Source organism: Pongo pygmaeus, chromosome 7 (assembly GCF_028885625.2).
Source record: "Pongo pygmaeus isolate AG05252 chromosome 7, NHGRI_mPonPyg2-v2.0_pri, whole genome shotgun sequence".
NCBI lineage: Eukaryota > Metazoa > Chordata > Mammalia > Primates > Hominidae > Pongo > Pongo pygmaeus.
The window spans coordinates 97,698,590-97,770,678 of NC_072380.2; the positions used below are offsets into that span (position 1 = coordinate 97,698,590).

At 37.6% G+C, this 72,089-nt stretch overlaps 1 protein-coding gene across 1 annotated transcript; it reads right to left on the bottom strand.

The window, feature by feature from the left end:
- Window positions 1–6,392: 6,392 nt before the first annotated feature.
- On the bottom strand, window positions 6,393–57,323 carry CA1 (carbonic anhydrase 1). Its single transcript, XM_054498912.2, has 8 exons — window positions 57,256–57,323; window positions 19,538–19,598; window positions 16,105–16,302; window positions 14,802–14,920; window positions 11,375–11,470; window positions 10,346–10,408; window positions 7,555–7,710; window positions 6,393–6,617 (listed from the first exon to the last, which is right to left on the bottom strand). Exons 2-8 carry the CDS (start codon window positions 19,572–19,574, stop codon window positions 6,501–6,503), a joined length of 786 nt encoding a protein of 261 aa, XP_054354887.1. The 5' UTR covers window positions 19,575–19,598; window positions 57,256–57,323; the 3' UTR covers window positions 6,393–6,500.
- Window positions 57,324–72,089: the final 14,766 nt, after the last annotated feature.

The window sequence follows — 72,089 nt, forward strand, 5'->3', positions numbered from 1 at the left end:
AGGTAGCTTGTGACATAGGAAGTTTAGTCCAAGAACACTGCTCTTGATAATACAAAAAATGAGGAGGATAATGATAAGAAAAATATTATGTTTGAAAAATTAGAAGGAAGAGGTCACATCAGTCTCAGTGGTGACATTGATTAGGGCCATGGTTTATGGATTTCCACCATGACAAGCAGTCCCTGAGCTACAGGAAGCTCCTCCTGCCTCATCATCTCTGTGCACAGTGGGGCCGGTGGGAACCAGCTTTGAGAGAGTATCATGACCCGTGTTTTGAATAGTTTGAGATGTTCTTGTGACATCTAAATGGAAATATCAAATAGGCATTGGATGTGGGCATTTGAAACAGTCTTGCATAAAAATGTAAATTTAAGATCATAAACCTAATAAAAGGTTACATAGCCTTTGAAGCCAAAGTTATGGATAAGCAAACCTTATTATAGCAAGTTTAAAATTTTGCCACTTAACTCTTTTTTTTTTACATTGAACCTATGGTTTTTTGTTACATGATTTTTTATAATAAGACTTCTTCTGGAACACACCCTTTGTATTAATAGTGAACAGATGGTACCAATTTATGCTCTTCTCAGCAACTTATGACAGTTCTTATTTCTTTGCATCATTGACAGCACTGTGTACTATTTAAAAATCTTTAGTGATTTAAAGAATGTAAAGATTGATAGAGCGTTATTTTAATCTGTACTTCTTTAAGTTGGGTCATTTAAAAATGTATTTATTTATTATTTGTATTTCTTCTTTACTAAATTGCCTCTTTATGTCTTCTTGACATTTTCTCTTGGAAATTCAATTTTTATGTTAAAACTTGTGAAAGCTTTTTACCTAGTGAGGACATTGTTCCTGTAGATGCCATTTATATTGAAACATTATTCCCAGTTGTCATTTTCCTTTTTATTGAATTTTTTTATTGTTGCTGCTTTTACCAACATATTTAATTTTTCACAGTTCAATCAATTATTCTGCCGTTTCCTGGGTTTGCCTTTGGTGTTTTTGAATAAAATTCTCCTACCAGATATTATTTAAATATTTATGTATTTTCTAGCATATTAATGATTTCCTTGAAAAATTTAACCCATCTTGGATATATTTTGATATATGAGTAAGATCAGGTTCTAACTATTTTTTTTAAGTAGCTAAATGTTATTCTAGCACAGTATGATTCTGTTATGCATGTTTGCTTCTGCTGGTGATTTAGATAATCTAATAACATAGTAGAAGGTAACATACCCAAATAGCATAACATGCTTCTACCTGTAAGGGGTATTAAAATATTTATTAATGACTTGGGATAGATATACTCTAGTTTTTGAGAGAAAAAAATAAAGCCATTTAAAGTTTGTTCCTCTGTAACATAACTGCTATTTCTGTCTTCTCATAGTTAGGGGATTAGCATACAAGATGCCATTGTGAGAAAACTCTAGTTATTGGGGGAACCTGCCCCCAATATTTCAATGTAGGTTCTTTCTATTTTCCATAAGTGTCAGCTGGCTGAGAAACAAAGAGAAAGAGTACAAAGAGAGGAATTTTAGAGCTGGGCTGCTGGGGGTGACATCACATATCGGTAGGACTGCAATGCCCACCTGAGCCTCAAACCAGCAAGTTTTTTTATTAAGGGTTTCAAAAGGGGAGGGGATGTAAGAACAGGTAGTAGGTACAAAGATCACATGCTTCAAAGGGCAAAAAGCAGAACTACTAATAAAGGTCTAACAAAGATCACAGGCTTCTGAGGGAACGGGAAAAAGGGCAAAAGCAGAACTACTGATAAGGGTCCAACAAAGATCACAAGGCAAAGGGCCAAAGCAGAACTACTGTTAAGGGTCTATGTTCAGTGGTGCACATATTGTCTTGATAAACATCTTAAACAACAGAAAATAGGGTTTGAGAGCAGAGAACCGGTCTGACCACAAATTTACCAGGGTGGAGTTTTTCCCCACCCTAGTAAGCCTGAGGGTACTGCAGTATCTCAGTCCTTATCTCAACTGCACAAGACAGACATTCCCAGAGTGGCCATTTATAGACCTCCCCCCAGGAATGCATTCCTTTCCCAGGGTATTAATATTAATATTCTTTGCTAGGAAAATAGTTTTACGATACCTTCCCTACTTGCACGTCCGTTTATAGGCTGTCTGCAAGAAGAAAAATATGGCTCTTTTTGCCCGATCCTGCAGGCAGTCAGACCTTATGGTTGTCTTCCCTTTTTCCCTAAAAATCGCTGTTATTCTGTTCTTTTTCAAGGTGCACTGATTTCATATTGTTCAAACACACATGTTTTACAATCAGTTTGTACAGTTAACACAATTATCACAGTGGTCATGAGGTGATGTACATCCTCAGTTTATGAAGATAACAGGATTAAGAGATTAAAGTAAAACAAGCGTAAGAAATTATAAAAGTATTATTTGGGAACTGATAAATGTCTGTATTAAAATGAAATCTTCACAATTTATGTTCCTCTGCCATGGCTCCAGCTGGTCCCTCCATTCAGGGTCCCTGACTTCCCACAACATCTAGGAAGTGCACTTGTGATTTGAGCATTCTAAGGTCTTCAAACACAATCCCTTTGTTCACCAGTTCACTGTTTTGGTACATGGTGATAGTGTGCACATATTTTTAAGACTCTAAGGTTACTCTTTATAACTTACTTCTTTATTGAAAGCAAGATTTTGTACAGGAATCCTATGGCTACTTCTCCACATTTCTTTCAAGCATGTTATATTTCTATTAAAATACTTTTTATTCTGTTTATTTTTTTCCTTAGCTTTAAGTCTAGGAACACAAAATCAGCTACCTTTTGTTAATTGGTTAAATACCAACATCCATAGTTCCATTTTGCTGAAGTAGATATACTCATTTATACAGTAGCTATGTCTGTCTGTCTGCCTATCTCTTTGTGTATCTACTGAGATTAAGAATTGGTAAATCTATTAAGAGTAATAAGAAAATCTGTGCAGTGTCTCATGAAGATCAGTGGGTAAATAAACATTTGGGGTTTACAGATAATCAAGAAGATAATGCTTATAAAATAAGTTTTTCCTTATGCTCTCATGGTCTTGGATGCAGAGAATATTGATGGCTTTTAAAATGATTTTGGCCCTTTATTTATCCAATGATATCTTCCTCAATCAAACTTTCTCTTCTATGCCCTTTTATTCTCATTTGTAATCTTTTATTACCTACTAATAAACAATTCACTAAGGTTTGGGTTCTCTTTTTGAAAAAAATCTTTTTATATCTCTTCTACAATGAAACCTTATATTAACCCAAAGTAATATTTTTAGAGGAGAAAGAAAAAAAAGATAATTCATGAATGATATCAGAAATATACTGTCATTCCATTTGTAGGTATGTGTTATAAAGGATGACACAGAAAAGCAAAAATAAATATTACACTAGGATGCAAGATCAAGAGAGACTTGGAGTCCATTTTTAACTTTTTAAATAGTTTAGAGCAGGTGTCTTTTCCTGAGGTCCAGGAACGACTTTGTGATGGGGAAGGAAGCAAAAGGCTGAGTTTCTAAACATTCTAAGACTCAGTGCAAAATTTTGGCTATATTTGATTATGTAACATTTTTGGTAAGGGAGAGAAGTTTCATAGCTTTAATCACATATTGGTAGGAATCTGCCACCACAAAACAGAGAAGGACCAAGGATAGGGAGTTCCTAGAGTTATAATAAATAGATATCTGCTCTTTTGAGTCATGTAAGGAAATTAAATTTAATGAAGATATTTCTTTTTCTTTCTTTCCTTTGCCCTAATTCCTATTATGATGAATTTAATGTATTTTGAGTCATTTTGCTAAACCTTACTTAAATGAACAAAGTAGAAAATATTTTGGTCTACCTGGACTCACAATTCAGCAGAAGGGTGCCATAGTGATAAGGGTACATCAGGGTGTTTCTGAAGGGCAAGTAAAAAGACAGAAAACAGCATGGAGTAGGAGCACTCTTTATCCTTGAGCCCACGCTGGGCCTCACCAGCTGGCTTATCATTCTAGATGCCAATAGATGTGGTATAAAGAAGGTCAGCTGCCAAACATCATGGAAAAACCAGAGAATCCTTGCAGGATGTTTAAATTCTTTACGTAAGTTTACAAAGGATGAGGACATACAAGAGGAGGGTGAGTCAGTGACACATATGAGTTACACTCTCAGATGATCCAGTGCCTAGTTTTCATACCTTCGCTCAACAGCTGTTTTTATCGGCTACTTCAGAGAAATTAATAATGCATCTCATGAGTTCTGCCAAATATATGAAATTCTGGCAGAGGCAGTATGGGGAAACATGCTCCCCATTTGGCATTTGCGTTAGGGATAATGTTTGATGGTCATCATGTATTTTTTGTCACATCTTTGCCCTGTCCATAATAAGACTTACAGACTTATATCTAAATGCTGGAATCCATTTTAACCTTCTTAAAAAATATATGGACCATCAGGTAAATTGTTTTTCAGATCCTTCCTGTGAAACTTATTTCTAAATTGTTTAATTTCTTTTCAGAAAATGTTTTCAAATGAACATCTTTTGCAAATGTGTTTCTCAACTTAAGCTCATATCTCTCTTTCTTTGGGTCTCACCTTTTGAGAGACTTTTATAACTTTATAATTAAAATCCTATCAATACAACTCATGTGAAGTAATAGGATCCTAGGCCAGGTATAAGTGTTGCAGGCTTTCTCAGTATTTGGCAAATACAGAGTATCATACACAGTTGGATTCCTTTGCAAATAAAGTATTTTATATTTAGAGATTGCATTTGGGGGCAGAGCTAATGTGTTAGTTGACTCCATTATATTTGTATTTATTTTTTTCAATTAATAAATTCTAAATTTCCCAACTTTGTGTAGAAAAACAAATCAATTTTGATTAAAAATAAAATAAAAACAAATTACATTTTAATAAAGAGGATTCACCTAAATTCTAGGCCCCAAGTCAAATATTTCAAAAGAAGTCTCTTAGTATGGTTTTTAGGTGTAAAACAAACACAGCCTTTGCAGAAAGGCTTATTAGAGCAGTGAAGAATCTGCTTAATGTTTTTAAAGTAATTTTACTAAAACGTACAGAAATGAACAACTGGGCTTGGTCTCTACTAGTTCAAATGAGATAACTAAAGTAAATCACAAGATTAAACACCGGGACACAGGATTTGTAGAATTCTGGATGTAGACATGGCTTTGGCAAAATAGGAGGAATAAGTTCTAGTGTTTTACAGCATAATAGGGTGACTATAATAAACAATACTTTATTGTATATTTTAAAATAGCTAGAGGAAAGGATTTTGAATATTTTCAACACAAAGAAATGATAAATGTCTAAGGTGATGGATATGCTAATTACCCTGATTTGATCATTACACATTGTATACATGAATCAAAATATCACACTTCTAGCCTGGGCAACATAGAGAGACCATGTCTCTACAAAAAAAATTTAAAAATTAGGCTGGCATGGTGACATGCATCTATAGTCCCAGCTACTTAAGAGGCTGAGGTGAGAGTATCCCTTGAGCCCAGGGGTTTGAGGCTGCAGTGAGCTATGATCCCACCATCGCATTCCCCCTGACTGGCAGAGTGAGACCTTGTCTCAAAAAACAAACAAACAAAAAACACCACACTGTACTCCATAAACATGTACAATTATTGTGTGTCAATTAAAGATAAAAATAGCATAAGGTGAAGTGCACATCTGACTAAAAGATTGCATGATGTTTCTATAGGATTCTAAGCACAAATGACTTCTTTAGCATTTTTATAAACCATTCACTTGTGACTTTTCTTCCAATTTTAAAGTAAAGATTCTCCATGCAAACTAACTAGTTGTAATAATGGCAGAGAAGCATTGTCCTTGCTAACGTGGGGAGAAGAAGTGAAAGCAATATCTAGAAGCATCATCTTCCTATATAAAAGATAATCATTTTGATCACAGACAACACAAATGGTGGCAATGTTGGGCCAGCATAACGATATTAAATCCAGTTGTCATCTCAGCTGTATTTTTGTCTTCAGGAGTAAGCAAACTAATTTCTCAATATTTCATCTCCAGCTGCTCTTAGGTTGTTATATTTGAGGCAAAATACTCTTGCAAGTAAAGTATTTAAGATTTTTGAATGTAAATGGAGTAGAAACTTAATGGTTTTAGAAACTGCACAATAGAAAGAAAGAGATAAAATTATTTTATTGGTTCAAATAAACTGAAAAATTAGACATACAAATCACTTAGTTGTAATTTTAAAGAATCCCTCAAACTAAACTTGAATTTAAGCATAAGCTTATGCTTACAGATTACTATTTGCTAGCTTACTAATTATTATTTGAATTAAGCAGTAAGAACTAAAATTTAAGTTTCTTAGTTTTACAGACTGATTTGAAGGCATGCTGTCTTGCTAATATTGAAATAAATTTATTTCTTAAAAATTATTATTTTACTGGATTATGTCAGAAGCAAGGCTGTGTTCTTGAGGAAGGACAAGTTTCTTCTCAGACTCATCAAAATGAAGCTCTCACTGTTCTGCCCTTCAGAGGTTGGGTTGGGCGGTTGTTGTGCTGAATGGGGACAGCGTTATCACCTTCAACATTTGATAGAAGACTGCGGAATTGTGCCAGCTGGAAGGATAAAATATTTTTAAAATAAAAAGTTTTTAAAGTTACATAAAGCGTTTTATTTACATGATTACTAACGCACTGATATTTAGAAAACTGAGTTAGAAATTGCAGTAATATCACTAATAGGAAGAGAGAAAGCCCCAAATCCTTTACATTCATTCCTTTGAACCAGGCATTTTGCTTTAATTATTGATGACTGGGTTAAAGTATCAACTTTTTAATTTCAGCTGGGGGTACGTTGGGTGAGTGACTTATTAGCTTGGTACCTTAGTTTCCATATAGTACTTACTTCACTGTGTTGTTGTGAAGATTAAATGGGTTAATACACACAAAGCCCTTAGAATGATGCTTGACATATAGCATGTGCTCAATAAATGTCAGTTAGCAACAGGCTACAATGCTTGTCCTGTAGGTTTGTTATGAGAATTGGCTAATAAAATATATGTAAGGCACCTAATAAACATGATTGAGCAATGAATGATACTATAATCACCATTATAAACAACAGTTAATGAGATATTTTGTTGAATATTTAAAAGTTTAAGCTCCACAAAAGGAATAAACATATTTTGCCAACTATCAAGGTATGCCAGCTGGGAGCCACAATTCCCCAAAGTCTTATTGAAATGTCCAGTCACAGTTTTTCCTTTATTTCTGAAATGCTTAAGAAGACATTTAACAAGGTTGGACTTTTCCTTATTAAAGAGGAAACAGTGGTGGGAGTCATTTTTTTTTTCTGCATAAAGGCAAAAAAAAGTATTATAATGCATTTTTGGATATTTAATAAACCTATGTCCCCAAATTAATATTTTTAAGTTGGGAGGAAAAATGAACTTCTCACAAAGCTGACTGAAATAATAATCTCTCTCACTGATACTATCAATTAAAGTAATATTCCTGCTACGCATTCCCAGTTCCCATTCATTCACAACTCTACCTGCTCTGAGCTGACACTGATGCTCTCCTTAAAGATGATCCAAGTTACACTCTCATAAAGAGGAGGATGAGTCAGAGAGCCAGGGTAGGTCCAGAAATCCAGGGATGAAGGAAGGAGAGTAGAGGGGTCAAAATTTGTGAATGGGGCTCGTTTGCCCTGGAAGAAAAGAATACATCATTACAGCATGATATAAAATACTTATATGAATACATGTGACATATATATGCTATATTATCTTGTTATACATTATTTAGAGATTTTAGCTAAGAGTCATTGATTTTTCTACTATTTAGTATTTAATGACTGGTGTGTTTGTGGATATAAACAACAATATCAACAGAAGAAAAAAAGATGAAAAATGTGTTATATGTAAGTTTTTGACCAAGACGTTTCCTTCTTCATTTGGTTGCAGATAAGCAAAGATTCAAAAACCTTTTTTACAATCTATATCTTTAAAACATATTTAATTTCTAGTATAAAGCTTTTGTTTTTTCTCTAGGAATGATGCCAGATTCTATTTCAATGGCAAAAATCTTTATTGACATGCATATTTGTTGTTTTAGTTTTATTCTATTTATTCCTATCATCTTTTCTGATTATTACTGGTGTATAGGAAATATACTGATATTTGTATGCTAATCTTTTATGCATTCTGTATTTTAGATGATTCTTCTGGAGTTTTCAGGTGGATATTAGTGATGATATCAACTGCACATAATGATAGTTTTGTTTTTGCTATTTCAATATCTATCATAATATGTACTCTTTCATTATTTTGTTGCACTGACTAGGACCCTTATTATAATTTTCAATTGTGATGGTCACAGTGGCACCTTGGTCTTGTCCCTGATTGAAATGAAAATGCTTCAAGTGTTTCACTACGAAGTTAAATGTTGATACAAGTTTCTAGGTAAATTCTTTATCAAATTCAATAAGTTTTCAGACAGTTTTCTTTCATTTTGTTTCATCCTAAAGAAAGGGCATTAACTTTTATCAAATGATTTTAAGCGTTTAACAAGTTGATCATGAGGTTTTCTTCATCTTTAACTAGTTAATATAATGAATTAATTTAAGATTTTCTAATATTGAGTCATTCTTGTATTTTCCCAAAAATACTAGTTCAGAAACTCTACTAGTTCAGAAACTACTCTTTTAATACACTGTTGAATTTGATTTGTTATAATAAATTTTAGGATTTCCTTTAGCTACATTCCTAAGAAAGTTTATCCTATGTTTTTTGTTTTGTTTGTCTGTTTTGTAGTTTTCATACCCGGTTTTGGTATCAGATTCCATTAAATTGATGGGAAGTTTTCTGTCTGTTCCTTCATCTGGGCAGTTTAGTTAACACTGGCATGATTGTTTCTTAAAAGTTGAGTAACCCTTTTCCGTGAAGTGGTCTGGGCCTAGTCTTTTTGTTTAATAGATACATTTTGACTATTGTTTAAATTTACTTTTAGGTTCTCAGTCTATTTAGGTATTCTAACTCCTTTTGAGTCAATTCCCTTACTTCACATTTTCTTGGAAAATTATCCATTTTATCTACATTTTCAAATTTACTGGCATAATGTTATAAAAAATTTTGTCTCTTAAAATTCTCTTCTATATCTTTAGTCACAACCTATTTATTTCTAATAATGTTTTATATGTACGGCTTTTTTTCTCTTTATCCAGCTTCCCCAAAGTCTGACTTTTTTGTTGTTCTTCCAAAGAATCAACTTTTCAATTTATTGATAAAATTTTACCCCTTACTTAGTCATCATTTTTCTTTTTAAAATTTATTTATTTATTTATTTAAGATGGAGTCTCACTCTGTTACCCAGGCTGGAGTGCAGTGGCACAATCTCGGCCCACTGCAACCTCCACCTCCTGGGTTCAAGTGATTCTCCTGCCTCAATCTCCTGAGTAGCTAGGACTACGTGTGTGCACCACCAAGCCCAGCGAATTTTTTGTATTTTTAGTAGAGACAGGATTTCACTATGTTGGCCAGGCTGGTCTTGAACTCCTGACCTCAAGCAATCTACCCGCCTCGGCCTCCCAAAGTGCAGGGATTACAGGCATGAGCCACCACACCCGGCCATCATTTTTCTTTCTTATTTTATTCTTTTCTGCTTTTATCTTATATTTTATTTTCTTTTTTTTTGATAACTCTTGAGTTGAGGGCTTATTTTTTATCTTCTGTCATTTATACTTTATAAGACACTCATTTAAGTTTAATCTTTTCTAGAATCAGCATAAATCAGATTTATTTTACACAAATATATGACAGTTCTCCATGCTGCAAAACATGACAAATCTCTGATTTATGGTTTAACTGCTTACCATTAAAACAATAAAGCTGTTTGTGTATATCAAAAAATCCATATTTTTTTGAGTTGACAAGAGTTACGGTTATCAAAGATTGTGTATCAATCATGTCTCAAAAGAATGCCCTTTACTTCTGAATTTTTGTACTGCTAAAAAGCTAGAGATATCTTTATTTATCAAATGGAAAATCACAATTTTGTTAGATATAGTTTTTCAAGCAAATTTAAATGGCTATGTAATCTGGTTTTCTACATGCCATATTCTGCTGAAATAAATAAACCATAACTATGAAAAACAAAAAACCAAAACATTTCCCTGCATTAGAGACTTTCTCAGAGGTAGGCAGTATTGAAGTAGCACCTTGATTTTCAGCTGGTAGCTTTTGCTATGGCCATCCTACTCCCCAGTTTTAATACTTCATTAAATGATTTCCATAGATCTGTAAATTCTTGTTCTCTGATTTAAACTACTTATGTAGTGTGCTTACCTTGGTTTTAATTGCTTGGAGGGCATCAAGTACTTTCTGCAGCTTTGGGTTGGCCTCACCAACCTGGAGATTTAAGAAAATAAAGTATGAGATAAAGATTATTATCAATCGAACACTGCTTAGCTAAGTTTTGAATTTTTTTTCAATTAACAACTGACAAGAGGTAAGGTATTTTCTCTCTGCTTTAGAAGGGGAAATTTTTCAAGCTGTATGTCTTTGAGGGCCTTTGTACTCTATAAATTGTTTATAATATGTACCTACAGATAAAGTAGCAAACTAAAAGCTCGATTTAAACTGAATTATTGGCAATATGTTCAAGGTTATACAGGGCAAAATCTAGTAATTTATCAAAACTGACACAAAAACAAATCTCTTATTTTGGTCTGTTATATTAGTTTTCATTACTACAGTATTTGGCATATTGTAAGTGCTCAGTAAAGGTTAAGTAGAGGTGCTACAATTTCAAGAGTTATTTGGTTACCCAGGCATACCCAATTTAATAATAACTTTTTCGTGGAACTTTTCAGGGATTCTTCTATAGAGGATTTGAGCAATATCTCCCATTTAAAAAATCAATTGAATGTTCTTTGAAAGAAAAAATTCTCTTACTATTTCTTTCCTAATGAGATATTAAATTGATAAATTTCTGAATCTATGATTTCAGGTTTCCTTATTAATATTTAATAATATTTATTTCCTGATGAGATATTAAATTAATAAATTTCAGAATATATGATGTAGGAAGTTTAGAGGAAAAGGAATTTGGAAGAGATGGAAAATAGAAATTCCTTTTTCCCTATGAACACCGTTCTATCTCACCTCCACCTGAAACTCATTTCTCTCTTTAAGACGGCAGAGATAAAACCAAGCAATAAAATACTAGGGAACTATTTGTTCACCTGTAGTCATCAGTTAAATGGAAACTTTAAAATAAGAAATTCTAAAATATATGTTACCTTATTTCCTTCTATTTTGAGGTCTAATTGGTAAGACAGTGGAAGCAGAGCTGTGTAATTATCTGTAACTCACCTTCATCAAAACACCAATAACTGCCAAACCATCAGCCTTTGAGACAGCTTCAGCAAGGCTGGAGTACTTTGCAGAATTCCAGTGAACTATGTGAAGCTAAAAATGATACTATGGTTAATTAATTATTTATACCAGTGTGATGAAAAAAGGTAAGTTATAAGTTAACTTATTACCATATGATGATGTATCTTGGCTTAGATACATAAAACTTATGTGAACCTTTATCCAGTGGATTAGAAGAGTTATGTTCTCACTCGTAGGAAGGGTTATCTGTGTGCCAAGTAGAGATTACAAAACCTGGAAGCAGTAAGCAAAATGTCCTTTCCTACGATATTGTTATTGAATATTACTCCTTTAAATGTATCTCTCTTTGTTATGAAAAGATCAGGAAATATGACTAACTAGTTTTTGAGAAAATAATTGAAGTAATTTTCTCCCACATGAGGTACTTTATAGTAAATTTATGAGAAAGGGTTCCTGGAGTACCTGGGAGTCTTGGCCAAGAACAGATTCTTTCGGGCACATTAGTGCCCTTTCCAAACACCTCTCAAATAAATATCTCCAGCTTAATGTCTCTGCAAACTCTAGATTTGTACATCCAAATATGTATATATGTATTCTTGATATATTCTTGATATCTCTACATGGATGTCTAATAGATGTTTCAGACTTAATCTGGCCAAAATAGAACTCTAGATTTCCTTCTTGCCATACCTGCTTAATTTTACCTTCTTAGGATAAGGTTTTTAAATTGCTCAATCAATAAGTACAACAATTATCATTCATTTCTTACTTTCCCCACCTATTAACATTCACATCTTACAGATTATACTTCGTCACATGTTCACAACTTTGAGCCTTTGCATTAGCTTCTAATTTTCTCTGGAATTTCCTTCCCCATGATCTTCAAATGGCAGACTTTTGTCTTGAATTAGGGTTGAACTCAAATGCCACTCCTTAAGTAATTCTTTTCTGATCATCCAATATAAAGTAACCACCACAAATCAAAACAGTTCTATCCATATCACTTATTTAATCTCTCTTCTTCCTATTCTCCTCCCTCCCTTCCTCCCTCCCTCCCTTCCTTCCTCCCTCCTTCCTTCCTCCCTCACTTCCTTCCTCCTTCCCTCCCTTCTTTCCTGCCTTCCTCCCTCTGAAATTTTTATTTTCCCTATCAAATGCAAGTTCTGATAGCAAGTACTTTTTAAAAACAGTATCTCCCGCCTGTAATTCCAGCACTTTGGGAGGCCGAGGCGGGCGGATCACGAGGTCAGGAGTTCGAGATCAGCCTGACCAACATGGTGAAACTCCATCTCTACTAAAAATACAAAATTAGCCGGGTGTGGTGGCACATGCCTGTAATCCCAGCTACTCAGGAGGCCAAGGCAGGAGAATCACTTGAACCTGAGAAGAGGAGGTTGCAGTGAGCCGACATCGCGCCTCTGGACTCCAGCCTGGGCAACAGAGCAAGACTCTTTCTCAAAAATAAATAAATAACAACAAAAAATAAATAAAGACAGTATCTGGCATATTGTAGGTGTTCAATGAATATTTGTTGAATTAAAAAAGAATGATTAAGACAGTTTATTAAGAGGGATCACTTATTGCAGTTTCCTCTGACCATGCCAGTGTAGATTCTGTCCCTACTTGTAATTAATTATTCTTACATCTGTATTCCCATGCTTCTTTGTGAATAGTCATACTGCCGTTTACTGCTATATTTATTTAATCACAATAATTTATGCCTATACTTCCCTGCTTGAAAATCGTTTGCTTGTATCTCTATGGAAATGTTAAGTAACATTATTCAGCACATGCAACATGAAAGTTGCTGGTCTAAATGTGCTCTGTATGGGTTGACTCTTTTCATGCTGTCAACAATTATTAAGATAGATACTAATGCTATATTATCTAGATTCTCTATATAGGAATATTGGAGTATAGAGTGATTTGTTCGAAGTTCTACAGCTAGTAAGTGGTCGAGCTTTGATTCAAACCCTGGCAGTCAGCTGGGTACTTGCATTCTTAAGCAACAGGCTGCACTGCCTCTCAAACCTATTGTCTTATAGGTATCCCAAGAAGGTTTATTGAACTGAATTTAATCATATGCTAAACTTTGTGGCTAAGTCTCTCATATCTAGCATGGATTATATTGATTTTTCTCAATTTAGATGAGAGAGTCACTAATTTAATTTTCTTGGATACTACCAACTATCCTTTCAAAAAGATAATACTAATTTAGGCTCTTAGTCCATTTAATTTTAATTTACCTTCAATTTTATGGAGGGGAAAACCCAATTAACAGATTTCTGCGCATTGAAAGGTGTTAGTCATGCTTTACAACACAAGGTAAAGCAAGTTCTATTTGTATACAATCTGCTGATATTCTATCATAATAAAAGATACACATACTTTGTAATGTAGCAGTCTTCCCTGTAAAAATCTATCCTACATAATTACTTTCACTAGTGCACAAGATATATGTACAGATATATTCACTGAAGCATTTTTTAATAAAAGCAAAAGAAACCAATATAACAAAAATCATATGTTGTGATTGTTCATCAATAGAAGGCAGTTAAATAAATTCTGATGCATTCACCCAAATGAAATACTATGATGACAGTAAAAAAGGTGGAATTCAATCTTCTGATTTTTAAAAATTGTCATGATAAATGGGTAAATAGAAAAAAAAGCAGGTTGCAAAATTATATATATTATAGAATTCATTTGATGAAAATAAAATTAAAAAGTCAACCTGCATATATGGGTACACATGTATTATATAATTCATACATCTAAAGTAAAGAGCAAAATTTCTCCCATTTTAATCTCCCAGACCCTCTGTTGACAGTTTAGTGTACATGTCTCCATTTTTCTTTGGACATACTGATAATAATGTCCTGAAATAAGTCACAAGCTTCCATGTGAGAGCAGGTTAAGAGCCAGGGAAGCTCAGACCCTCATCTAGGTATATGCTGTTCAGTGACCATTGCTATGACCATTGCTCTTAGTAGAGTCTCATTGAATTGTCCTGGCTTGGCCACAACGATACTGCTGGTATATCCAAACTTGAACATTTAAATAAAGAGGAAATGGTCGTGTGTTCCATTTGGGGTTACAGCTTTAAAGGAGAGCAGTGTCACCCTTTGAAGCTAGCTTTGATATCAAGGTAACAGTTTTTGAGGCATTCTCAGGGAAAGGTGAATCTTGGGCTCAGTAGTTTAGCTGCCTCTTTCCACATGAAAATTTTCCCTCTCTTGCCAAACATTATGTGTCTGTGCTTGATTTTAATGGAACCTGGGAGTTCCTTACTGGAATACCCATTCCTTTGGAGTCATTATGATGTTGTCTTAGAAGAGAAGGGAGAAGCTGCTTCTGGGAGTACTCTCAGGGTAATTATCTCTCACTTACTAAATTACATTACCTCGGCAGAATATTTGACTCCATCCACTGTATGTTCTGAACCATGCTCATTTGTACTGCCCCAGTGAAAATGGAACTGAAAAAGCCTATAGCTGTCAGAGAGAGGACCACCTTTCAGCACTGGAAGAAAAGGGAACCGATTGTTAGCCTGATGCTCCACAAACTCTAGCTTATCTTTGCATTTAATATAAACTAACACTAAATTGTGTTGAGTAGAAGTGAAAACAAACATTAGTGCCTAAACTTTCATCTTGTTTTCCCCCACATCCATGAGGATGACAGTCATATGTATGGTGCACCCCTGACTGTGGCATTGATGAGATATTCCATGAATTATACACATTTCCCAGCACACGAGCTACAATTTTACCTACTTCTAACTCCTAGAAAGCATATTGCCATGTGAGTGAGTTATATCATTACAGGGCTGTCCTTGAATCTCCTTTAATTTGCAAGTTTATTCCTTCATTCTTTCAACAAAGACAGTATGCATCAAAAATCTTTAGTAGTTTATTTTGAATAATGAACCATTCATCACCTACTATGTAACTGATGAAGGCACAACAGTATATCTTGACAGCTTTGTTGAGAATCCCTGGCCAGGGACCAAGAGAGAGTACCAGTGGGGCAGTGGGGCATTTATAAAACCTTGGAGAGCCTATCCAATGATAATATTAGTTAAATGCACATAATACCAGACCTAATCTAATATTAATAATGGACATAGCTCCAAGGTGCCTAAAATTTAGGCCTCAGAAACTAGTAAAGAAATTTAGCATTTTAAATCAGTAGAACTGTTTTATGGAATTGTCATTTAATAAAATATTCAATAAACCTTCATGAAAAGCTAACTCTGTAGCAACATTTGTTCCAGATTCTGGAGTATAAGGATAATTCAGTTACTGCTTTGTTTTTCTTTTCTACTGTGCTCATTCATACTCATCCCAATTAGAAAATATTTTTCTTTTTAGTTGTTATATTTGTAATGACTGGTTCACTAGACCTTTCTGGATAAATGCTGTTTATTCAGAGACAGTGAACTAAGCATACAGATACTGGAATGACGAGAAGAGACGTGATGGTGACTTTGAAAAGAAAGACTGAAAATAGAGAGCTGGGAGTTCCAAAAATTTTCTTTACCACCTGGGCATTTTCCAGAAGTCCAAGATGCCTCACTAGATTACAGCAATGCTGCACACAAGCACAAAAGACTTAGAATGGGTGTCATATTTTTTGAGCACTATTTTTTAAATTTCCCCAGTAGACTGTAAGAAAAAAAATATCAGAAGGGTCTTTCAGCTCACCTGATCGGTTATCGTTGTCCTCAAAATTTACATGGAAGGAATGTCCCACATTGATAATTTCTTTGGCTGTGGCTGGGTTGTAGGAGACACTAACAGGTTTCAGAGAGGTGTCATGTTTGGCTTCACTGGTTTTAATATCAACAGGGGACTGGTTATTTCCATTGGCAATGGGATACAGCTTGCTCCATTGTTCAGGACCTACCAGGACAAACACGTGTAAAATCAATGCTTTATCAAATGCTTGATTCCAAGTTTTAGGGGTATAGTTACCTGTTTGCTTATTAGATTAGGGTTTATTTAAGTGTATTAAATGATATTCTCTTAAGATTAATAGAAATTCTGTGTTTGAAAATGTCCCTTTTCTTTCTTTCTTACTCTCTCTCTTTTTCTTTCTTTCTTTCTTTCTTTCTTTCTTTCTTTCTTTCTTTCCTTCCTTCCTTCCTTCCTTCCTTCCTTCCTTCCTTCCTTCCTTCCTTCCTTCCTTCCTTCCTTCCTTCCTTCCTTTCTTTCTTTCTTTCTTTCTTTCTTTCTCTCTCTCTCTCTCTCTCTTTCTTTTTTTTTTTTTGACAGAGCCTTGCTCTGTCACCCAGGCTGGAGTGCAGTGATGCGCTCTCGGCTCACTGCAACCTCTGCCTCCCAAGCTCAAGCGATTCTCATGCCTGAGTTTCCCAAGTAGCTGGGATTACAGGTGCATGCCACCATGCCTGGCCATTTTTTTTTGTATTTTTAGTAGAAATGGGGCTTCATTAAGTTGTCCAGGCTTGTCTCGAACTCCTGACTTCAAGTGATCCACCTGCCTCGGTCTCCCAAAGTGCTGGGATTACAAGCATGAGCCACTGCACCAGGCCCCTTTTCTACGTTGTACTATAAAATAGTGTATTTGTCAATACTACTAATATAGATCTATACTTTTAGTCTATAGAATCAGACCATACATATTTTATTATTAGCAATAGATTTCTAATACAAGCTTACCTCATTTTGTTGCACTTCATTTTATTGTGCTTTGCAGATATTGCATTTTTTACAAACTGAAGATTTGTAGCAACCTTGCATCAAGCAAGCTTATTAGGGGCATATTTTCAACAGCATGTGTTTATTTCACATCTCTGTGTCACATTTTGGTAATTCTCACAATATTTTAAACTTTTTCATTGTTCATATATCTATCATGGAGATCTTTGATGTTACTATTATAATAGTGTTGTGGCACCATAAACCATGTCCAAGTAAGATGATGAACTTAATCTGTAAATGTTGTGTGTGTTTTAACTACTTTACTGACTGGCTATTCCCCATCTATCTCCCTCTCTATAAGTCTCCCTATTCCCTGAGACAAGAACATTGAAATTAATCTGTTTAATAACCCTACAAAGACCTGTAAGTAAATACTCCAGTGAGAGGAAGAGTCACATGTTTCTCACTTTAAATAAAAAGCTAGAAATGATTAAGCTCAGTGAGGAAGGCATGTCAAGAGTTGAGACAGGCCAAAAACTAGACCTCTTGTGCCAGTTAGCCAAGCCATGAATGCAAAAGAAAAGTTCTTGGAGAAAATTAAAGGTGCTACACCAGTGCACACACAAATGATAAGAAAGCAAAGCAGCATTATTGCTGATATGGAGAAAGTTTGAGTAGTCTGGATAGAAGATCAAACCAACAACCACATTCCCTTAAGCCAAATCCTAATCAGAGCAAGGCTATAGCTCTCTTTAATTCTGTGAAGGCTGAGAAAGGCAAAGAAGCTGCAGAAGGAAAGTTAGAAGCTAGTGGAGGTTGGTTCATGAGATTTAAAGAAAGATGCCATCTCCATAACATGAAAGTGCGAGGTGATGTGGCAAGTGCTGATACTGAAGCTGCAGACAGTTATACAGAAGATCTAGCTAAGATAACCAATGAAGGTGACTACACTAAACCACAGGTTTTCAGAGTAGAAAAAACAGCCTTCTTTTGGAAGAAGATAGCATCTAAGACTTTCATAGCTAGAGAGGAGAAGTCAATGCATGGTTTCAAAATTTTTAAAAACAGCCTGACTCTTTTGTTAGGGTCAAATGCAGCTGTTGACTTTAAGTTGAAGCCAACACTCATTTAACGTTCTGAAAATCCTAGGACCCTTAAGAATTATGCTCAATCTACTCTGCCTGTGCTCTATAAAAGGAACAACAAAGCCTGAATGACAGCACATCTGTTTACAGCCTGGTTTACTGACTATTTTTAAGTCCACTGTTGAGCTCTACTCCTCAGTAAAAGAAGATTCCTTTCAAAATATCACTGCTCATTGACAATGCACCTGGTCACCCAGGAGCTCTGATGGAGATGTACAAGGAGGTTGATGTTATGTTCATGCCTGCTAACCCAGCATCTATTCTGCAGTCTATGGATCAAGGAGTAATTTCAACTTTCAAATCTTATTTAAGAATATACTTTGTAAGGCTGTAGTTCCCATAGATAATAATTTTTTTTATGATGGATCTGAGTAAAGGAAATGGAAGTTGTCTGGAAAGGATTCACCATTCTGCATGAACATTTGTAATTCATGGGAGAAGGTCAAGTTATCAACATTAACAGGAGTTTGGAAGAAGTTGATTCCAAAGTCATGGATAACTTTGAGCCTTCCCAACCTTCAGCAACCACTATCCTGATCAGTCAGCAGTCATCCACATTGAGGCAAGACCCTCCACCATCAAAAAGATTAATACTTGGCTGGGCGCGGTGGCTCACACCTGTAATCCCAGCACACTGGGAGGCCAAGGAGGGCAGATCATGAGGTCAGGAGATTGAGAGCATCCTGGGTAACACGGTGGAACCCCATCTCTACTAAAAATACAAAAAAATTAGCTAGGCGTAGTGGTGGGCACCTGTAGTCCCAGCTACTCTGGAGGCTGAGGCAGGAGAATCACTTGAACCTGGGAGGCAGAGGTTGCAGTGAGCCTAGATCATGCCATTGCACTCTAGCCTGGGCGACAGAGCAAGACTCTGTGTCAAAGAAAAAAAATTAATACTTCTGAAGGCTCAGATGATCACTAGCATACTTTAGCAATAAAGTATTTTTAATTAAAGTACGTAGAATTTTTAAACATGCTATTGCATACTTAATAGACAACAGCATAGTGTAAAGATAACTTGTAAATGACCTGGAAAACTCCAAATTTTATGTTACTTGCTTTCTTGTGATATTTGCTTAATGATAGAGGTCTGCAATTGAACCTTCAGTATCTCTGAGGTATGCCTGTATATACATATCAAACATATTTTGTAGTCAGCCGTGCCCCAAAAGACAATGCTAAGAATACATGCAAAGATAGTATAATTATTTAAAGCAGACAGTTCAACAATTAACCTATGGCTGTACAATTACTTTAAATGCTTAATATCTCTTCTGTTGGAAATGGGAACAAGCTATCATTTTGATCTATATAAACAGGAGAACTCTTACCATTTTTGTCATCATATCCCCAGTCTGGACTTGCCATTATCTTCTACTGAGTTTTCTTTTCCTGAAAACAAAAATAATACCTGGAATAACTAACTGCAACTGTGCATGCAGGAGATGCCTTAAATCCGTGCTTGGGCGTTTTTATAGAAACTATTTGCTTTTACTAGGCCATTATTTCATCATCTCTGCTTATCAGGAAGTACACATATCTAAAAAAAAGGTGTTGTAAAAAATTCTACAAGGGCTATGTTAGTTTCAATTGCTTAATTTTCTTATATTGTAAAAGAGAATTATCAAATCCTAGATTTTATAAAGCCAAGTTCTGTTTCACTCATGTTAGCAGAAGATATGGCTTAATATTATAATATGTAATTCTTTAGATTTTCTAAATGAAAAATACTTTGTACACTCAAGATTTCCAACTCTACCTTTGTTAGTTACTTAAGCAATATAAGCAAAAGTAATTTATCAGGAGAATAATTTGTGTGTTTACAGGCTGATCTGAACTAGTATCTTAATGTTAATTTAAAATCAGATAATTAAATTACTAATCATTTGTAATATATGTTATTTATAATGGCACATTTTATAGATATACAGGGTAAGAATAAAGTCCATTTTGGAGCAATATTGGAATTCATAAATGGAGAAGATTTTATTAATATTAAAGTTAAATATAACACAATATTTATTTTATAAATCAAATAGGTTTACTAGAATAAAAGTCTTATTTTTTAATAGCTCTATATAATTTATAAACCACTTTCTTATTATTTTATTTCACCATCACACATACATACAAATGCTATATAGTAAGAATTAGCATTTGTAATTGAGAAATGTTGAGGTACTTTGCCACAACTGGCAACAAGCCAAGAAGCCAAGACTTCAGCCTCCTAATCCAGTTCCCTTCTTCACTACACCTCCACCAAATGCCACACTAATTCCCCTCCTATGCTCACAATACTCTTAAGTCCAAGTTAAGCCTGGACCAAGATGAGAACTAATGCCAATTGAATGATGAGAAGGTACACAGGACCTTTCAGGAAGGCAAAGAAAACTGATTAGGATGTGCCAGACTCAGGCCAGTTCTACATGTTCAAAGCTCTAAACATGCTCAAAGAAAAGAAAACCAGAAAAATAAGCTTCCATAGTGATGCTTTTTTCATGCCGTGACAGTATTCCTCCTTTCACACAGTAAGGATTGTCTGAGCTGCTGCAACCCCTGAAAGAAGAGAGGGATCAGGAACAATTTTCACCAAGGCTGACTGGAGACACGTTGTTTGCTCCTTTGCAGTTAGTGATGGTTCATTATCTCATATGCAGAGTGGGCTGTGGTCATGAACATCTGCAGAGTGGGCTGTGGTCATGAACATCCACAGAGTGGGAAGAGGCTCAAGCTCCCATTCTATGGCTTTAGTAAGCATAAGAAGATATTGTTTAAAAGGGAATTCCTTTTTTTTTCAAAGTACTGTTTATTGAAGGCCCAATAGGAATCAACTGCTGTGCTAAAAACTTTACGTGCATTAACTTATTTAATTCTTATTATAACAAAATTGGGCATTAAAATCTGTGTTTTAGGCTGAGGTGGGAGGATCTCTTGAGCCTAGGAGGTCCAGACCAGCTTAGGCAACATAGTGACACTCTGTTTCTGAAAAAAGAAAAAAAAATTGTGTTTTACATTAAAAAAAAATTGAGGCTTAGAGAGGTGAAGACACCTCCTCAGGGTTACAAAACTTGCAAGTGGCTGCTTATATCCCATAAGCCTAGGGTTTAAGCCTAGATCTGTGTAATTCCAAAGCTAATACATTTGCTTAGCCTTCCACTGTCAACAATTGTCCACTGACCTCCAGTTGATTCTATTTTCTGGAGGACTGGATTAGGTGATGTAGCTTGGTTTGGCTCAAGATGACCAAGAGTCAGGCTTCATCCTTGGGCTTACTTCACTCTGGAAGCTCACGGAGTGACAGGAGCAGGCTACCCCCTGCCAGGTAATTTACCTCCTAATATTGTACACTTTGTAAAAAGTAACTTTAGCTTGAACTACTCTATTAATCAACAAATTTGAAAAACAGCAACCCCCTTTCATTACACAATTATGCGATGATTCGTCACATAAATGCTTTAACATCCATATGGAATGGGAATTTATTTAAAGTTTTAGGTGCAGAATGACACTGGACCCTCACTATTATCACCTTTTATTTTATTGTGTACCCAGGGTGTGTTATTGTACTGGCAGAAAATTATATAGAGAAAGGATATAAAGTTTAATGAGCCTTTATAAGTCCAAACACCCTTCCCATTTACCTTTATCCTTCTTTTTCTGCTTACAAATTTTGCTTCTCTCAGCTGAATCTATGCCAAATTCAAGATGTTTAGTTTTGTATTCACTTCACTTTCACCAACAGCCTCCTCCCAGTATACTTTTCCAGAATGATCTTTGGGTTACTTTTGCCTACCAAGAAGGAGTTTAATCTACAAAGACTCTGCTCTTCTAAACTAAAAGTGTATATATATATATACTTTTAAATTTTATATATAACTTTTAAATTTAGATATATAATATAATTATATATTATATATAGTATATAATTATATATTATATATAGTATATAATATAATTTGAATTTATACATATATAATATATATATTAGATTATTACATTTATTTATTAACACCAATTAATTTCACCTAAAGATTTTTTAGTAACCTAAAATTTTTTTCAAAAAAGCATTTCTTCAGTGTTTTTAAGTATATATTTAAGTCAGTTTTAAATTATATTTAAGAGCCTTAGTATTTCTTATTTTAGCTTTTGTTCTCCTAGTTCCTTTGATACTTTTCATCTAATTTTTATTTTAATATTTAAAAATTAAAAACATGAACTCTTCTGGAAGCAAATAAATTATATTGAGTTTCAAATTTAAATTTGTACTTGAAAATAACTCTGGTATAAAAGGAACAAAAAGTGAAAAAGAGTGCCATCCGTGCCTAGTTACGGACGAGATCTGCTAAATGCCACTGAAAGGAAAAATCCACACCTTGGCAGGACCAAATTCCAAAAAGCCATAGCTGCTCTACAATGCTTAGAGTTCCACAACAATAAGTGGCTTTCCTGGGATTCATATTTTCCCTAAAATGAGGAATTATATATTGTGAAAATAAGTGTCATTGTTGACTATTAAATTTGGCCTGACTCTCACATTGCCTCCTAAATTCCCTGCCCCTCCAGAAATGGTATCATTTGGGGTGGCAAGATAAATCTTATTTCCAGTGGAGAAGTGGGTCATGGAAAATGGTGATGTTAGCCTAGACATTTCTGCATTGAGACAACTAGAAATTCTGATTAATCAACTGAAGTGGCAGGATGGGTTATCTGGATTTCACAGCTATCGTTTTCTCTCAGTTGGGCTTTCTCATCACCTGTAACAAAGCTGTGTTGGTAACTTTATTCCTTCCAGTGTTTGTATTTGTCTCCATCCATACCGAGCTTGTTCCCATTTTAGGACCTTTGTGCTTGCTGTGCTGCCGTCCAGATTGCTCTGTACCCAGACCTTTGTATAGCCTCAAATATCTCCTGCTTAGAAATGACTTTCCTGAACTCCAAATTCACATGTCCTCCTTTTCCCAGTCACTCCATTATATCATTCTGTCTTATTTCTTTCATAGCATTTGTCACATCTTGTTTGTATTGTGAAATTAATTTACTTGCTTAATGTCTATAACGATCTCTAAAATGGCGTCTCTATGATATGATAAAGCCTTGATCATTTTTTTCACCACCATGTTCTCTTCACCTATAATATGCCTGGAAAACAGTGGCGCTCAATAGACACTTATAGAGAGAATAATTAAATGGTCATTTTTAATTTAAACTATTGTATATTTTTAAAGATGTAGAAGAGCAGAATGTTATCAGGGACTATGCTTACCCAAGTGCACTGGTCTGAACTCAGGTTGTGTGGTACATTGATATTTGGGCATGTGAATGAGATTTGCTATACTCATGTTTGTTTTTGGATTAAGGAAAAAGCCTTTCCCCTCTCAGTTCTATTAATGGGAGGAATGAAGTGACCCGTCTGTGTCTGTCAGTCATTACTGGGAGAATGAGAACACTGATCTTTGTAAGTGTCAAGTTTATGACACTTTGTAAGTGTCAAAATCTAACTCTTCAAATATAGTTTGAAATTTGACATATAAATTTCAAAAATCCATCACTTTTATGGCTTTTATTGCTGTAACTAAAGAAAAGTTGCAACCTTTTATTTCCTGTCTTGGAATATTTTATTTTTAACACAGTTGTTAAATCTGCTAATAGGTGTTTTTTATTAACAACCAAGTCAACTCTTTATATGTAATCATTTTAATACACAGCATAGAGGCATTCACAATGTCCTACAATTTCATGCTTTTGAAAATATTAAATTTTAAGTATATCTCATTGACTGTCATGCTTATTGAAATTACTGGCTAGAAAGACACACTGTATATTCAGAGAATGTCTAGTGAACTTTTATGTTAATAATTAGGAATCTCTTCTATTGCATGAATGGATAACTTGGGCAGGTTAATAGTACTATCCCCGTATTTATTTTTAAAATTGAGAATATACTATTTGTATCTTATCTTCTATAACTATTTGGGAAATTAATGAGTCTTGTAGAACAGATGATGACACTATTAAGTAACATTTTTCACCTAAAAAGAAAATAACATTCATTAATGATTTATAAAGCATAAAATTCTGCCAGGCGTGGTGGCTCATGCCTGTAATCCCAGCACCTTGGGAAACTGAGACAGGTGGATCACCTGAGGTCAGGAGTTTGAGACCAGCCTGGCCAACATCATGAAATCCCGTCTCTACTAAAATACAAAAAATTAGCCAGGCATGGTGGCAGGCACCTGTAATCCCAGCTACTTGGGAGGCTGAGGCAGGAGAATTGCTTGAACCCGGGAGCCAGAGGTTGCAGTGAGCCGAGACTGCACCGCTGCACTCCAGCCTGGGCAACAAGAGTGAAACTCCATCTCAAAATAAATAAATAAATAAATAATAAAATTCTGCATAAATATAAATGATCGACATAAGCCTCAAAAAAAAAAGAGTTTGATTTTAACTCTCAGGCAAATAGATGATGATATAAAACAAAATAGTTCAAATATTGCATGTGGCCTGAAATTCAAACACTTGCTACATAGATACATGTTTGCTGTAGATTAAACTAAATCCTATATGTAAATATGAAAAGAGATAAGTTCTCAAGTGTAAATATTAAGGGAGGTGAAAGTCAGTTCTATTAGTTACCTTGTAGTAACATCCTTCATGCATCTGTTTGGGGGTTCTAGCTACCTAAAATCATTTTAAGATTAAAAAAACATGTCTTCTTACTCCTGAAATCAGCTCTTAAATCCTTTTATCAAAGACTAGATTTCTAAAATACATTTGTAATGACATGTCTTTTCTTAATCCAGTGGTTCCCAGTGTACGGTTTGTAAATCACCTGCTTCAGAGTCACCTGAAGTGATATTAAAACACAACGTGTGTGTCTCAACCAATCCTTTATTTTTGTGAATGGCCTTGGCCAGTTTAGATGATCAACAAATAAGCTGTTTTAGTAAGTATTGGTAGCTTTGTTAGAGGTATCTGGGAGTTAGATGGCTCCATCCTCACAATCTAATTACCAAGAGGCGTATTTCAGTGAAAGCAAGTCTTCAACAATCAAATTTCCCAAGTGTACATGTGTTATAAGCAAACAGCCAGAAAATAGTCATATGTCTTGCCTGTAATTTCAGGCGGGCTGGCTGCAAGTGAGGATCACCAACCAGCACCTTGCATGAAAAGCTCACTCCAAACAGACGTCAATGACATCAAGACCTCTTTTGGGTCAGGCAGCTGGGTTCAGTGGGGCTTAGACCTCACATAGTCCATCAATGACATTTTAGTGCTGGGCTTCTGCACTCCTATGTCTTGTTCATACAAGACATTTTCTGGGACCAGAAAATTTTTCCTTCGCAGTTACTACTCTTGATACCTCTAATTGTACAAAATTCTTTCTAACATCTTTTATAGTAAATAACAAAACTTTAGGTGTTGATTTCACTACAAATAGCTAAGTAGCCACCTCTGAAGAGGGCAGGTCCTGATTAGGACACTATCAAGCATTCCTATTAGGCATTAGATTATATGAACAAAAGTTATTTATACTGAAGTGATGTATAATTATAACACTACTGAATCAAAATCTCTGCATGCAAGACCTGGGAATCTATGTTTTTAACAGACATTTCCAGGTAATATATTAAAAACATATTTGTAGACTTTCACAAACATTTTTAAAAATCCTAAATGCTGTTTTCTTGACATGCTTTCTCCTTTAGGAAGAATACTGAATTAATATTCACTTCAACAGCCACTTCAAAAACTACTCACTGTTTTTCTAAATTAGATTTCCCCCATAAGATTTCTTGAATTTTTAATGCTTTTACTAGTACCTAACCCCAGTGAATAAATTTTTTTTCATTCATTTTTTGTGATACCCTTTTAACTATTAAGTCAGTATGCTAAATACAGGGTGGTGACTTGCTCTGCAGTAGTTTTTAAATCAAATGCTCAAGTCAGAGCCATGATTAAGTAAAGACAGGTACAATAACTAAATGCCTTCTAGTAATGGAAATACCAATTGTTGCCTGCAGGAGATTGTCATTTTAATTTACTCTTATCTGATCTTTGTCTTGGTAGATCTACCAAAGAAAAGTGGCAAGTGCACTATTTGAACTAATGATTTTCAGAATGACTCATTACTCAAGGGCAGGGTTCACAGAAAAAGTACATTACAGAGGTCCTCTTTACTGATCTTAAAAGAGTAAACAAAGACATAGAATGAGGATGAAGTAGTATCTACAATGTTCCTTTAGTCTCTAGACTGTCTTTTGCTTCAGAGTTATTTTTAAGAATTAGCATTAACGGTAAAATTTTTTTAATCTGTCTAACCCAATTTCTTTGAGTAATGCTGTTTCTTTGTGATAAACCTGGGTTAATAAGTATAAAATACCTAAAAATATTTTCTAAATGAGGATTAATGATTAATTGCACATAGCAGATGCACAGTAAAAGATGGCTTTTATTTTTTACTGAGTGTGCTACTACTAATAGAAAACTGTGTGGGCTATGGTTGAAACTTAAATGCAGCCAGGTGTTAAGGAGGACACATGGCTATGTCTGAGCTTCCAAGGATTTGATGATGTACATTAGCTGATCAGCCTTGAAATCAAGGGACATAATCTGACCCCCTCACCCTGGAGTTTTTCTAATAAATGGGGAAGGAATAAACGGAATGATTACAAGTGCTTTCTGATTTTTAAAAAATCTTTTTATTTTTAGCCTCTACACTAAGGACACAACAGGTGCTTTTAAAGAAAGAAATATAAATAGTTTCTTTTAGAATAGCCCAATAGAATGAGACCATTTTACTCCTGTACTTTTTTTACTCACATGATCTTAATTTATAACTTTTAAGAAATTCAGAGGCTGAGAAAAACAAATATCAGTATTTCCATTTCAAAAGGAAGAAAGAGGCTTTCACAGATGAGAAAATTAAGCCACTTGTCCAAAGTCAGATGAAACTGTTAAAAGTGGAATGTCAAGTCTTTAAACTCTGGGTCAAGAATTCTTCCCACTATGATAAATTATAAAATCAAACTAACAATACCTTTTTTTCATTACTTTTTACTTTATTATCACAAAAGAGTTTAGTCACATGGGAAGCTATTACCTCAAAACAGTCGTTGTAGTTTCCCTAAAACAGACCCTATAACTTTGGCTTGATTTTGTCCATGGGTGCTGGTGATGGGGTATGGACCATCTTTGGAGAGAATGCATGCTGCATGCTGTGGTTTTTGCATCTCCACAGCTAGTCTGCCCAGCCCACGAAGCTATCACATGCATCCCTACTGAGGCTCTTTCAGGGCCTACCATTTCCACATTTCTGTGGAGAGACCAAGCTACTTGTGATTTATGCTTCCTGATTCCAGTGTAGCTGGTGAATGCATATTCTATATTTCCACAAAAATCTACTTTATTTCTTCCAGTCCTAAGTGTAAAGGATCAGCCTACAGGATGGAACAAAATAGGTCCTCCTCCCTTCTATTTCTAGAATAGGAAGGAGAAAAAAGCAAAATTATTTATTAGGGTCTTCACAGAAAAATTTCAGAAAAGAATCCTGTCCTCTTAGCTAAAGGCAAAATAGCAAGGTTTGAATGAAAGTCCTTCCTGATCCTGTTTCCTTTATGCAAAAGGTTACTTGGGCAATTAATTTAGCTGGTCAAGGCCATGTCTTATTCTGAATTTCCTGTTTTACTTTCTAAAAAATTTTTTTTCCAGTTGCTCCAGCAAATGAGAGTTACCTAAACATATACAATAAGCAGATTTCTAAGATGGGTTTAGCTCTAAGTAAGTGAAGAATTTTCAGGCCTCTTAAAGATCTTTGATATCGAGTAACTCTTCTGTCCTCAGTGACTCCCACAGAAGGAGTGCGGGGCAGCTTCTCCTACGGTTTCTTAGGGCTCTTTTAGCTTCTGGAATCAGAAAACTCTGGAGAGGCTGCTTAGGCAACAGTTTTCAAGTGTGACTTGAAAGGCTCTGCATTTCAAAACCCCAGGGTTGTGAGTGAAGAGGTGTTGAATGAAAGGCTCTTAATTGCATCGCCTTGCACCTAGTTTATCTGTCCCTGTGATGGAGTTCCTTAATATGCAACACTTGGACATTGCAGTAGTCCTAATTCCTTTAAGACTGTCCCAGACTCTGCCTTTAACTAGTTGGTAAAGTTCCACATAGCCTTTGTGCAACTGCCTGAGGGTTGCAAAATGAGGGGATGACATGTTGGCAAGTGCCTCAGTTTTCCATCATCACCCAGGAGGCAGCCAGAACCAGTCTGGTGAGAAAGAACTCCAGGAAAAACACCTCCCCAGGTTCATGTCAATAATGCTTTTAAAATGGAGATCCGCAGATTCCAGAGGAGTTCTTATGGGCCTTATAGGCTAAGAACCAAGCTCAGTTAATATGAAGCTTATGAATGTGGACTTCTTAGAACAAATAGGGCTGATTTCATGCAGTGATTCGATCTGGGGAAGAAGAATTCTTGGCAGTGTTCTCAATTCCTCCTATTGGTAATTCCTAGCTTGCTAGCCAGGGTTCACGTTTGATGTTCTTACAATGCGATCTTTTGTCACTCCTATCTCAGGCTCCAAGAGTCCTCATACAGTCCCCTGCAGAGTTGGACAGGATTTTACTGCGTGGTTGCTTGCAGCTGGCAACAGCTGTTGCTACACTTTTTTATCCACATTTATTTTTGTGTGTTAAGATTGTGTTTCTAGTCCTCCCCCAACTTCTGATACTACACACTTGCCAAATTGTTTGCTGGTGAACATGATATTATTAGTAAAGGCCAGTGACTTCTTCCAAGGGAGCATTGACTGTTTATGTAGTGGTTTTATGTAGCCACTTCTGGGTATGGCACTCACTGTGCCATTTATTTTGGTTAATGTTTTTAAAAGACTCATTTTAACTTTAAAATCAGAGGTGGCAAATGAAACTTTGCTTAAGGATTCATGTCCCTAAAATGTAATGTTGGAGTAGCAAGGAAAAAAGGAATCATCTTTTAGCAGCAGCTAGGTATAATGAAGTTTGCAGAAAAGAAAAATAGGGTGTATTTTATTAGATCCAACATTGACAGCACTGCTCTAGCATGATGGACATGCCTTCTGTGTGAGATGAGTATGACATCCACTCAAAAAACAGCCCAGTGGGGAGAGAAATGCCAGCAATAATAGATGTGACCTTTTAGTGCCTTGGCCATTGGCATCACCTGAGGGTAATCCTAGATCACCCATTTTTCCATTTGGATGTAGCTGAGACTGACAGGGCAGGTGTCCTGCCTAAAGCAACTGATTTACTGATCTACGAGCAGCTTTCAGTCTCCTTCCTACTTGCCTCTTGCAAAGTGAACTTGAAAATCCAGTTGTTTTCACTACCTCTGTGGAAAACCTAGAGGCAAGCACAGGATTGATTCTTTGTTACTTGTAAGGCTGCTGTTGAAGTAATGCAAAGGTCGATGATTAAATGACATACCATAAAGATTTTTAGTATTGTTATTAAACCCAGTAGGATTAAAATGCAGCTACTGACGAAAGACTTGAACTGCAGTGTCTAGATGAAGCTGATTCGAGCACAACTTAATCCCCTCATCATAATATGAACAAGGAACAAAACAAATGGTACCATGGCAGTTGGGCACTGTCTCAGGCACCACAACTTCTGGTTGTTGAAATTAGCTATGGGTTGATTTTGTAACCATAGTTGCATATTACCATTAATGTCACCAATCTGTGTCCTTAAACACCAGGTCTGCACCCAAATCATTCAACCTAACCTCAAGGGGTGGATGGAGACAGTGTGTTTTGAACTCAATGATCCATGGCTTCTTAGGGTGTAAAATTTGGGCTAGACAGCACTGAGTGTGGGAGGGGAGAGAATCACATTTGGCCCCGCTACATGTTAAAAGTGGCACTTGCAGAATCCTGGCTCCCTCTCTCTACATCCTCAGCAGGAAAAGTGCTTAAAACCATTTGAGGGGGCATACCTTAGTAACATCCTGAATAGATATGTGTGAGCCTGTCTTTTCTGGAAGCTAGATTTAGGTTAGCTTGAATGTCCAAACAACACCCGTATGCCTGCTTTCCATTCTGTCCGGTGCCATCTGGAGCAACTCAGCTCTCTGGACCTTAGCCCCAGTTTTCCAATCTAGACTGTGACCTTGCCTTTGACCTGTGGTTGGTCTTATTTCACAGCCACTGACTGCTGCCTGTGTCAGGATGCATGCCCCTGCTCTGCCCATCCCCTTCCTGCCAGCTCAGCCCCCAGCTCCATTTTTTTTTTTTTTTTTTGAGACATAATCTCACTCTGTTGCCCAGGCTGGAGTGCAGTGGTGTGATCTCAGCTCACTGCAACCTCTGCCTCCCAGATTCAAGCGATTCTTGTGCCTCAGCCTGCAGGTAGCTGGGACTACAGGCATGTGCCACCATGCTTGGCTAATTTTTGTATTTTTAATAGAGACGGGGTTTTGCCAAGTTAGACAGACTGGTCACAAACTCAGCCTAGCTTCTAATCCAGGACCTCTTACACCATCCTATTCCATGATCTGATGCTGACCACTAGTTGAGTTCAGGCTCAAGTGACTGCTTAGACCAGAGGCTGAGAGTTTAGGCCTGAGAAGAATACTGCTGAAGGACCCACATCCCAGAGGGGAGAGTACAGGCTGCTTTGAGCCAGAAACAAAGGGCACTGTGTGCTCTCCAGTGGTCAAAAATTTGAGGAGAAATATCTGGCTTAAGTGGGAGAAAAGTGAAAGCAAGAAGAACATGAGCCAGTAATCTTGTGCTACACTAATAACTAACATGAGGCTATAAACTTGCAACTCAGCTCACTTGGGTAGCATTTGCATCTTGAGTTTCTCACACATTGTGAAAAATCACTCAGGGATATTTTTATTTATGATCTTAATTTAATTTTGTTGGACGGGTACTATGTTCGTGTGGTTTCAAATTCAAAGGTATAAAAGGGTACAAAGTAAAAAACCATCTTCTCCCATTTTCTGTCCCAGTGAAAACTAAAGTTATCAATTTATTTCATACATTTAAAGAGATATTTGATGCATATACACGGGTATAACTGCATGTATTATTTTGCTCTTTTGAAAAAAATACAAATAATACATACTGTATATGCTTTTTTTGTCCCTTACTTTTTCCCCTTAATACATTAGAATTTGGCCCTATTACTATACAAAGAGTAATTTTTTTTTCTTTTTGTTTTACATGTTTTGTTTTACTTTTTTTCCTTAACTCATTATCTTGGAATTTGGCCATTATACAAAGAGTATTTTTTTATTTGGCTTTGCAATGTTCTTTTTATGGATTGCCATTGTTTATTTAGCCATTCCTCAATCAACGGGCATTTAGGTTATTTCTCATTGTTATAAACAAAGTTGAAATGAATGGTACATTTCCTTGTATATGGAGAGGACTTGCCCTGGATACAGGAAAAGGGGCCTAGTAATATGAATACCTTATAAATAAATACACAGATTTTTGTTCTTCTCAATGACTTCTCACTGCTTAGATTCTAATAACTATCCTGACAGGGAGGGAAAGGTAATACATACTTTTTTTTTTTCTTTTCTTTTTTTGAGACAGAGTCTTACTCTGTCACCCAGGCTGGAGTGCAGTGACTTGGATCTCAGCTCACTGCAACCTCTGCCTCCTGGGTTCAAGAGATCCTCCCAGCTCAGCCTCCCAAGTAGCTGGGATTACAGGCCCGTGCCACCACATCCAGCTAATTTTTTTTTTTTTTTTTTGTATTTTTAGTAGGGATGGGGTTTCACCATGTTGGCCAGGCTGGTCTCAAACTCCTGACCTCAAGTGATCCGCCCACCTTGGCCTCCCAAAGTGCTGGGATTATAGGTGCGAGCTACTGTGCCTGGCCCATTTTTCTTTCTTTTTTTCTTTTTTTTTTTTTTTAACATAAGGAAAAACATATCTAGAGAGAGGCAAACGTAACAGCTTTCTTTAAAGGGAAAGTTGAATGGAAGGAAATTCATCTCTTAGATACACCCCAGAGTACCACTTTTTAACAGAGAAGTCCATTCTTCCTTCCAGAAAAAGTGCTAAGAAAAAATCTTGTTGGGATGATCTGTTTTTAGAGTGCTTTAAAAAATATCTGTTTCCTCATACATATACAAAGTAAAGGAAAACAAATAGCTCATAGAACAAGGATGACTTTTACATGATTGATAGCAGATTCAAGATGGAGTCACCAGTGGAAGTCACTGAGACAATAGAGAAGAGAGATCTTTCAAGGTGGCGAACCAGCTTCTGATTGAAAGGTGTGTGTGGTGGTGGGGAGGCAGGAGCAGTCTCAATGTCCTTATAAATAGCTCTCCAGGACAACTTTTGTGTTTGATATAAAGAGAGAAAACAAGTTTGTGAGCACAGTCTTAAAACCAAGGGAGCATACCTTAGTTACATCCTGGAATAGATATGTATGAACCTGTCTTTTCTGGAAGCTAGATTTAGGTTAGCTTGAATGTCCAACCTGTACCTGTATGCCTGCTTTCCATTCTGTCCTGTGCCGTCTGGAGCAACTCAGCTCTCTAGACCTTAGCCCCAGTTTTCCAATCTAGACTGTGACCTTGCCTTTGACCTGTGGTTGGTCTTATTTCACAGCCACTGACTGCTGCCTGTGTCAGGATGCATGTCCCTGCTCTGCCCACCCCCTTCCTGCCAGCTCAGCCCAGCTTCTACTCCAGGACTCTCTTATCTCACCCTTTTTCATGGCCTGATACTGACCACTAGTTGAGTGCAGGGTCAAGTGACTGCTTGAACCAGAGGTTGAGAGAAATGCAGCCAATCAGAGCACTGAGATCACTGACTGCTGTGCGAGAAAAACTGTAGCTGCAAAGGAAGAAATGGTACACATGAACACTGAGAAACATCACCCCAAAATTGTTTTTCTCTAACTGAGGTATGAAGGTGAATATACAAAGAAAGAAACTTTAAAGCTTAGTGAGAAAGCAACCAAATGTACCTGTGCACTTATTTTTTCATTTAAAAATTAAAAACAAATTTTTAAAAGACAGGGTCTTGCTCTGTCACCCAGGCTAGGTGCAGATCCCTGCAGCATCCAGGTCCTGGGCTCTAGCGATCCTCCCGCCTCAGCCTCCCAAGCAGCTGGGACTACAGGTGCATGCCACTATGTCTAGTTCCTTTTTTTTTTTTTACTTTCAGTAGAGACAGAGTCTTGCTATGTTGCTCAGGCTGGTCTTGAACTCCTGGGCTCCAGGAATCCTCTTGTCTTGGCCTCTCAAAGTAGGGGCATTATAGGCATGAGCCACTGTGCTTGGCCCAGATTTAAATTTTTACTTTAAAAAGTATATATTTTTTATTTTAAAAAAGTGATTAAGTGTATTTTATTTATTTTGTTTTAATGTAACTTGAAGCTAAACTTACTGGGTGAACCAAGCCATTTTGATCAGTGATAAATGGCAGGTCTAGTTTTTTTTTCTTCTTCTTATTGAAAGATCAAGAACCTCAGCCTGCCATGACTTTCTTGGCTTCCTTTACTAGCATTTAATCCTTCTAGTATTTGACATAATTCCCATGACAACGTGCGGACTGAATATAATGTCCTTCATTTCACAAATGAGGAGATTGAAGTTGAAATATTTTGTCACTTGCCAGAAGTCAGGGTGGCAGTGTTGATATTTGATCCTACTTTTTGTGCCTCCAGCCCAAGAGTTTTTTCCATGACAATCAGGAACCTTGAAATTAAAAACACATTGAATGTTGTCATATGTTGGTAAGAATAAAATACCAAAAAGTAAATGCCTTCTACACACAGCTTTTCTCATGTACTCACTCTAACCTTCTATTTGTGCAATTGGAAGCAAATATATCAGCCTCATTGAGCTTCAATTTTCTTGTTTGTGAGGTAGAAATAATAATAACAACCTTAAACAGTTGTGAGGATAAGTAAATAGTATATATAAAGTGTCTCATGAAAAGATAGCACTCAGTGAATGGCAACTTTCCTATAATGATAATAATAATAATTATTGTATAGGAGATCAGGTAGGTGAAAATGTTTTATAAATTGCAAATTAATAAATGCAAGGTACTCTTATTATAAGTGTTTTCTTACATTTAAAAATATTTATTCACTATTTTTAGAATACGTTTTAATGGTTGGATCCATTTAGTGTATTCACTTTAGTGCTATTCTAAGCCATTATTTTAGGAAATTAAAAATTTAGAGTTAGTTTAACTGAAGTGAATACCAATGCTTCTGAAAAGTGCTTTCCTTTTTTTTCATTTCACTTAATCTTAAAACTAAATGTCTTTCTGCAAGAAGAAATAACTTGAGACTTCTGTTGGGATCAAGTATAATTAATAGCCTGAAATCAGGAATAAAGCTGCTTTATGGAAGAGTAAGAAAATAAGGTGCAGATAAATCTCCTAAATTACTCTTTGTGTACTAGAGGAAAACAAAATAAAATTTCCTCAACCCTTAAAAACTTTGTGAGCTCTAAAACCATTCACAAACATAATTTATTATTACAGAATCCCAGTTGCACACCTGAAAACCCTGGGGCCACATGTGTTTCAGAATTCAGAATTTCTCAGATTTTTGGAAAGCAATACAACACAAACACTATATATGAATGCCCTTATCAGGGTCTGGGGGAGTACCCTGTAATTGAACACATTACTATTTTTGGAGCAAATGTATGAATAGTCATAGTACATGGAATAAATAAAGACTATAAATAGCATCGTGTCAGGTCAGGTTAGGCCCACAGATGAGTTCAGGTCACATCAGGTCATGTGTTTTCAGGAACAGTTTTGGTTTTCAGAAATTTTTGGATTTCAGAGCTGGAGATAAGAGACAGTGGAGCTGTATTTTTATCCCCACTGTGGAGCGGGTCAACACAAAGGCAACGTGTCTGGTAGGAAGATCATCAGATCTGGACTCAAGTAGGCCTGAACACCTGATCTACCTTTTAATCCTCGGATTTATTGTGGAAATTATTTCACCTCTATAAGCCTCTGTTTCCTTATCTGAAAATGGGGAAAAGAATCCTATCTTGCAGGATTGTGGTGAGGGTTAATGATAATATAGGCCAGGTGTCTAGTTACCTGGTACTTACAGTATGATTGATAGCTGCTATCATTGTTCATGAGAGGTGGTATCCAATGAAATAGAATAAAATCTCTTTTTTTATTATTTCAAATTTGAAAGTAGCAGGGAAAAGGGGTAGAAATTTTGTATATGAATTCCAGCAGACTTCCTAAAGGGAAAAGGGGCAAGGCCCCAAAGCTTTGTCTCTGGGACTTAACATTTATTGAAACCTATTAGGCTGGACAGGATAGCAACTGTTCTCAGCTCAGAGTCAGGGAAGTTCCAAAGAGTCCAAAGAACCCCTGAAATGAAACCCCCAGGAGGGTAGAAAGAACTTGCACAGTGGGTTGGTCCCAACTGAGAGACAGGCAAATGTAGTCTGGGCCCATGAGGAACTGGACATAGGAACCTGTCTCACCCTGAGCATCTGTGGTCATGTGTTCATGACCTGCGCGAGTGACTATGTGAATTCATTTATTTATTCATTTAGCAATTGTTTTTGAATGTCAGCTAAGCATAGATCTATGAAAATATCCAAGAAACATACAGAAACAACTCTATCTTCATTAGCATTATAGTTTATGAGAGACTTAAACAAGGAGCAACAGCAAATCACCCAAAATTGTGGTGAATTTTCTAAAGGGATAAACTAGGTGGGCAGTGGTAAGGGCAGGAATGGGCTACTTACAAGGAGGAAGGCAAGAGGAGACAGGACAGCCATGACCAAGGTTGAGGTATGGCCAGAACACTCCTCCTCTGTGACACCTCACTGCTGTGCTTTCTTATCACCAGCTTTCAGATGGAGTGCCATCCCCTCAGAAGGCCTTCTTGACCTGGCTGAACTTCATTTCACTCTCCACTTTCGCCAATCACTTTCTACCCATTATCCCAGTTTATTTTTTCGGAGGTTTTATAACCTTCTGAAATTATCTTTTCTAGTTTTGCATGTATTTATTATATGCTTTCCCTCTTTAGAAGGAAAGATTCTTGAGAGCTCTGAGCATTTTGTCCAGTGTCTGAGGGTGCCTAAATATTTGTTGAATGATTAAAAGGAAGACTATGAAAAGACCTTAAAGCAAAAAAGAGCCCGGTGCATTCTAGGAAATAAAATGAGGCATTTGGGTCTTGTTGATGCTAATGGCCTCCAATGAATCCTGCCTTCTGTTATCCATGCCCTTATGTAGTCTCCTCCCTTACTGACTCAGGGCACGGCCACATGACTTATTTGGCCAATGGGACATCAGCGAACAACACAAGCGAAGGCTTGATAAGTGCTTGTTCAGAACACAGATGAGCCATGTGAGAAAGTCCTGCTTGGTCTGGTCTCCTTCAAGAGGAAATACCACTTGGAGAGCAAGGTGCTGGCATTCCAGCTGTCCCAGCTGAAATTCAGCCACCCAGCTGAAATGCGCTCAGTGAGTAAGTCCAGGTAAAACCAATAGAAATATCCACCCATCAACCCCGTAACAGTGAGAAGAAAAAAAAAAGTTGTCACTCTAAGCCACTGAGTTTTTGGGTGGTCTGCTATGTGCAAAAAACCTGAAACAGAGCCGAGGCATAGCGAGCAGGCGAAGGTAGTATTAGATGGTTTAGAAAGCAAAACAATCATTCAGAACCTTACGCACGTCAAATTACTGTATGTTAAACACAATGGAAATTAACAGGTTTGAAGGAAGGGAAGACTTATTACTGAAAAGATCAGTTAGGAGGCTATTCCAGATATCTTTTGCTGCTTTGAGTAATGGGATATGGTGGAAGAGACCCGGCACCAGTTCCCAGGCTTAGGCCTTATCAGACTGGTAGCCTCTACTTCCCTTCTTTAGGAACACTCTCTGGGAGGCCTGAGCATCTGTTTAGAAAGCTAATTATTCTGCTGGAGCAATTACATGGAGAGGCCCATTTACCCGGCTCTGCCCCGAAATTCAAGAGGAGGAGATATACCTTATCTTTCTATGGGAAGAGTGCAGTCCACCATAAGTTCCCGGATATTGTCTCTTAATCCTCACAATACCAGTATAATGTAATTAATATCACTCAAATTTTTACAGATGAGAAAAATGAAGTTTAAATGATCTATATAGCTTTGTCCAAACTTTCACAGAAGTGGAGGCGGCATTTTAACTTAGGTCTTCCTAATTCCAAAAGCAAGCTATTGCCAATATAAGATCTGGATGGGCTCTGGGTTGGCAATATATGAGAGTTTTGGTGGCAGAAAGAGAGGAGGTGAAAAGTTGTGTTAGAGTCAGGGAGAAGATAAAAGGAAAGAAAGCGATATTCCAGGAAAGCAACTTTTTCTTCTTACTACTCTTCTGCCAAATTGTAGATGACCCTCTGTGACAACCATAACTAAGTATGAGTTATGAAGAACAACACATCCTTATTCTATCTGGTTGGTGTACAAGGGTAATGGCCATTGAACGTAATGGCAGAAACCATAACTACCCTTTTGCACCAACCTAATAAGTTTTCCACACTTACTATTGCTTCAAATCCATTTAAAAGGAAAAATACTTATTGAAGCACAGTCATTAGTAGCTAAAAACTAGAAACCACTTACATATCAGCAACAGGAGAATAGACAAGTACACTGTGGCATTGTTATACAGTAGAGTATAAACAGAACTATATGCTCAACATACATAATTCTCAAAAACATAATTAATCAAGAAAAGTTAAATTGGAGAACAATGTATATAGCATAATACCAATTTTATAATGTTTAAAAATATGCATAGCAATGCAACATGTAACTTACAAATTCAGACTAGGTAGCAATCACATGAACAATACACTCGAGAAAAATAACTACCTGTTCAGGTGATCATAGTTGCCTCCAGGAAGGAAAAAATAAAGCAAGAAAATGGGAAATCTAGATTAAAGCTTTAATGGTATCAATAATTTATTATTTTTTTTTTTAAATGAAGCAAATATGGCAGGTAGAAACAAAAGGAACTCTTTTCAAGGTGATTTTGGTGAGATCAAAGGCCAAAGCAAAGTTGTGTGAAGGCTTAGGTGGTAATTTGCAAAAATTTTAGCCCATTAGTTCACCAAGTACAACATAGGACCTTGAACACAGTGAGAACTGAAAGAAATGAAGTGTCACTTTGTACCTTGATGCTGTGCAGTTGGGAAGGCACCCACACACTGTACCCTACTCAGCAAAACCATATTCTCTTAATGGTTTTCAGAAGCCAAGGTAGAGAGGAAGTGCCTTTTAAAAATAGCTTTTGAGGCAAGAAAGGCCATAACTGGAAGGCCAGATGGAAGAACATGAGCAGACTTGTTTCTGAGCACATGAAACATCCAAGAATTAACATGGTGGGTTTTGACTGGAGTGGAGTATGGGGAGAATCTATTCCTGCAGGCCAGATCTATGAGTCAGTGACTTCGTTCGGTGGATGAGTCCTAGGGAAATTCAAGTAACTCTTAAAAATAGAAAGACCTGGAACTGCTAACGAATGAAAAATAAGATTCAACCACTTGTAAATGATGATATCAGGACTCTTCTTGTGTTAATTGGTGGAGAGGGTTTGGAAGAAGAGACACTGAACCTCGAATAAAAAGGAAGCCCTGCATGGAAATGACATGAGACAGGACAGGGCAGCTGGAGAAACAAAAGACTAATTTCATCAACGGTTATTTTCTGTTTATCTTTGTTTGTGCAAGAGCACAGAAGAAGCTGCTTGCAACAGTCTTTCACATATTGTTGATAACTTGGTAGGTGTTATAACAAAGGCTTATTCCACTAATGCGCCTAAAAATGTAGGCATGTATCTTATCTCTGTGCACTGGCCTCTTTGATATACTCTGGGACATCCAGATACCCTGAAACCTGAGTCCCGGAGCTTAAAACCCACTTATTGGTATTGTGTATGATTTACCAATAAGGAGACTAAATTCCCTGGAAGACCATGGAAAACATGTGCTGATGTTCCAGACAAATTATGTTTTCTGGTTGTAGCATTTGGTTAAAAAGAAGACACTGAAAAAGCAAGCTATGAACATATAGAAAGAACGGTTCAAGTCCCATTGAATCTTTGTTAGCTAGTCTTTGGGAACAAATTCCATAGCCCTTCTTCCATAAATCCTTCTAGAAAGATAAAATATGAGATTTTGTAGTCTTTTACCTCCTCTAACCCTAACTTGCTTGAAATATCTAGTAATTTTTCATATCTTAAATAGAAAAATCAAGCCAGCCAGATTTTATTTATAAGAAGATGAAATACCAGTTTTCCCTGAAAGTAGGCCTAAATGTGAAACTAAAGACACTGCTGACCTTTCCTTGTTGATCTAAAAGGTAAAAAATTTTTAAAATGGCCTGGGCACTCAACAGTAAAGCCTTTTTAGAAAACAACACAAGCGTTGGCTGGGTGTAGTGGCTCAGGCCCATAATCCTAGCACTTTGGGAGGTCAAGGCAGGAGTATCACTTGAGCTCAGGAATTCCAGACCAGCCTGGGCAACATGGCAAAACCCCATCTCTACTAAAAAATGCAAAAATTAGCCAGGCGTGGTGGCATGTGCCTGTAGTCCCAGCTACTTGGGGGACTGAGGCAGAAGGATTGCTTGAGCCTGGGAGGTCAAAGCTGCAGTAAGCTGTGTTTGCAGCACTGCACTCCAGCCTGGGCGACACCCCCTGTCTCTAAATAAATAAATAAATATATGAATAAACAATTAAAAATGATACAAGCATAACTCTTGTTTCTTATCTCCGGTAACTGTAAATGGCATTGTACCATCCCTATTTCTTAAGGAAGAAACCTAGGAGTCCTCTTTGAATATTTCCTTTCCCAAAATCTATTTATCAAATCAGCAGCAAGTTTAATAGCTTCTTCCTCCTAAACGTAATTTAAATCATCTACTTTTGCACCACCATCTGCCATCAACCATTTCTCTCTTGCAGAACCACCAGGCCCTGGGGAGACCACACTCCTGGAGAGAATGTGGGTTCTGCAAGAAGTAATTGATCCTTTCAGGAAATGCACCTTTTCCCTCTAAACACAAAGCAAACCCCCCCAAAACTGAGAACTGGACCTTAGAGGCACATGGTGTCCCATCCTGAGAGTGGATGCCAATAATAACTCTGAGGCTCAGGCCACTGGGAGGGGAAATCTGAATCTGTGACTCTTCTGCTCAGACACTCTCAAGGGAGCTGAACTGGTTCATGGTTGCTGATGACCACTGGCTACTGATCTCTTTAAGGAAAGATTGTCCAGTTTAGGAATTTAGGACTCCCCCAAATCATCAAATAATGAGTTTATGAAGACCACCAGATACCCAAGAAGATAAGCACTGTATGTGTCAAATACATTTGAAAAGATAATAAAGAAGAAAATGTTAAAGAGATATCAGATGTGGCCAGGCACCATGGCTCACACCTGTAATCTCAGCACTTTGGGAAGCCGAAGCAGAATGATTGCTTGATGCCAGGAGTTTGAGACCAGCCTGGCCAACACGACGAAACCCTCTCTCTACTAAAAATACACAAGTTAGCTGGGCATGGTGGCAGGCACCTGTAATCCCACCTACATGGGAGGCCGAGACATGAGAATCACTTGAACCCAGGAGGCAGAGGTTGCAGTGAGCCATCACACCACTGCATTCCCTGGGTGCAATGTGAGATGCCCTCTAGGTGACAGAGCAAGACTCAGAGCAAGACTCTGTCAAAAAATAAAATAAAATAAAATAAAATAACAGACGTGAAGTATTGAGCTTGATGTCTAACACTCAGTGGGGCTTACTATGTGGAAACTCCATGTGGATTGCACCTCATCCTTTCTTCACTGGACCAGCGCTATTAGCACCAATTCACCAGCTACTATCATCTGAAGGTACACATCGATCATGCAAGTTACCTTCTCTGCGCAGGCAATCCACATCTTTATGGTATTGAGTTTATGGCAGACCATACAGAGAGGTAATATAGTAGTTTTCTACTGCTGCTGAAACAAATCACCAAAAGTTTAGCCTCTTACAATACAAATTTATTCTCCTGACACTTCTGGCAGTCACAAATCCAAAATATGTTTTTGAGGCTAAAATCAAGGGGTTGGCAGGGTTGCATTCCTTCTGCAGTCTCTAGGGGAGAATTTGTTTTGTTGTCTTTTCCAGTTTCTATATGCCTCCTAGAGTCCTTGGCTTATGATCCCTTCTCCATCCTCAAAGCAAGCAGTATAAAATCTTCTCTCCCTCCTCTTTTCTTCCTCCTTCTTATAAGAATCTTTGTGATTATATCAGGCCCATCTGGATGAATCAGAATAATCTCCCATCTCCAGATTCTTCATTTAATCACGTCAGTGAAGTCCCTTGTGCTGTGTAAGACATTTTCAAAGATTCTGGGGATTAAGATGTGGACATCACTAGGGCCAGTTATTTAGCCTACTACAGGTAGGAAGCAAGGGGAAACTTCTCAAGGACTCGTTTAGTGATGGTGGCGTTTGAAGGTGGTGGTGGTTGGGGTATTGAGGAGGAAACAGGCCAAACAGGAAATAAAAGATGATTTTTGGCCCTGGGTGTAATTGAATTGGCATATTTTGAGGGGGTGGGATTCAAGGAAATTAGCTTCACTGAGAGCTGAAAAAGATTCAGGGATTTTGCTTTCTAAAAAGCAAAATTGGGAGTATAATTGTGGTGTGTAGGGGGAGAGCAAGGGGAGTTAGTGATGGTTGAAATAATAAAATGTACAAATAGTTTCATTACTAAAGCTTATCATTCTCTGGATATTGATGGATATCATTCAATTGGCTGTAGTTGATGTAGCAGAAAAGAGTCATCCATCGATTCTATTGATTCTATTGAAATTTTTAGGCAGATAACTTATCATATATTATTTTGATGAAAATATCAGTGCTGATATTAGCAATAGATACATGAGAAGAAGCAATTAGAAAGAACTAAAGATGTGTAGTTTGGCAGAATGATTATCAATATAGTCATCTATGTGAACTGTTTGCCTGCAATTCCCTTGTGGCACAATAGCACGAAAGCAAGTCAGGGTAATGTGAGTTTTATAAGGGCTGTTAAGTCTACATAGGTTTGCTCAGTCATCATGGTTGCTGTTTTGTGTCATGTCCATTCACTTATAATTTAAAGAAAAAGTAAAGGGAACATGTTTCTTTCTCAACACTTTTGCTTTTGGCAACCTCTTTTTGCTTTTACTACTAATGAGAGAAATTCCTGTTCTTTAAGAGTTAATTTTAAAACAAAACTTTGTCCACATCTTTCCAATTCCTGGAATACCATTCACAGGAGCACAGCACAATAAATAATTCTGTTCATGCAGGTGATAAATGCTGTTGAGGGCTCCGCTTGCTAACCATTTAAGAAATACAGATTTACATATTTTCAAGGCATATCTGTGAAAATGTCAGTTCTTTAACTAAACACTCATCTACACAGCCTTTCTGCTGAAGGGAGCACCACCTGAGTGACTTGCCCACACTCTGAGCTCTTCCTGCCTCCAAATGAATTGGTGATTGTTCCCTTCCTGCCTCCAGTGTGTTGGTTACTGTTGCCATCCTTATCAAAGGTAAGGGTCTAGGCCCACTGGTTTGGAGTTATCTGTGTCTCCTTCCCTTTCCTTAGGCTCTCATGGTAAATGCTGCCAATTCTATCTTCACAGCCCCTCTGGTGTTCTTTCCTTCCTTCTCGTTTCATCACCATTGCCTCTTACCTGCTGACATCAAATCACATCCTAACTGATCTCATTGTCTAAGCCTTTGCTCCCTCATATCCAGCTAAAGACCTACTGCAAGAATGATAGCCCTGAAGCCCTGTTCCAGTCAGCTCATTCATGGTCAGGGAATTTTCGACAGCTTCCCAGTGCTTTGCATAAAAGGCAAACGCCACCACCTAGCAGGCAAGGGCCTCAGATCTACTTTTCCAGATTTTTATTTCAATAGTTTCCTTTATACTGTTTATTTTTCAGTAAAGCAGGACTATATGTTGTCCCCAAATTCCTTTTCTTTCCTTTCCCTTCTTTTCTTTTTTCTTTTTTCTTTTTTTTTAAATAGAGACAGGGTCTCACCATGTTGCCCGGGCTGGTCTTGAGCTCCTGGGCTCAAGCGATCTGCCCACCTTGGCCTCCCAAAATGCTGGAGTTACAGGTGTGAGCCACTGCACCTGGCTATTAACCCCAAATTTATTCTGTGTCTTTCTCTCTTTACCTTCAGACTTTGCGATGTGCTGCTCTTTAATGTGAAATGCCCAACTCTTGTCCCAAACACACATATCCACTTGTGAAAATCTAACCTATCATCAAAAATACATCTCAGATGATAGGTGTTTCTTGAATAAAGTCTTTCATCTTTGCATTGCCATAGAGTTTGTTTTACATCTTTCTTATGACAGCACTCACACGTTGAAACCTTGGTTGTATTTATGTGTATACTTGTCTCTCCACCAGATGGGTAGTAAGACTCTTAAAATCAGAGTCTGAATTTTATCAATCCTAGGAATCTTCCATTCTCTTCAGTAGATAATCAAAAACTTTTGTTAAATATTGGAATGAATAAGCAAGTGAATTGATTTTGTTAATTTATTTCTACGGAACATTAGTGATGTGGTGAACAAACACTTTGAGCACATCCAAAATAAAAACCATCTGGAACTAGAGTAACAGAATTTTTAATCAAGCTACACTGCTATAATACCCACTGAGCTATGAAAAATCTCATGCTGGAAAAGGTGCCAGAATCTTAGTACACTATTTTCAGGAAAGAGATACCATTTCTTTCCCTAAGACATGACCTCGTCTTAGTACCAGAAATGTGAAACCTACCTGGAGAATAAATAAGTTTCAATTTTTAATAGCTCATAACTCTGACAGGGCTGGGAGTATCAAATTAACTTGAGCATTATCCACCCTGCAGTGCCAGCCGAGGGGCATGTGGAGAGAAAGGTGCTGAGGGTGGGTGTAGGTGTTCAGCTTCTAGACGGTACTGGCAGCAACAGCTGTCTCTTGGCTCTGGAGGCAGCCCTCTGCTCTCCCTCTGTGGGCAAGAGGTCCAGGATGAGATGGGGAGGTGGGTGGTCAGATGGGGTAGGGGCTTAAGAGGAGGCCTCAGGCCCTGGTTGGAGATACAGCTGAGCTATATGAAGCAGAGTAATTAGTTATGGCATCACCGGTATATAAAAGGGTGAGGGAATCTCAGAATTGAGTTATGATACCTGCTTGTGAGACAATATTACATTAATGATGACAAAGGGTGACTTCCATGAACTTCCAGAAACAAAGGATTATCTGGGGAGTAAACTTAACAGGCACTTCATTTCAGAACAACATGAAAAAATTACAGGCACATAAATCTAGAAGTAGGTAGCTCCGTCTCTACCATAATGGATGATGAAAGGTGAGATTAAATGATTCTGAACTTTGCCTGACATGATAAACCTCTATGACTTAAGAAAGTGAGCACTGCTTGGCTGGACAGAGCCTCCCTAATATTATTATGGTACAAGGAATCTCTCACATTGCAGGCTGGGGAAGCCAAAGACGGACTTTGTGCCACAGTGTTCTGCACTCGTTCGTACACAGGGCTTTTGCTTTAAAATGAGCATTTGGAAGAACTGGTAAATCATTTTATGCACTTTGCTTGTGTTATATTCTAAATAAATTTATAAACGGTTGATTCCCTTTAAAACTTATTTTAAAATCATCTCCTCTTCACCTTCAGTATAGCCTGGGCTTGTTAATTTATTTTTAAGTTCAGGGAGAACAACTGTGGCCATACACATGAAGAAAATACAAAATATTGGGACAGATGACAATTTCCTTGCATATCCATGACCTCCCTCTTCTTGCTAGTGCCCTGCAGGTGAGAGTCAATCAGTAGAATAAGCAAGGCCTAGGGACCTCCAAAATAATGAAGGCTTTTATAGACCCAGGCAGAGGGCAGTGTCTCCTCTAGGTACAGGGTTGATGTTTTGCCCTGGGATAAGGAACTCAGAACCCTTGGCTCCCTGAGTGAGTGCAGTCAGTGAAACCCAGTAGATGTCTCTCGGTCTTTGGAGAAAAATTGCCTTTGCCAATGTCCTATGTACAGCTTGCTTCTGCAGGCCAACTTTAGCAGCCCTGGAGAGGAACTGCAACTTTGAGCAGAACTATTGTTAATCCACACAGTTAAGGAGGGGAGAAGCCCCACCATGCTCTTTCTTCTTTTTTTTTTTTATGATTTTTTTGTAGAGATGAGGTCCCACTATGTTGCCCAGGCTGGTTTCAAACTCCTGAGCTCAAATGATCCTCCCACTTCAGCCTCCCAAAGTGTTAGGATTACAGGTGTGAGTTCCTGTGTGCTACCCATCATGCTGTTTCTCACCCTGAGCTTCAAAAGGTCACTTTTCCCCCTTAGCCTCCAAGGAAGACTTTTAACCTTTTGCTCACAAAATAGCCAATGGCCAACAGTGTGAGAAAAGATCATCTATGTGACCACTGTTTAGAGAAACATAGATCAAAACAATGAGAGACCATGGGAATGGGAGGCAAAATTCAAAAGACTGATAATATTCCTGTAGAAACACGAAGTACTGCAATAATTCATTTGCAGCACTTAATTAAATTATAAATGGACATAGAGTTAGATTCAAATATTCCCCGTTTAGGAGTCTGTGAAATTGAAAAATTAACAAGAGTAATTGGAAATAAATGTGCCAGGATGCTAACTGAATCAATGTTTATAAGAGCAGGCATTTCAAAATAACCTAAAGGGGAATGGAATTAAATAGTGATACTAGACAAGTGCATTTGTGATACTTTAAGTGTAAAAAGTGAATTGAAGAGCAATGGCATAATATGATCCTGATTTTGCATATAACATTGTTTTGCATCTACACACTTATGCATTCAGTGAAGAGAGATTAGAAAGAAACACCAATCTGGTAACATTTGTTGCCTTGAAGAGAATATGACTTTAAAAGATGACAGATTGTTAATTGTTACTTGATTTACATCTGTATTGTTTGATAGTTGCAAAGAACATATATCATTTTTGTAATAAAGTTATTTAAATTTTTTCTTAACCTCATATTTAAAAGTTTATAAGATTTTGAGATATTAATCTGAAGAATTTCCAAGAGACAGATTATAGAATTTAAAAGTTAAAAATTTCTTGCCTAAGAATAAGCCAATATTTTAATAAAATCTTGTTTTAACCAATAAAAAAAGTTTATAAGAGGAAAAGAACCATTTCTATAGTTTCTACATGTCTACTGACATGTCAATATAGCTATTGTGCCCCCTTTTGAATACTATTTTATTGCCTTATAAAATTGGAAATCTCCTAAGCAGATGAAAACATGGAGAAGTTATTTTATTTTGTACGATCTACGTGATGATTATACTCCTAAGAGGAAAAGAAATGTACTTGTTTGAAAAAAACCAAGGGAGTCAGGGGAATCTCACTCAACTCTGTGGCATAAGAGAAAACATCTAAATTAAATGATTGGAAAGAGAAAAACAAAGCTAGGGATAAGTTCTGAAGCATGTAAAAAATCTTTGCCTTGTGGTTCCTTTAATTGAGTGGTTCTCAAACATTTCTGTGCATCAGAGGGCTTTGTTAAAACACAGATTGCCCAGCCTCACCTTCAGAGTTTCTGATTCAGTAGGTCTGGGATGGAAACTGAGAATCTGCATTTCTAGCAAGTCCCAGGTGATGCTGATACTGCTGCTCTGAGGAACACACTTAGAGAGCCACTGCTTTAGAAATATTCCTTGTATACCCTTTGCCAGAAATGGCTAAGATTTCCAGAAGCAAGAATAGGAATAAAGGCAAGATGTATACAAGTGATATCTGATACTGGGGTTGAGATTATGTATTATATACAATTTTTTGAAAAGTAAGATTACGACTAAGCTGTCTATTACACTACATGTGCTGCGGTAGTAGTTTGTATGTTGTATAAAACAAAAGCACTAAATAAATAAAAAGCATTAAAGAATAATAGAAAATTATTTATATATATTAAATCTCACTTATTTTCTTTTCATTACTTAGAATATGAACTGTACAATTTTCCAGCTAGTTATACATATTAGAAAATAAATAAAATATTGAAAGAAGAGAGGACAGAATGTTTACGAATCGTTTGTAATTTTAAAATTAAAAAATTAAATAAAATAATAATAATTATTATTTTGAGGCAGAATCTCACTCTGTTGCCAGGCTGGAGTGCAGTGGCGCAATCTCGGCTCACCACAAACTCTGCCTCCCAGGTTCAAGTGATTCTCATGCCTCAGTCTCCTGAGCAGCTGGGACTAGAGGAGTGTGCCACCATGCCCCGGTAATTTTTTTGTATTTTTAGTAGAGATGAGGTTTCACCATGTTGGCTAGGCTGGTCTTGAACTCCTGACCTCGTGATCTGCCCTTCTCTGCCTCCCAAAGTGCTGAGATTACAGGTGTGAGCCACCGCACCTGGCCAAATTTAAAATTTAAAAATTCTACCTGTCTTTAGTTGTGGTACATGATTGCTTTAACAATATGGAGGGTTTTTTTTTTCACATTTTCTTTGTGTGAAACATAATATCTTTTTAATGATTGTTTCATTGTGACTGAAGTAGCTGAAATGCACAGTGTGCTCTTTTGAGTTTCCCTATAATTGTTCAAGATTGATTTTTCATTGTTCTTAAAATTAAACTTTTTTTTGGAGAAAGAGAAACAGGTAAAAAAAAAAAAAAAGAGAGAAAACTTTAGATAACTGTAACTTTATACTATCTTGGGGGCAATGCTTCATTTCTAAGGGAGTTCAAGCACTGTGCATCAGAGCCAGGAGGTTCCAGACTTGTCACTGTCATGTCAATCTTGTAACTTTCCAACAGGTCCTCCTTCCCAGAAACCAAATCAGATTTTCTACTTGAAGCAGTACCAAGCCTCTGGACAGAGTTTCGAGGGAAGGATTTTGGGGTCATGGGTTTTTTCCAGGGAGGCTCGAAAAAAGCTTCCCTTGCAGTTTGAGTTTGAAGGCTGTAGCTCAGTGGCAGATCAGGACACCTAGGAACATTTCCAAGGAAGTAGCCACTTCTCTCCCAGCCTTGAACCCTGATCTCTGGGTTCTTCCCTCTGAGAATCTCCCCTGCCTCAGTTAAACTGTGCATCATAACTGCATGGCTATTTGAGATATTATTTTTAAGTAGCATGTTTACTTTGTGAAAGCTCTTATGTTAGGGAAACCAGAGGTCAGCATTGCAGTTTGTTTACAGATCTGTGAAATGGCTTTGCCCTGCTACCCCCTTATTTATATCAGATTTCATCTTTCATGCTACCCTCTCTTTTCCAACTTCAGTTTCCTAATGCTCTTGGTTACCCCACTTTGGAGATCACCCCGGCTTGCCTAGGATGCATCTGTCCAACTTTCAATGCCTAACCTTGGCTAGTTAACCATCTTGGAACAAATTCATATCAATGCATTAATGACAGAAAATAGCTTAATGTGGTAACTTCTAGTCACATCTTTGCTTTACATAGTGATTTTCAACTCCAACGATCTTAAGTAAAGAAATGCATTTTGAACAATGAAATGTGGTGGACTGGTAGGACCAGCGAGAAGGAGATGTTTAGCCAGAGCAGCTTCCCGTGGTCCTTTGCATCATAATAGCTAGTCCACGTTTGGTTGATGCAAAAGTTGTACTTAAGAGAAAGCATGTGAACAGGGTTCTCTTTTAAAAGTATACTCCAAATGGCTACCTGAAGGGGAAATGAATGGGAACTCTGGCACTATGGTGGGTTAATCTTGATGTTCTCCATTCATCCCTTATGCCTGTTACCCATGTTAGTCTGTTTCTTATTAATTGGAAATTACTTTTACTTATGATTAAGAAACTGTTATAGTCCTGGACTTGTATGTAGAGGATAGGATTACAGTTCAACAAGTAGCCAAGCAATATATGACCAAATAAGATCCCTGGAATTTGGCTACGTAGGGTTTAATGTGTCCAGCAAACTTTTTCCTCTGTAGTGAGAAATAACATGACACCAAACCTTTCGGAATCAGGCCAGGAACTGAAATGGGGGGATGTTGAACCAGCTCTCTTTGAAGCTGAACCCTGTCATTAAGGGCTAGATGGCACAGCCATAGAATAGGTTAGGACTGTTCTAGAGAACTAGTGATCGTTGTATATTAATACCTGTAATTTATAAGCCCATAAAGATTTATGCTTCTTGTATTTTATATGTTTATTTGTACTGTTTTTCCTTCACTTTGACAGTCTCAGCCTATCTCAGAATGGCAGGAAATCAATTGAAGTAAACTTTTGTCAGACTTCATTCAAACCTCTGGGGATACAAATGGTAGTGACTGGTTATCATGGGAAGAGTGAAATTAAGAGGAAATTGAATCAAAACTCTCTAAACTTAGGCATTTTTTAATAGTACTAAAACCTTGGAGTTTTTTTTTTAAAGTTTTAAAATCTTTTAGCTTTGTTCTATTTTATTTTTATTTTTTAGAAAGAGATATGGGAACTTTATGATCACCTTGGGTGATTTTATTGTAGTTAGAGAGTAAAACATTCTAGCTCATTTCTGTGAATATGGAACTCAGTAACCATGTCTCAGTAGAGATGCTTTTTATTTACAGGGAGTAAATAGAAAGTAATTTCAATTTTCTAAAAATGACAAGTACTGTCAAAATGTATGACAACCTGTAGTATAAGTATGTACGGATACACTATTTTAAATTTATGTCTTAGATTTTCTTTTCTCAGCTAATATTTATTTTTATTGACTTTTCTCAGAAATTATTTTATTCAGTACTGTATTAAAAGATGCACAATTTCAAATTTCTTCTTATCAGATTAAGACACAAAATAGGTTAAAATATAATTTGCCATTGTGTTTAAATGGATCTTAGAAGTGCTAAATTTACATTTTCATACTATTCTGGATACTTCTAAGAATTTTAAATTTGATGTCATAATTCTATCACCTTTGGTTGTCTGCATTTAACATATGACACACTGTGTATTTGAATGCCTCTCTGAATAGCTCCCAGCTATAATGACTACTGCCATCTTTAGGATGGATCCACAGATTCTGGATCTAACTTATGTGCAGTTAGAGGGAGTTTAAAGGAGATTTAAATTGCCCTGCCAACTCCAATGACTCTTCATCCTTGGAGTTTGGTTAGCTGATTCTGTGCCTTGGTCCTAGTAATTGGGGGTTCTAGCTCCCCTAAAGATCTGAACTCATACCACAAATTGTTTCAAGACCTGTTTCTTTTCCTAAAGGTAAGCCTCTGGCTTGATAATGATTCTGCCACCCTAGGCTTTCTAGGTCTGTTAGTCTTAATTCTTTTGGTCATGCATTCCTTTGAAATTATGACAAAAGTTAGGTTTGTTTCCTTTGAAAGTGCACATATTCTCAGGTGTGTGTGCGTATACACACATGCTCACAATTTTGAATACAGTTTCTGGGCTTTCATGAATCCTAAGGCAACCCCCAAAGAATGGGGTCTCTGAATATTGCAGGCTTTAATGCCATGTGTAGTACACCTAAGCAGAAATCAGCCCAGCTGGGGCAGCATCCTAAATCACATGCCATTGAAACTTTCTTGCCCTTTGGTGCACCAGAATCTTGTCAGCAGTAGTCAGGTAGGGTCCACCCAATACAAATATTTGTCTAAAGCAATACCCAGAGAGGTAATATGATTTACAACTTAATGAGAAAAATAAAATCATTTGCTGAGCGTGAGTGAAGCTACTTTAGAGAATGAGAACAGTAAAGGTTTTACTGTGTTGATAAAGACTTGATTGCACTCAGTGAATTACAGAGCAGCAAGGTTCTGATATTTACTTTCAGTTCCTCTTCACTGAGGAACTTTTGAACTTCTATATGCATTGTGACTAAAAGAATTGTGGCCTGTCTTCTATGGATGATTTTAAGCTCAACCATCAAACATCCATTAAACACCAAGTATATGTCAGGTCCTATGCTGGGTGTTGAGGACAGAAAATGAGTGAGGAGCTCATAATGTTGTACAGGAGAAAGACAAGTAAGTAAATAATAATGAAAGGGATTGCTACTTTTTAAGTGTAGACTACGTGCTAATGGTTTCACATATATTATTTCACCAAATCTTTAAAACAATCCTAGAGTCATGTTTATTTTTATCCTCATTTTACAAGCGAGGAAACAAAATCATGGACGATGGACCATATGCCATGGTAGAACTAAAATTCAGACGCGAGCACAGAGAAGACCCAGGTTTTTGGGAGGCCCTCTTTAAAAAAGAATGCACTTTGTACTCATCAGATGGCTACTACGAAACAAAAAGAAAACCAACCAGACAAAAATACAGCAGAAAACTAGTGTTGGTGATGATGTGGAGAAATGAGAACCCTTGTGCATTTCTGGTGGGAATGTAAAGAGCTGTCGCCATTGTGGAAAGCAGTATAGTGATTCCTCAAAGAATTAAACACAGAACTACCTTATGGTCCAGCATTCCACTTCTGAGTATATATCTGAAAGAACTGAGAACAGGGGCTTCTACAGATATTTGTACACCTGTATTCATAGCAGCGTTATTCACAATAGTCCAAAGGTGGAAACAAACCCAGTATTTATCGTCAGATGAATGAATAAACAAAATGTGGTACTATATATACAGTAGTTTCCCCCTTAACCAAAGCTTTGCTTTCCTCTGTTTCAGTTATGTATGATCCACCACAGTCCAAAATTATTAAATGGAAACTTCCAGAAATAATTAATACGTTTTCAATTGCATGCCATTCTGAGTAGTGTGATGACATCTCACAACATCCCACTCCATCCTGATGGGGCCGTGAATCTTCCCTTTGTCCATCGTATCGCCTCTGTACACACTGCCCTCCCCTTAGTCACTTAGTAGCCTTCTCAGTTATCAGATTTGCTGTTGCCATGTTGCAGTGCTTGTGTTCAAGTAACCTTTATTTTACTTCATAATGGTCCCAAAGCCCAAGACTTGTGATGCTGGTAATTTGGATATGCCAAAGAGAAGCCATCAGTCCTTCCTTTAAGTGAAAATTTGAAAGCTCTTGGCTTAATAAGGAAAGGAAAAAAGTCATATACTGAGGTTGCTAAGATCTATGGTAAGAACAAATCTTCTATCCAGGCAATTGTGAAGGAGGAAAAAGAAATTCATGCTAGTGTTGCTGTTGCAACTCAAACTGTAAAAGTTACAGCTACAGTGGAAGATGGGTGTTTCGTTAAGATGGAAAAGACATTAAATGGGTGGGTGGAAGACATGAATAGAAAACATGTTTTGATAACCTGTTGCACCAGAAAGCACTGAGCATCTGCGAAGACTTCAGCAAGCAAGAAATGAGTGACACCACACCGCAAAGGGCTGGTTACACAGATTCAGAAATAAGGAAGATCAGTAGTAGCCTATGGCTACATCACAATGCTTACATCATTCACCTCCTGTCATCTCATCACAGAGACATCACAGCATCTCCCATCACAAGAAAGGTGAGTACGGTACAATGCAATATTTTGAGAGAGAGAGACTACATTCACATAACTTTTATTATGATATATTGTTATAGTTGTTCTATTTTATTTTTAGTTATTGTTGTTAATCTCTTCCTATTCCTAATTTATAATTTAAACTTTATCATAGGTGTGTTTGTATAAGGAAAAAAAACATAGTGTTTATAGGGTTCGGTACTAGCCATGGTTTCATGTATTGTCTTGTAACGTATCCTCACAGATAAGGGGGACTACTGTATATACAAGGGAATATTATTCAGCCTTAAAAAGAAATGATACATGCTGCAATATGGATGAAGATTGAAGACACTATGCTAAGTGAAATAAGCCATATACAAAAGGACAAATACTGTGTGATTCCACTTATATGGGATAACTAGAATAGTCAAATTTATCGAGCTAGAAAATAGAGTAATTGCTGCCAGAGCTCGGGGAAGGAAGGAGTGGGGGGTTATTGTTTAATGAATATGGAGTTTCCATTTGGAAAGATGAAAAAGTTATAGAGATGATGCGCGATGGGGGTTGCACAGCAACGTCAATGTACTTAATGCCACAGACCTGTATACCTTAAAATGTTTAAAGTAGTAAATTTAATTTTACCACAAAAAGAATACAAAATTAATAATAAAATTAGTGACAAAAGTGAATATCTATTTAGAACAAGAAAATGATTTATAATAAATCAAATATTTTACAAAGTTAAATATCAAAAATATCACATAATCAAAAAAACAATATTTTATATTCAGCCACTGCCAGACAGAATTCTCTAATAGCTTTTATCTATATTTTAATTTCATAATTCTGGATTATCTCTTCATATAACAAAAATTTTATATTATTTTCTGTAGAGAGAATAGAAAGATATTTCAGTCTTATTTCAAGCACAGTTGATTAAAATTTATGTTTGTTCTTATTAATACTGGGATTCATAAAATTTCACACACATTTGAAGTACTGCTATAGGTTTGCGTCTTAATACACAGGATTCTTTAATTTTGTACTATTTTCATCAAAAAAATTTCGTAACGTATGATGTGGTTTTAATTGTACATAAGACATTATCAGATACATTCCTGACAGAAGCTGTCTTAACTAGGTTTTCTGGTCAAATTCTAAAACCAAATTCTCTGTCTGCAGCTTTACACACTGGATGATTGAAATTATTTTCCCTGGATTAGCTTTGTCTCTGTGCATTTCACCATCTGCTTCTCTTCAATAACCTACAAATTTCTGAACCTGGGAGCCATTAGGAAGCACACTTTCACTTTTTGATATGACTTCTGGCCCTGCATATTTGTTTTGGCATAGTGGATGCTACCCTGAATAGCTAGCAATAAATTATCAATATACAGATATGACTGACACCCACATAAATATGTCCCACTAAAGCCAAACTGAAATTATTCTCAACTCAACTTCCCCCATTTGGGTCTCAAAAATGCCCACAGACCCTCCAATACCACCTGATACAGGAAATATGATGCCGGACAGTCAGAGTAAAATGATAATGGGGTTGACTGATTGTGGTTAAATATCTTTTGCAAATTTTATTTAAAACATATGATTGTGTGAACACATTTCTTGTGCCCTTCTGGGATCTTGGAAGTAAATCAAGCAATGAATAGTCTTACATCTTAAGCATCATTATTTTTACAATATTGCCACCTCTGCCTAAGTCTGTCTCACTCCAACATTTTTGCTTCTCTCCACTGTGCTATTCCACCTTAGATAACTGTAAAACATTAGGACAAGGGCAATGAGAGAAACCTAATTAGACAGGAAGGACACACTAAGGAAAGACACATAAAACAGCCTGGAAGGAAGGCTTCGGAGGGAAGAACTCACCTATCTCATGCTGGCCTGTCCTAGCATTGCACTGTTTTATTTTATGTATTTTGTTACCACTTTCAGAAAATTAACAGCACAGCTCTGCTCAACTAGCACATCTAATGCCATGTCCCACCCACCGGCCCTACACTGACCAGTGGTGCCTAAAATACCTGTTTTTTTCCTTTTCTTTTGAAAAAAAAAAATTAGAACAAATAGAAAGATTAGAACAAATGTTGGCATGATAGAAACAAGGAATAAAATAGGCAGAAACATCCCAAGGGAAGATCTACATGCTCTAAATGAGTTTGTGTCTCTTGGAGAGAAATAAAATCCAGAGCACAGAGAAAATTCAGATAAGATGGATGAACCTCAAAATAACTTGAGGTGCAGTGAAGACTCAGGCAGAACAACTGTATCCTGGCAATTGCTATCCCAAATTTCAAAAATAGAATGGTGGATGTAGGTGAGCTATAGATCATGAGCTTGATGCAAATGTGGGTAATATTCTAAGATACAGTATTCAGTAGATAGTGTTAATCACGTAGGGAATGGTCAATAAAATGACAAAAGGATTCTTGATATTGAACTGGATATAAAACACGTAAAGCGCAAGTTGACTCCAATCAGGCAATAAAGAGATTAAATTCAGTCCAGTACTGAATAATATCCTACAGAGGGAATTTCAACTATCAAATTACACAGTTATAAGTTATAAAAGAAGCTGGGCATGGTGGCTCACGCCTTTAATCCCAGTACTTTGGGAGGTCCAGGCTGGTGGATCGCTTGAGGTCAGGAGTTTGGGACCAGCCTGGCCAACATGGTGAAACCCCATCTCTACTAAAAATACAAAAATTGGCTGGGCGTGGTGGCGCATACTTGTAATCCCAGCTACTTGGGAGGCTGAGACATGAGAATTGCTTGAACCGGGAGGCAGAGGTTGCAGTGAGCAGAGATCGTGACACTACACTCCAACCTGGTTGACAGAGTGAGATTCTGTCTCAAAAAAACAAAGAAGTTATAAAAGAGGTAACTTTAAAAATTGGGTAAGGGGGCCGGGCAGGGTGCCTCACACCTATAATCCTAGCACTTTGGGAGGCCGAGGCAGGCGGATCATCAGAGGTCAAGAGATTGAGACAATCCTGGCCAACATGGTGAAACCCTGTCTCTACTAAAAATATAAAAATTAGACAGGCGTGGTGGCACACGCCTGTAGTCACAGCTACTCGGGAGACTGAGGCAAGAGAATCGCTTGAACCCAGGAGGCAGAGGTTACAGTGAGCCGAGATCGCACCACTGCACTCCAGCCTGGCGACAGAGACACTGTCTCAAAAATAAATAAATAAATAAATAAATAAATAAATAAATAAAATAAAACTAGGTAAGGGTACACATGATATACTAGACTGCATGAAACATTGTGAGTTTGGAAAGCTCTGTTACCTCAAGGAGATGCCCAGCAGATTGACTTTTGGGTTGTGTAGAGGCACCCTGGGCATGTGTGGTACCTAATTAGGTCCCTGACCCTCTCTCAAATTCTTTAACTGACACTTCAACCCTGGCCTTGATTCTCTGATACAGTATCCTCAGCCCAATCAGATCATACATCTTTCTATTCTCTTTATTTGCATAAGTGGCTTTACAATACTGGGAGAAGAGAGAAATAACTATAAGAATGTTGAAGTTAGTCAAATCCACAGTATTAACACATTTGTATTAACTTTAGAAATTTAATTATTTAATCCTTGAGATAACCTATGAAAGATTGTTTGTTAAGTTACTTGAAGCATTTAATATAACCTGATATATTAGAAAATCAGATATATGAACCATATAATTTCAATTTTAAAGTACAAGAGCATTTTCTTCAGTCTATACACAGTGTTTGAATGTTCAAGAGAACATAACTTACTACTGCATACATTTGGTTTATTACTTTTACTGGAATTGCTTTAATTATTAGAACCCCCTCCCTCCTTTTGTAAACTTGCAAGATGTATAAAAGATACTAATGTGTCAGGCATTTGAAATGTTTGAGAGATTCAGGTAGAATAAATTTGTAATTGATATAATATATAATATTTAAAGGAACTTAATTAACCAAGTCTATCAGTTGCATTAATTGTTTAGGGGAATTAACGTCAAATTGAACATTAGTCATGGAATAAGTTTAAATGGTAATTTATATTGGCCGGGTGCGGTGGCTCACGCCTGCAGTAGTCCCAGCACTTTGGGAGGCTGAGGAGGGCAGATCACCTGAGGTCAGTAGTTCGAGACCAGCCTTGCAAACATGGTGAAATCCCCTCTACTAAAAATACAATAATTAGCCAGGTGTGGTGGCATGTGCCTGTAATCCCAGCTACTCGGGAGGCTGAGGCAGGAGAATCACTTGAACCTGGGAGGCAAAGGTTACAGTTAGCAGAGATGGTGCCACCGTGCTCCAGCCTAGGCTGCCAAGTAAGACTCTGTCTCAAAAAAAAAAAAGGTAATTTATATTATCCTTTTCAGATTTACAGATATCTGCTTGATAAATATAAAAGGTTTAGAAAAACTATAAAGGCTTTTTAAATTTTACAGCTTTCATTCATTGAATAGTAATTAAGATGTAGGTACGACTGTATTTTATAAGATTTAAAGATTCTTTTGGCAGTCGGACAAAACACTTCAATGCTCAGCTAGATGAAAGGCAGAAGTCTTTGTTACTTACAGCTCCAAATGAGAGAAGGCTGCCACAGAGGACCACGCAGGGGGTTGCACCTGAGGACCGGGTACCACAAGCTGGAGGGGGAAAGGGCAGCTTATATACAGCAAAAAGGGTGGGGTTAGCTAGGTTGAATAATTTGCATAATTTTGGCAGGCTTTGGGGCATGGGCGCTGTCCTTAATTGTCTGATATCTGGCCCTGTGGTGATTAGAGTGGGTACATAGTGGCCCCGGAGTGTGAGAACCTGATAAGGGAAGTGGTTGGGGTGTGGATTTAATCAGCTGCTCAAGAGAGGAAACTGACCAGCCTCTAGCAGAGGCCTCCATACTAGGTCAAGACAGCACAATAATCAATAAAAATACCATATATAAAATATATTTAGTCACTGACTCCTTTATATCTTGATGTTGATTTTGAACTCAATTATTTGGGGTATTTGAGTGGCCTGAATAGTAGAGGAGACTTCTACAGAATAAGGCCTAAGTTGCACCAAACAGCATAGAAAACATTTTATTATGACAATAACAAGGAAGAAACCAAGTAGAAATGTGACAAGTCCCTGAAGGCTGACTTGTAACCAGGCTCCCATTTGTTTGGTGTTGGCCGGGAGAATACATCAGTCATGGCAAGGGCCTTTAGTCATATTTTGACTGGATTTCAGAGTGTGTTAAATATGTAAGGCATGTTTTTTTAGGGTGATGGTTTTGTGATCCAGGCTTTCTGTTAGAATGACCTCTTGACTGGTGGTGTTAACCCACCTACAACCAGAAGCTCTAATAATGTTACGAACACCTCTTTGACTAGTTAATATATAATCAAGGACAAATTTACTGTCAAAAAACATTTTTGCCAAAGCTCCCTGGTCTAGCAGAACTAATATTTGCTGTAATTTAGAAATATGATATACTAGAATTTTGGACATTTGTAGGGTAGCGTCAATTATTTTTGACTGTTGGGCTAAAGCAATGGTCCTTGTGGCCATTGCAGCAAGTCCCAGAGCAGTGGTGAGTCCCAGTATTATAGGTACGAATGTGGCACATCAATGACATTTGGCTGGGTGGGGAAAGAATAATTAACATTTATATAAATAGGAATGCCAAGAGAGGCCAGAATGCATCTCGTGGCTTCCAGTTTCAGAGTAATGGAAGGGCAAAGGAGAGGGGATAAACACCCTTGTTGGTTGGGACACAATATAGTTTTGTGGCATTACCTTTAGATTGGAAAATTGTACCTTGATTTAGGTAAAGGGAAATTACTAAAGAATGGGACTGGAGGAAGACAGTGGCTTTTGTTGGGCATAAGGTGAGAATATGCAGTTGTTCATTGGGTAGCCCATCTGTGGTATGTATTGAGGAAATATGAGTGCAGTTGCCACTTGCCATGAGGGGGCACCACAATACAGGAGAAAAGGCCGTTTGGAAGTGGTTTTCATTTCTCAGTATTTTTCATCTCTGGGGAAATTATCAGTTGGGTAAATGTGTGGTGTGGGATATGTGGAAGCAGGGTGATGAGTTATGGATAGTCAGTGCAGAAGAGTCTACTTCAGTCAAATGTGTTTGTATTTTGGATGTCCGTATAAATATCAGAGAAGCTGGGGCAGTGGGTTTGAATTTTACTTATGTAGTCTTTTAGAGGGCAAGAGGAGAAGATGCTGTTAGGATGGAAGAGATGGGGGTGGGAGTAGGGATACTGACAATGAGAAAGGGAAAGGGAAGAGGATGGAAGGGAATAAATGGTTTGACAGTGGGAGACCAGCAGATGCTCCTTTTACTCCTAGGAGAGCACACAGGGTAGATACTTCAGTTAGGTTACCCTTTAGTCAGGAGAAGTGGGTGGGATTAGCAGGAACCCAAATCTTAGAAGCATTAAGGAGGCATTGGACTTGATCTCATAAGGGCTTAACCTGGTATAGAGTGGAATTACAATCACAGGGAGCAGAACTTAGAGTTTTATAGGTGTCTGTAAAGTCTGGAAAGTTACTCCAGTTTTGTGGGTCTTGCTTTTTTAAAACAGAAGTCAGCAGTGTAACCAGCTACTGGAAAACCAAGAGCCTCTGGTCTCCTGTGAATGGCAAGACATTCCATATGCTGGTGTAGTTGGCACTGCTCGTAGTTGGTTGGGAGGCAGGGGGCATGTCATCTTTAATGGCGTGGTCTTGAGCTAGGGCAGTGTCGGACTAGGGTATCCTTCCCAAATGGATACCCACTAGGGTTGATGTGGGCCGTATTTTTGTGGCTCTGTGGTGTTATAATGAGGCTGAGTCATTTGTAGAATTTGAATACAATGTTGGGTCCTGGGAGCTTGATTCGCAAATGTCTTTTAAGTCAAAGGCTTTGTGGGTGCACAGCTAGCAAAGATGCTGGCATCCAGAATACTGCTATAATTGGACCAAAGTGCCAGAATCTGAATGGTACAATCAAAGTCTCAATTAAAGGCAGCTAAATGTCCCTACAAAGGACAGGATCTTGTTCCTTTTTATGGCGGCATAGTATTCCATGGTGTATATGTACCACATTTTCTTTATAGTCTATCATTGATGAGCATTTGGGTTGATTCCACATCTTTGTTATTGTGAATAGTGCTGCAATGAACATACATAAGCATGTATCTTTATAATAGAATAATTTATATTCTTTTGGGTGTATATACCCAGTAATGAGATTGCTGTGTCAAATGCTATTTCTGGTTCTAGGTCTTTAAGGAATTGCTACAATGTCTTCCACAATGGTGGAACTAATTTACATTCTCACCAACAGTGGAAAAGCACTCCTATTTCTCCATAGCCTCGCCAGCATCTGTTGTTTCTTGACTTTTTAATAATCACCATTCTGACAGGTGTGAGATCATATCTCATTGTGGTTTTGATGTGCGTTCCTGTAATGATCAGTGATGTTGAGCTTTTTTTATGTTTCTTGACCACATATATGTCATCTTTTGAGAAGTGTTTGTTAATGGGCTTTGCCCACTTTTTAATGGGGTTGTTCATTTTTTTTCTTATAAATTTGTTTAAGTTCCTTGAAGATTCTGGATATTAGACCTTTGTCAGATAGATAGATTGCAAAAATTTTCTCCCACTCTGTAGGTTGCCTGTTTGCTCTAATGATAGCTCCTTTTGCTGTGCAGAAGCTCTTTAGTTTAATTAGATCCCATTTGTCAATTTTTGCTTTTGTTGCAATTGCTTTTCACATTTTTGTCATGAAATCTTTGCCTATGCCTATGTTATGAATGGTATTGCCTGGATTTTCTTCTGGGTTTTTTTTTTTTACTTTTGCGTTTTACGTCAAAGTCTTTAATTCATCTTGAGTTAATTTTTGTGTAAGATGTGAGGAAGGGGTTCAGTTTCAATTTTCTGCATATGGCTAGCCAGTTCTCCCAGCACCACTACTAAATAAGGAATCTTTTCCCCATTACTTGTTTTTGTCAGGTTTGTCAAAGATCAGATGGTTGTAGATGTGCAGTCTTATTTCTGAGATTGCTATTCTATTCCATTGGTCTATGTATCTGTTTTTGTACCAGTACCATGCTGCTTTGGTTACTGTAAACTTGTAGTATAGTTTGAAGTAGGGTAATGTAATGCCTCCATCTTTGTTCTTTTTGCTTAGGATTGTCTTTGCTATATGGGCTCTTTTTTGGTTCCACATTACTTTTAAAGTAGTTTTTTTCTAGTTTTGTGAAGAAAGTCAATGGTAGCTTGATGGGAATAGCATTAAATCTGTAAACCACTTTGGGCATTTTGGCCATTTTCATGATATTGATTCTTCCTATCCATGAGCATGGAATGTTTTCCCATTTGTTTGTGTCCTCTCAGATTTCATTGAGCAGTGGTTTTTAGTTCTCTTTGAAGAGGTCCTTCACTTTCCTTGTTAGCTGTATTCATAGGTATTTTATTCTCTTTGCAGCAATTGTGAATGAGAGTTCATTCATGATTTGACTCTCTGCTTGTCTACTGTTGGTGTATAGGAATGCTTGTGATTTTTGTACATTGATTTTGCATCCTGGAGCTCAAAACCATTATCCTCAGCAAACTAATACAGGAACAGAAAACCAAACACCTCATGTTCTCACTTATAAGTGGGAGCTGAACAATGAGAACACGTGGACACAGGGAGGGGAACAGCACACACTGGGGCCTTTCTCAGGGGTGATGGCAGGGGGAGGGAGAGCATAAGGATAAACAGCTAATGAATGTGGGGCTTAATACCTAGGTGATGGGTTGATAGGTGCAGCAAACCACCATGGCACAGGTTTACCTATGTAACAAACCTGCATATCCTGCACCTGTGTCCCAGAACTTAAAATAAAATGAAATTAATAAAAATAAAGGAAGCTGAATATAAAAGCTCTCAACAGTCCCTGGTTTTTCTAGATGTGTGATGAGAGGGGTTCTGCTGTACACAGGTTTTAAATCATATGGCCTGATTTGAGTGCATATGGTTAATAGGGTGTCAGGTTGTTTGCCAATTAATATATCTACGGCTGAGGCTGTAACTCCAGTACTAGTCTGTAGGAAGCCCTCCAATTTAACCAATTTCTATGTTCCTTTATAGTTCCTTTATAGTAATTGGTTAAATTGGTCCAGTTGACAATGAGACCGGGGTGCCATTTCTGTATTGTGGGAGAGCCCAACCAACACTTTCCTCCACAAGAGTTTACCTGAAACACTCAGACAAACAGGATTCTGCCCTACATAATAATAAAGAAACACTGCTTCCAAAGAAGTTACAGACTCCTGGAATAGGCTTCTGCCAAACACAGGCTATGAGCAGAAGCATGGGGAATGCAGACCCTGCAAAGGGCAGCTCAAGTGGCTCATCACTCCTAATGGTCTAAGGTGGGCCCCAGCTGTACTAGTGTACAGCTTTGGAGTTTAGCCACTCAGCACTGATCATTTTTAATGTTCCAACACAGGAATGTGGATAAGGAGAGACTTGGAAACCACCGGCAGGCACAGCAGCACCAGCTAAAGTGCAGCTCACCAACAGGCAGCAGTTGCATCCCTAGTTGTGCTGGTGCGGGTCTGGAGCCAATGGGTAACCCAAGAGCAGACCCTCACACCCTGCACCCTGCCCCCGCAAGGAGCTACCCAAGAGTCCACAATCATGGCCACACCTTCCTGCTCACAGTACCAATTGTTTATAAGATTTGAAGACTTTTGATGGTGGACACTTACAGGAGTTGTGTCGGGGACCGAGTAACTGAGTAACTGCAAGCTACAGGAAGCAGCTTACATATGGCACACAGGGTGGGGCTAGCTTGGTTTCATAGGCTGTCTGTGGATTGGATGATTTAAATAATTTTGGTGGGCCCTGGGGTTTAGGGACTGTCCCTAGTTGTTTGGTGCTAGGTCCCAGGGCAGATTAGGGCAGATGTGAGTGTGAGAGCATGATAAGGAAAGTCTTCAAGGTGTGGAATTACTCAGCTGCTGGAGAAAGGGAATTTATCAGCCTTTAGCCAGGGCTTCAAACTGGGTCAAGACCGCACAATTACAGAAAAAAAAAAAAAAGAAAAAAAAAAAGAAAAACAGAATAAGAAAGAAAAGAAAACCTTATATTGTAGACTAAGAGACTATTTCTCTGCGTAAATACCCTCATGAACATTACAAACCAAAAGATGGAGGTAATCACCAAGAGCCAGCACTGGTTCACTAAGAATGAATGATGCAAATTTTGTGTTTTAGATCAGGAGTCCCCTGATCTAACAGGTCACAGTACAGGTCCCTAGCCTGTTAGGAACAGGGCTGTACAGCAGGGGGTGAGTGGCAGGCCAGCGAGGGAAGCTTCATCTGTATTTACAGCTGCTCCCCATCACTCACATTAATGCCTGAGCTCTACTTCATGTCAGATCAGCAGTGGCATTAGGTTCTCATAGGAGTATGAACCCTATTGAGAACTGTGCAAGCAAGAGATCTAGTTTGTGTGCTCCTTATGAGAATCTAATGCCTGATGATCTGTCAGTGTCTCTCCGCACCACCAGATGGAAACTTCTAGTTGCAGGAAATCAAGCTCAGGGCTCCTACTGATTCTACATTACAGTGAGTTGTACAATTATTTCATTATATATTACAATGTAATAACAATAGAAATAAAGTGCACAATACATGTAATCTGCTTGAATCATCCCAAAATTATTCCTGCCCCCACGTCGGTCTGTGGAAAAATTATCTTCCATGAAACTGGTCCCTGGTGCCAAAAAGGTTGAGGATCCCTGTTTTAGATGACCATGTACTCTCTTGTGAACTAGTAAGTTTCCTGCCATTCAAATTACATTAGAAAAAGCTAAAAGATTACTAGTTACTAGTAACACTTGTAATGTAATATACTATTTGTACATCAATTTCACATACTTTATTTCACAATTTTCTTTCTAAGCCAGATTCACAGTAAATTCAGTGACCACATTTTAAACTTATTCCTTTGTAATTCCACAGACATTTATTGAAAATTAAAGATGTGCCAGTCAGGAAACAAGTGTTGGTACAAAAATATGTCAATTCATTAAAATCAAGTAAGACATAGCTATATAGAACAACGTAGCTCATTTAGAAAATACATGCAAACAAAAAGATACATATAATTGCATTATAATGGATGCTTGTGCAGGGGAGAAAAATGGGAGATGGTTATGGGGATACAAAAAAGAATAAGTTAAAAAGTAATATAACAAAGGGGGAAAAGAAGAAAGGGACTTTCACAGGAATAATGGCAATTTCCCCTGAACTGAGAGATGTGATTAACTTGACCTTCTGCACCTGCAGAAAGTACATAAATAAAGGAATAAAACATAGTCCCTGTCCTCAAGAAACTCACAGCTTGGTAGGCAGACATAGGTAGAGACAAGTGATTGTAACACATGATTAATTCGATAAGCACAGAATGTTTAAAGAGGGTACCTTAGACAGGCTTCAGGTGCCTGGGGTAGGAGGCTCTTGTCAGGAGAGATTTCTCTGGACAGGTACTAGTTAACCAGGTGAAATGGTGCAAAGGCAATCCCAGGCAGAATATAGGATATGCAAAAGCACAGTTGAGAGGAAGAGAATGATTTGGAAAATTACAAGTACAACTTTGAGAGACTGATGTTGTTGTCATATTTATTCATTCAAAATTATGTATTAAGCATTTACTATGTACCCAAGTACTTAACATGTTCAATTGAGGTTCAGAGGGTTTGTATTTTGCTTACACAGAGGTAGAATGAACTGGAGCTAGGACTCAGGCCCAGGCCTTCTGACTTCACAAATATCGTGTGCTCTTTCCCCTCAGGCCCCCTTCCACGAATGCTGGAGAAAGAATTTATTGAATTAGACAGAGAGTTGGACTAGATGACCTGCAAACTTTGAGACTGTGTTCAATGAATAGCATCACTAGAGTGCTTTGACTTTGCAAATAATGCTTTGATGGTTTCTGACATTCTTGGATGGCCCATTTATGACACCTGTCTGCAGACGCTTTAAAGATAGAGCAGTTGTTCTAAAAAGTTTCTGAAATAACTGTGCAGTGAGTATCAACTTCAAACACGCACAGGGAATGTTTTAATATCCTGTTCTTATGTAAATGCCAGGACCAGGCTGGCTGAAGGTCACTAGAGAGGACACAAGCTAGGCTGAGAGAATTTGACCTGGGCAATATTTGAGAGCCGTAGACAACTGCACTTGTTAGGGGTAATGACAATGCATTGGTCTAGGACTGAGGCAGACATTCAAAGGACAGGAAAAGTTTCAATATCAAGACAGTAGGAGTCTTGATGTTGGAGATTACTGATCCATTTGTCACCAAAAATAAAAAAGGACTCTGACTCAATCCAATGATTTTTTTCCATATATTTTAGTGATTTCCCTGTTGATTTCTTAAAGGGAATGTGTGTGCTCACTAAAATGCATCTTTATATAAATTTATTTATATTTTAGGACACAAGTTTAGATATATGCTCAATGAAGTCTCTCTAAACTTCTTCAGAGGTTAACAGGAATAGGCAACCAGCACATAGAAAATTTAATCCATAAATAATTAGAATGCAATCAAGTTAACTTCAAGTTCTCTTCTTTTTAAAAATAATACCTGCAAAGCTATTTTTTTCTACTCTATGCAGCTTTTAACAACAAGCCGAAAGCCAGGTAGATACCACAGGAGAAGAAACAGAGAATCTAAATAATTTGCAAACTGTATGTTGAGCTTTTACTTTAGTCTAAAGTTGGTTATAAATACCCAGAAGGTGATTTATCCTACTTTTTTTGTAATTATAATGCTTTAAATATATGTTATTATGCAAACATATTAAAGACTTTAGTGTGATTTTCTGAATTAGTTCTGAAGTTAGAGTGTCACTAAAGCTAAGCATCCTTCTTCTGTAAGAAAACAAAAAACAAAACAAAACAAAACAGAAACACCTCCAAAACTAAATATGTTCTCCACAAATCTCAGAGGAAAGGAAGAGGTGAAAGTTGATTACCCTAAATCATCATCTCAAAAGCTGCCAGGTCTGCAAATGTACAATCAATCTTGCTCTTGGACTCAGTGCCATGACTCTGATCTCAGATTTTAACTGACCATTTGGAACTATCACTCAGAACTCAGGACTCTGAAGCTAGGGTCTAAAAATCTTTATCAGCAATGATGGCATTTCTCTCGGCAGACAAGTGACTCCACCTGAAATTTAAGTCTGGCTTAAGGCTATATTTAATGTCCAGTATCATGTCATCATCACTGGCTTTTTCTGACTACCTTGCCTTTTGGGAAATGTGATCATATTTTTATATAACACTGAGTTTGCTTCTGACAAAAGAGAGACAGGTGAAAAAGGATCAGCCAAATCTTTTAGAAGATAAATAATAAATTAAAGCAATCTAAGATAAACAATATGGTGAAAATGTTCCTCTTTTATATACACAATTTTACATTTTTAGTTATTTTATTCATTGGTAACATGTCGAGAAATATTAATTATTGGGAGCCCTGCTATGTGAAAGCAAGTCATCTGCTAAAGTAACAAGCTCAACCGTGGACTAGCTGTGGTTGTGGACCATTGACAAAACTCCCACTGCTTCTCACATTTAGTTTCCTTATCTGTAAAGTAGTGACTATAAACAGCAACTGCATTAGGTGCTTGTGAGGCTTCAGTAATATAACGTTTTAAAGTACTAACACAACACTTAGAACCTAGCAAGTTCTCAATAAACTGTGGCTACTATTTTTTTTTTAAATATAAAGACTGTACATTTGCATGCATGACTTTTGTGCTTCACTAGTTTTTCTGTCTCAAATATTTGATGAAGAATGGCAGTTTTTCACAATCACAATTTTGAGGCCAGAGTCCATTTAAAGATTAAAGAACTCCTACGAATTTTCATTTTGTTCGTAAATTTAGTGATTCTCACATAATTCTTTTTTTTTTTTCTTTTATTATTATTATTATTATTATCATTATTATACTTTAGGTTTTATGGTACATGTGCGCAATGTGCAGGTAAGTTACATATGTATACATGTGCCATGCTGGTGTGCTGCACCCACCAACTCGTCATCTAGCATTAGGTATATCTCCCAATGCTATCCCTCCCCCTTCCCCCCACCCCACAACAGTCCCCGAAGTGTGATGTTCCCCTTCCTGTGTCCATGTGTTCTCATTGTTCAATTCCCACCTATGAGTGAGAATATGCGGTGTTTGGTTTTTTGTTCTTGCGATAGTTTACTGAGAATGATGATTTCCAGTTTCATCCATGTCCCTACAAAGGACGTGAACTCATCATTTTTTATGGCTGCATAGTATTCCATGGTGTATATGTGCCACATTTTCTTAATCCAGTCTATCATTGTTGGACATTTGGGTTGGTTCCAAGTCTTTGCTATTGTGAATAATGCCGCAATAAACATACGTGTGCATGTGTCTTTATTGCAGCATGATTTATAGTCCTTTGGGTATATACCCAGTAATGGGATGGCTGGGTCAAATGGAATTTCTAGTTCTAGATCCCTGAGGAATCGCCACACTGACTTCCACAAGGGTTGAACTAGTTTACAGTCCCACCAACAGTGTAAAAGTGTTCCTATTTCTCCACATCCTCTCCAGCACCTGTTGTTTCCTGACTTTTTAATGATTGCCATTCTAACTGGTGTGAGATGGTATCTCATTGTGGTTTTGATTTGCATTTCTCTGATGGCCAGTGATGGTGAGCATTTTTTCATGTGTTTTTTGGCTGCATAAATGTCTTCTTTTGAGAAGTGTCTGTTCATGTCCTTCGCCCACTTTTTGATGGGGTTGTTTGTCTTTTTCTTGTAAATTTGTTGGAGTTCATTGTAGATTCTGGATATTAGCCCTTTGTCAGATGAGTAGGCTGTGAAAATTTTCTCCCATTTTGTAGGTTGCCTGTTCACTCTGAGGGTAGTTTCTTTTGCTGTGCAGAAGCTCTTGAGTTTAATTAGATCCCATTTGTCAATTTTGGCTTTTGTTGCCATTGCTTTTGGTGTTTTAGACATGAAGTCCTTGCCCATGCCTATGTCCTGAATGGTAATGCCTAGGTTTTCTTCTAGGGTTTTTATGGTTTTAGGTCTAACATTTAAGTCTTTAATCCATCTTGAATTGATTTTTGTATAAGGTGTAAGGAAGGGATCCAGTTTCAGCTTTCTACATATGGCTAGCCAGTTTTCCCAGCACCATTTATTAAATAGGGAATCCTTTCCCCATTTCTTGTTTTTGTCAGGTTTGTCAAAGATCAGATAGTTGTAGATATGTGGCATTATTTCTGACGGCTCTGTTCTGTTCCATTGATCTATATCTCTGTTTTGGTACCAGTACCATGCTGTTTTGGTTACTGTAGCCTTGTAGTATAGTTTGAAGTCAGGTAGTGTGATGCCTCCAGCTTTGTTCTTTTGGCTTCGGATTGACTTGGCGATGCGGGCTCTTTTTTGGTTCCATATGAACTTTAAAGTAGTTTTTTCCAATTCTGTGAAGAAAGTCATTGGTAGCTTGATGGGGATGGCATTGAATCTGAAAATTACCTTGGGAAGGATGGCCATTTTCATGATATTGATTCTTCCTACCCATGAGCATGGAATGTTCTTCCATTTGTTTGTATCCTCTTTTATTTCCTTGAGCAGTGGTTTGTAGTTCTCCTTGAAGAGGTCCTTCACATCCCTTGTAAGTTGGATTCCTAGGTATTTTATTCTCTTTGAAGCAATTGTGAATGGGAGTTCACTCATGATTTGGCTCTCTGTTTGTCTGTTATTGATGTATAAGAATGCTTGTGATTTTTGCACATTGATTTTGTATCCTGAGACTTTGCTGAAGTTGCATATCAGCTTAAGGAGATTTTGGGCTGAGACAATGGGGTTTTCTAGATATACTATCATGTCATCTGCAAACAAGGACAATTTGACTTCCTCTTTTCCTAATTGAATACCCTTGATTTCCTTCTCCTGCCTAATTGCCCTGGCCAGAACTTCCAACACTATGTTGAATAGAAGTGGCGAGAGAGGGCATCCCTGTCTTGTGCCAGTTTTCAAAGGGAATGCTTCCAGTTTTTGCCCATTCAGTACGATATTGGCTGTGGGTTTGTCATAAATAGCTCTTATTATTTTGAGATACGTCCCATCAATTCCTAATTGAGAGTTTTTAGCATGAAGGGTTGTTGAATTTTGTCAAAGGCCTTTTCTGCATCTATTGAGATAATCATGTGGTTTTTGTCTTTGGTTCTGTTTATATGCTGGATTACATTTATTGATTTGCGTATATTGAACCAGCCTTGCATCCCAGGGATGAAGCCCACTTGATCATGGTGGATAAGCTTTTTGATGTGCTGCTGGATTCTGTTTGCCAGTATCTTATTGAGGATTTTTGCATCAATGTTCATCAAGGATATTGGTCTAAAATTCTCTTTTTTGGTTGTGTCTCTGCCAGGCTTTGGTATCAGGATGATGCTGGCCTCCTAAAATGATTTAGGGAGGATTCCCTCTTTTTCTATTGATTGGAATAGTTTCAGAAGGAATGGTACCAGTTACTCCTTGTACCTCTGGTAGAATTCGGCTGTGAACCCATCTGGTCCTGGACTTTTTTTGGTTGGTAAGCTATTGATTATTGCCACAATTTCAGCTCCTGTTATTGGTCTATTCAGAGATTCAACTTCTTCCTGGTTTAGTCTTGGGAGGGTGTATGTGTTGAGGAATTTATCCATTTCTTCTAGATTTTCTAGTTTATTTGCATAGAGGTGTTTGTAATATTCTCTGATGGTAGTTTGTATTTCTGTGGGATCGGTGGTGATATCCCCTTTATCATTTTTTATTGCATCGATTTGATTCTTCTCTCTTTTTTTCTTTATTAATCTTGCTAGCGGTCTATCAATTTTGTTGATCCTTTCAAAAAACCAGCTCCTGGATTCATTTATTTTTTGAAGGGTTTTTTGTGTCTCTATTTCCTTCAGTTCTGCTCTGATTTTAGTTATTTCTTGCCTTCTGCTAGCTTTTGAATGTGTTTGCTCTTGCTTTTCTAGTTCTTTTAATTGTGATGTTAGGGTGTCAATTTTGGATCTTTCCTGCTTTCTCTTGTGGGCATTTAGTGCTATAAATTTCCCTCTACACACTGCTTTGAATGCATCCCAGAGATTCTGGTATGTTGTGTCTTGGTTCTCGTTGGTTTCAAAGAACATCTTTATTTCTGCCTTCATTTCGTTATGTACCCAGTAGTCATTCAGGAGCAGGTTGTTCAGTTTCCACGTAGTTGAGCGGTTTTGAGTGAGATTCTTAATCCTGAGTTCTAGCTTGATTGCACTGTGATCTGAGAGACAGTTTGTTACAATTTCTGTTCTTTTACATTTATTGAGGAGAGCTTTACTTCCAAGTATATGGTCAATTTTGGAATAGGTGTGGTGTGGTGCTGAAAAAATGTATATTCTGTTGATTTGGGGTGGAGAGTTCTGTAGATGTCTATTAGGTCTGCTTGGTGCAGAGCTGAGTTCAATTCCTGGGTATCCTTGTTGACTTTCTGTCTCATTGATCTGTCTAATGTTGACAGTGGGGTGTTAAAGTCTCCCATTATTAATGTGTGGGAGTCTAAGTCTCTTTGTAGGTCACTCAGGACTTGCTTTATGAATCTGGGTGCTCCTGTATTGGGTGCATATATATTTAGGATAGTTAGCTCTTCTTGTTGAATTAATCCCTTTACCATTATGTAATGGCCTTCTTTGTCTCTTTTGATCTTTGTTGGTTTAAAGTCTGTTTTATCAGAGACTAGGATTGCAACCCCTGCCTTTTTTTGTTTTCCATTTGCTTGGTAGATCTTCCTCCATCCTTTTATTTTGAGCCTATGTGTGTCTCTGCACGTGAGATGGGTTTCCTGTATACAGCACACTGATGGGTCTTGAGTCTTTATCCAATTTGCCAGTCTGTGTCTTTTAATTGGAGCATTTAGTCCATTTACATTTAAAGTTAATATTGTTATGTGTGAATCTGATCCTGTCATTATGATGTTAGCTGGATATTTTTCTCGTTAGTTGATGCAGTCTCTTCCTAGTCTCGATGGTCTTTACATTTCGGTATGATTTTGCAGTGGCTGGTACCGGTTGTGCCTTTCCATGTTTAGCGCTTCCTTCAGGAGCTCTTTTAGGGCAGGCCTGGTGGTGACAAAATCTCTCAGCATTTGCTTGCCTGTAAAGTATTTTATTTCTCCTTCACTTATGAAGTTTAGTTTGGCAGGATATGAAATTCTGGGTTGAAAATTCTTTTCTTTAAGAATGTTGAATATTGGCCCCCACTCTCTTCTGGCTTGTAGGGTTTCTGCCGAGAGATCCGCTGTTAGTCTGATGGGCTTCCCTTTGATGGTAACCCGACCTTTCTCTCTGGCTGCCCTTAACATTTTTTCCTTCATTTCAACTTTGGTGAATCTGACAATTATGTGTCTTGGAGTTGCTCTTCTCGAGGAGTATCTTTGTGGCGTTCTCTGTATTTCCTGAATCTGAATGTTGGCCTGCCTTGCTAGATTGGGGAAGTTCTCCTGGATAATATCCTGTAGACTGTTTTCCAACTTGGTTCCATTCTCCCCGTCACTTTCAGGTACACCAATCAGACGTAGATTTGGTCTTTTCACATAGTCCCACATTTCTTGGAGGCTTTGCTCGTTTCTTTTTATTCTTTTTTCTCTAAACTTCCCTTCTCGCTTCATTTCATTCATTTCATCTTCCAGGGCTGATACCCTTTCTTCCATTTGATCGCATCGGCTCCTGAGGCTTCTGCATTCTTCACGTAGTTCTCGAGCCTTGGTTTTCAGCTCCATCAGCTCCTTTAAGCACTTCTCTGTATTGGTTATTCTAGTTATACATTCTTCTAAATTTTTTTCAAAGTTTTCAACTTCTTTGCCTTTGGTTTGAATATCCTCCCGTAGCTCGGAGTAATTTGATCGTCTGAAGCCTTCTTCTCTCAGCTCGTCAAAGTCATTCTCCGTCCAGCTTTGTTCCGTTGCTGGTGAGGAACTGCGTTCCTTTGGAGGAGGAGAGGTACTCTGGTTTTTAGAGTTTCCAGTTTTTCTGCTCTGTTTTTTCCCCATCTTTGTGGTTTTATCTACTTTTGGTCTTTGATGATGGTGATGTACAGATGGGTTTTTGGTGTGGATGTCCTTTCTGTTAGTTTTCCTTCTAACAGACAGAACCCTCAGCTGCAGGTCTGTTGGAGTACCTGGCCGGCCGTGTGAGGTGTCAGTCTGCCCCTGCTGGGGGATGCCTCCCAGTTAGGCTGCTCGGGGGTCAGGGGTCAGGAACCCACTTGAGGAGGCAGTCAGCCTGTTCTCAGATCTCCAGCTGCGTGCTGGGAGAACCACTGCTCTCCTCACAGCTGTCAGACAGGGACATTTAAGTCTGCA

What these genes read in the sequence shown, in the direction of transcription:
- CA1 (XM_054498912.2), bottom strand. Translation starts at nt 19,574, where the DNA reads ATGGCAAGTCCAGACTGGGGATATGATGACAAAAATG. An exon ending in GGACAACGATAACCGATCAG is followed by an intron (nt 14,921 to 16,104) that starts GTGAGCTGAAAG and finishes CTTTTCTTCCAG; the next exon opens with TGCTGAAAGGTGGTCCTCTC. An exon ending in GAGTCAAATATTCTGCCGAG is followed by an intron (nt 11,471 to 14,801) that starts GTAATGTAATTT and finishes TATCATTTTTAG; the next exon opens with CTTCACATAGTTCACTGGAA.